We start from the raw sequence: 72,089 nt of genomic DNA on the forward strand, positions 1-72,089 counted from the left end.
AAATTATGAATAATACATGAACGACCTTAGTACAATAAAACACACTGACTTTGGTTGTCCGGTATGTGACTTGCTTTTCATCTGGTCGACCCTGGTTCGATTTCCCAGCTTGGGTGCATGACTGCATCATGCAAGTGCATCAGTGTGAGATTGATAAGTAGATACCAAGTTAGACAATTGTATTATCCAGGTACTCCTGACTCCCAAACAACATAAGACCACACTCTCTCATAAAATCCTGCCAGCGGGAATGAATAATATAATGCTTATTAATTAGTTTTACAATCATTGTAAAATGAATAAGTTTAAACTATAACAAACTCATCACAACTTCCTTCCATGGGTATATATAGTTAATAGTTAACAAGTTATTTACTTACACCAATTCCGGGGATAGAACATTTACAATATCATATCATTCTCATTTACTTTCATCTTGAGCAATGTGTTCCAATACAATTAGAAAAGAATAGCATCTAAATGCTAGAAACACGATTGGTTTGTCAGAATAATTGAAATCAAATTGAATAAAAAATCAAATAAAATGTTTTGCAATCATCACTGGCTAAGTTCTTTAGATGTATACACTACACACGATATTTTGTGTTTTACAGTTAGCTAAATCGATTAATAAATGATGGAAAAATACTTCCTTAGGTATGAAATGTTAAAAATCGTTCGACAATGTTTGACAGCTGCTTCACTTCCGCCACTTCCGGTCCGGTGGTTTTAGGAACTACCGAATTTTATATTCACAGGAAGGAAATACATCGATTATGTTATTATATATAAATGCGTGTATGTTCTTACCCGCAAGTGCATAAAATTTCGCCTTGCACACACCGACATCTCTCCGAAATGACACGACCCTCTTGGCAAGCCTAGCCATAATTATAATAACCCTACGCACTGCGCGACACACAGATGAAGTCGAAAGGCCATGAACATCACCAATTACGGTGTAATGGGAAGTACTGGCCACAAAGTGGAGTGTTACTAATACACTCAGAAAAGGGGGTAGGGGACAAGAACGCTGAGTTGCCCTCTCCAACAAAGGAAACATCAGTGTCACCAGCGTAATAATACTCTCCGGCCTAAATCGGTAGCGCCGAAACACCTCCTCTGGCGATAGCACCTCCAACGGGTTTAATCTGTCCCTAAACAGGCGCGGAATAGTAATTCCGGCCGCTCTCTCACGCAGACGCTGCAATCTTCTGTGAAAATCGGCCATTTTTAAATCGCTTATCCGAGATTTAATCCTATTAATTATAAGGATTAAAATAATGGGATTAAGCTCACCAGATAATGTTTCGTGAAACCCAAAAATTAACAAGATCATCTTAATCCCGTTTTTGATCGCGATCAGCCGCTAATCCCGGGATAATCTTTTTCGAAAAATCGGCCCCAGATCTCAATTGTTTGGAAAACCGCCGAAATTTTCATTTTTCTCAAATCGTTAGATACGCTTTTAGTAATAGAATATCAATTTTCTAACGTAAAAATGAAAAATTGCTATCTGATCTTTTGTAAGCAGTCTTGTCTTGTTTCCAGACATTTTTTATTAAAGATTGGCTCATTCTAAGTCAAACAATAAAAAAGTAGTCAAAACGGCCAATCTGTAAGAGTGCAGCTTGAGGAGAAAGTAAGAGATTGAAACGGAGAAAGAAGTATATCGAAACAGAAAAGCAAAGCACAACCAAATGAAGAAGAATAACATTTTCGCACAAATAAAATGAACATTGAACATAACATCTCGAACAAATTGATTGTAATATTCCGCTTTGTGTGCTTCGGGTTAATCTATAAAAAGATGATCATACGTAACATTCAAACATTCAAAATTCACTGGATTTGTTAGGAACATAATTGGTTGAGCTGGAGCCATACTATGGCCGTTGCTGTATTATGCCGGTCCTAGAAAATGTGGATACCGTGCTGTGCCATACCGGTAAACAAAAAATTAGTGTAAACATACCAAAATCAAACCACTTCCTATGTCAGCTAGAAGAATCAACTGTCAAATATCTCCGTACTTGCCATTAGCAGACTTTGGCGATCGCGTTAATGTGGTGGCGGCGAGTTCGTGCAACTGTCTACAAATGCATCGAGGCATGACTTTATGATTGTATGTATAAATAAGCAATTACCAGGGAAAATGTAATCATAGGTAAAAAGTTTCATTTTTTCAGTTTTATATAAAATCAACGTTATAAGTAGACCATTGTTGTTGTTTGGTTTTGCAAATAATTCGTTTTTGTTGTTCCCATTGTCATGTTAAATTAATTTAATGAACTCATTGTTCAATGTAAACCCCTATGTAATCATAAAGTCAAATGAGATATTAATCAGTTGTATCTAGCTGTACAAGCCTTTAAGTTTAATTGCAAACTTAAATACACAAACGACATGATGACTCTATGATACACCGACGACCTGAATATCGAATGCATAACGATTCCGAAGGTCCTCAGGACGAGAACTACCGACTCTGTAACTGGTTTTTATCAGGCCGACCTCTGCTGTATATATAACAATGTTACTAGCTTATATTAATATAAACCATACAATATCACAACAATGCGAGGGAAAGACATATACTGTTGGTTAATACTTTGCATGACAGTTAAACATATTAGCTGTTCGGAAATACTTGGCATTGCTAGTTACACATATGAATTGTTGGTCAATACTTGGCATGGTCAGTTACATATATGAATTGGTGGTTAATACTTTGCATAACAGTTAAACATATGAACTGTTCGGAAATACTTGGCATGGTCAGTTACACATATGAATTGTTGGTTAATGCTTTGCATGACAGTTAAACATATGAACTGTTGGTTAATACTTGGCATGATCAGTAAAACATATGAATTGTTGGTCAATACTTCGCATGACATTTAAACATATGAACTGTTGGTTAATACATGGCGTGATCAGTAAAACATATAAATTGTTGGTCAATACTTCGCATGACATTTAAACATATGAATTGTTGGTCAATACTTGGCATGATCAGTTAAACATATGAATTGGTGGTTAATACTTGGCATGACAGTTAAACATATGAACTGTTGGTTAATACTTGGCATGATCAGTAAAACATATGAACTGTTGGTCAATACTTGGCATGATCAGTTAAACATAAGAACTGTTGGTGAATACTTGGCATGATCATTCAAACATATGAACTGTTGGTTAACTGATACTGATACTGTGTATGATCAGTAAAGCTCTTAACTGTTGGTTAATACTTGGCATGATCAGTTAAACATATTAACTGTTGGTTAATACTTGGCATGATCAGTTAAACATATTAACTGTTGGTTAATTCGTGGCATGATCAGTCAAACATATGAACTGTTGGTTAATTCGTGGCATGATCAGTCAAACATATGAACTGTTGGTTAATTCGTGGCATGATCAGTCAAACATATGAACTGTTGGTCAATACTTTGCATGATCAGTCAAACATATGAAGTGTTGGTTAATTCGTGGCATGATCAGTCAAACATAAAAACTGATGTATCTTTAACAGTTCAATAAATTCGCGTGAAGGACCGTACAGCTATCAAGTGTGTTGGTTGATGTAGTTGTAAAATGTTACCGAGCCTGTCGTGGGTTTGATGCTTACTAGAGAAAGTGATTAATTTCAGCTCAGTTCGCTTAAATTATAATAAAACTTCAAAAATGATCAAGCTTATCAATACACATTACAAGTGACGTTCACCAAGTTATCTATCTTTAACAAGGGCTCGGGGCTTTCAACAAATACATGTGTAGTTTAACAAGCACTATCTGAATTGAAAGAACTCATTTTTGTGTTGGAAAACAAGTCAGACGACTTATTACTTTGATTCATCTTTCCGGGACCTTCTCTTTAAAATATGAACTAGACAAAAAGATCAGTAAGTGGCAGAAATCATCACTGAAGAACGTGGGGCCTACATTTAGTGACAAGACGCTTCTCTTCAGTCAGACAAGCCGGTTACCTTATAGAACCAACTTCCAAATAAGTGGTTTGTGTAAATAAATATTTGCAGCACCTTATTTAAGTACATTATGTAAAAAGTATTAAATACATTCCTTATTGGATATTCGTGAGCGTTTAGTTATAACGATAATTTATGTAATTTACCTGTACATTACCCCAGGCTAAAATATATTTAAATAAAGTCATGCAGTAGTTCAAATCTGTGTCAATGTATGAAATATGGACAGACATCATCAAGTATTGGAAAATGTGCGAAAACTCGTGACATCTAAGTCAAAAGAAGTTTGTTGGGTACAGCATTAAAAAGTACTTGAGTATAGATATATAAATACTTTCTACCATGCTTGTACACATGCTATTTCTCCGTAGCCCAAGTTGTTTCGCAGAAAAAGAGAGCAAATACTTAAGAGCGTAAAATGTGTGCGTAAACATACACAGTGCACAATCACAAGTTACTGGGGCTGTTTTTAATTCTTAAGTATAAAGAGCGGTAACATTTCACAATTGATTTCAATCCCGACTATTTATCCTAGCGTTTAATGGTTTTTCTTTGAATTTTAAAGTAGGGCCTTTGAATCTTTGACAGATAATTACAGTGTTGTCTATGATGTGTCTTGCCTGAAGGTAGGTCTAGCCGATAAACAGTTATGAGCAAAGTGGTTGGCTGTTGACCTCAGACTATGAATTGTTATTATTATTCCCAGAAACATTATTAAACGCACGTTTTCAGACTTTGGAAAATATGTTGATTTCGGTTGAAATGAAAAAAGAAAAGTACGAACTGGAACAACTTTATTCATGCCCCCTTGACCCCCCTCCCCCTCGATCTCCACAAAAATAGGATAGGCGAGCAATGTTTTTATCTTTTTACAAGTTTACATAATAATAATGATATAATAATAAGAGTTGTTTTACAATAATAATATTATTGATTCAAGGGCGATCTATACTACCTGATTCTTCATTCTTTCATTAACTTGACTTTAGGCGCATCGCGATTTGATTTCGCGCCAAGTTTGACCATGCTTTATGAATGTATGTCATTTATTTTAAATTTAAGTAATAAGCAAACGAATGCTAGCAAAATAATATGGGGTGACCGGACACCAATACTTTGTTGCCATTGCCTTGATACGTGACAAGGTGACTTAGTACATGTACAGTATATTCTTTAAGCTGCTTGCATCTGAACTTATGATACTTTAAAGAGTCTTTCTCAACACAGTAAGTTTTTCACATAAACTTTAAAATACAAAAGCTTTCTTCTAAGTTATTTCATCGAGAAATTGAAGCGCTTTACGTCTGTTTTTGTTTCAGAGCTATTTGAATAGCGATCAAATTAAGTAATTAAACACCATCTTTATTATAAACGAGATCAGATAAAATAATACATTTTTTCCAGCCTTAGGTCATGTTAAGTATGGCATAGGAATAAAGATACAATACAGACCATTGATGCAAAGCATCAAGGGGCGCCATGAATAAGTTTGTTAAGTTAACAAATTAGTTGAATGACAAACTAATTATACATATATTGTTTTTTATTTAAATATTTTGTATCGGTGGCAATTAAACACCACGTGACGGCTCTCGTGCAGTCAATGTGTACAATTAGGGTTGAAACGATAGCGGACACGACCCCCCCCACAAAAAAACAACAGGTGACTTCGCTCGTCCAATCAATGTCTGCATTGCGATACATAAATATTAGTATCTTTTTACAGTTGCAAGTTTGTTTTAACAGAATTAGTATTCATTTTTTTTTTTGCAAACGGTAAAACAAAGACTAAATTATTCAAGTTAACATGCTGTTTAAAATATTGTTAAACAGGACCGTACTTTTAAAAGGAATGATGCACTTTAAAAATACATAAACTTCTGCTTATGATAGAATCCAGTCTTAGTTTTAATTATAATTAAGGTGTTATTTACATTATGTCAGTGTGCATTACTGTCGTTAGGAAAACTATCAAGTATGTTCAAAGGGGAGTAACTGCCGTGTATTCAACAATATCAGTAACACCAGAACGCCGAACATGTTGTCTGCTACGATTCTCTTTTGAATAAATTCATTCGGAGCTCCACGGGCATTTTTTATCGAAAACAAAATCGGATGTATATGTATATGGACGGTGTACAATGTCAGAAATCGGTACACTTTAAGTCCGCTGCAAGTAGATCGCGTAGTAATTTACTTTAGCAGTTAAACTTAATGATTTAACTCTTGGGAATCTTAATTATGTTTGCAATAATACCATTCACTGGCAATCAATTTAAACTTAGATCAACAAATACAAGCTAAAGCAATATTTTAAATTAATAATATAATTCAAAATTTAACGAACTGCTTCTACGGATGTACCGGTATACATCCTGGGTTGTTTTCGATAAAAATGACCAAGGAGCTCCGAATGAAAATAAATTATCATGTCGTCATGTTTTATAGCTAAAGTCACAAAAACGGGACAAGTTGTTTAAATGTATTATAAACTTGTCTGTTTTTATCTACAAGCGTGCTTAGGAACGACAATTATTTATTTCCTTACTTAAAATGTTCTTGTTTTGTTTCATCAATAAACTTTAACAAAAACAAAATACGATTAATTAAATGAATTTTATACGAATTTAATCAATCACTCGGCCTCCTATGTCCAACCAGAAAAATGCGTTTGATATCAGCTCGCCACCTCCAGGGGGCGCCAATTAGTTAAATCAAGTTAAATCACAGTGACATTGCCACCGCTTGTTATTGAAATAATGGATTGGTTAAACGTTTCCGTTCATTTTTTAAGACCAAAAATAAGTTTTCCTGGTAATGCATCTGAAACACTCATTTTATCCGAGGTAACTGGAGGAAATCCACTTGTCCAGCTTGATGACCACATACCAAAATCACATGCGCCCAGGCTGGGACTCGAACCCGGGTCGCTTTGATGAGAAGCGAGTGCGCTAATCACTGCGCTGACTGGACAACAAGCTGCAATTAAGTGTTTATATAATATTGTGGAGATAGAATTGAATCAATTTGTATTAATCAGTTGACTTGTGGCGTTAAGGGAACAAACTTAAAATCAAAATATTCAATAAAGTTCCATTATCACCCAATGTTGTGGAATAGTGAAGTAATGAAGATTTAACCTCACAACAGTCTTTCTCAAATACTGTCCAGGCTTTTTTATGCCTAAGAATAACTAACCTGGCAATGTTAGAACAGAAATCGTCTCGGCATGAGATTGGATCACAAGGATCATTATGCACCAGTCAATTGAAACCAAGGCTCCCACATCCGGGGGTATACCGGGGATAGCCGTCGAAATGGGCCATGTTTTTACCTTTCAGTAGGCCCCGCAGTGCCGGGTCTTCCCGGAAAATACAGTGTGGATGGGGCTTAACCTAATGTTCCTTGGGTGCAGGTGCATTTGGTGGGGACTTAACCACCAGATTATCTCCGCAGGGCGGGGAATTTAGCTGGGGTTGGCTGGACCGAAAATAAAAGTCCCCGCTATTCCGGGGCCGAGGGGGGGGGGGGGGCATGGTTACAATTGACTAATGCATTAGCTTGTGTATTCAGATTCAGGGTTTTGGTGCGCAGTTAAAAAATTGACTAATTGTCTAATTATATATTAAAAGTTAAGAATATATATTTATTTATATAAGTTATACTTTACAATCCAAATCAAAGATACATTGTACTATCCAACGCAAGAAATGTTTGTTTATTCAAGTAAATAAAGCAATCCCCATACCAAGGAACTGCAGTATTGCTTAACCAGCTTAATTGACATTATGAGTTGGAGTTCAAATTGCTGCAATTAAATGCACATCTAGTTTTCAGAATTATTCAAACTCTGATTAAGCAACCTTATTATAGTTATATGAACTACTTTTGCAAAATGAAAGCTTTTTTAGATTTACAAGGACGGGTGAAAAGTATTTGCCAAATGTACTGCAACACCTGATACATGTTGCCTACGAATACAACAAATTCTAGGCACTCCAAATGTTACAGTACTATTCAATTCGAATTGCCTGAAAGGAAAGCTTCTTGATTCTACATTCAACATCTTCTTTCTGTATGACATATTGGACCAGGGAATCATGAACCTGCAACCTTTTGCAACTATTGAGATAGGGAGCTATCAGGACAGTGACAGAGAACAATACAAGAATGCTCAACTGCTGCATTTATTGAGTCATCTAATGCATACAAATTAAGACGGAGAAAATAATTCTCATTTTTCCAAACTACTTTCTTAGCATCTTGTATGTAGTCTGACATGTAGTTGTCTTTTACAATGATTGTTCAAAGTTACAATGGCCCTGTGGGTTAAAGATGCTATGTCCATGGGGTAACAGGTTTTGTACATAATATGGTTATAAGTACTGCATACAATGATTGTTCAAAGTTACAATGGCCCTGTGGGTTAAAGAAGCTCTGTCCATGGGGTAACAGGTTTTGTACATAATAGGGTTATAAGTACTGCGTTTTGATCCAGGAGGTTGTAGTCGACTCAAGTAGATTTTTGCAGATTCGGTTTTCACAAGGCAAAAGCCGAGTAAAATCAAAATCTACAAAAAACTACCAGAATCGAATATGACACTCCGCCATATCCGGATCAAAACGCAGTACTAATAATCCTTTTATTATATACATTACTGATAAGATCACTTAGAAGCCACATCTTTGCATAATAAATTGTATTTTAAGGATGCACTCATTGGTTTAATGACATCAATTGAATATTGCGCAACATACTTGTTATGACGTGACGTCACAAGAGTGGTATATGGCCGTATTGCACTGGAGCGGAATATGGGTTAAAGTATCTTGTGATATGTATTGCATGTGGATTGATGATCGGTATATAATAAAGAATATGATTATGTTTGGTATTTCATTCTCACAAGCAGTGTGATGAACTGCTGACACCATGTTAAGAAATTTGATGGTCAATGTATTTAAAAGACATTTCAATATTTCATACTTGATAAACGATATTCATCTCATCTTAGTCTACTCAACTTGCTTTGTACAAAAGTCTGCAGCAGTAATAAGAATAGCATGAGACAGAAGCCAGTGCCTAATATTTATCAACAGCACTAAGTTATCATGGTAACATTTTATATTAATTGAATACCAAGCACTAATTAAGAGGGAGAAAATAATTCTTCGCTTTTCAAATAAAAACTACTTCCTAATAGCATTGTGCATGCAGTCTGACATACGTGTACAATGCAGATGTATTTTACAAAGATTGTTCAAAGTATGGCCCTGTGGTTTAAAGCTCCCCTGAAAAAGAGGTGACATATTTTCTATATAGTATATATTGACATCATTGAAAATCTTCTCTGAAACTGCAAATAACAGACCATTGATATAAAAGATTTGATCAAATTAAAGAAGTATGTGTACTTTGGTTAACATACGCCAAACACGTAAATCAATTTGAACAAGTCTGATTAAACGACATTGAGAAATTCAAAAGAACTATGACTTTATCTGATTTAACGCTTTAGCCCCACACCCCGCCATCCCCCCCCCCTCACTCTACACACACTTAACGAGATTTTTCAAATTTCCTTTGCAGCTTGCAAGCATTTTAAGTCAAAAGTTTAAGCTAGCCCATTAAACAGTGACCCCTTGTGATGTGAGCCGATTTTTTCAATGCTTAGAACTTGGTTGTCAACATTCCCCTAAATTAAGCCCTAGTCCATCAGTGCTTTCAGCACTTTGATTCTTAAAGCCGCGAAGTCTATGGACAGACATTAGGTTGAGTCCCGAGATGTGTCTGTTTTGTATAGCTGGCCCACAGTGTTCATATCCTTTTATAACATTTTTTTCTGCCAGGCGCGTTGCGGCCTAAACGCGAGTACGCGGCTAAATTCACATGATTCTAACAAAAAACAGCCAAAAGTGCAGTATGCGTATTTGACTACATGATCCTAAAACTGTCCATTTTCCAGTACTAAGTAATGCACCTCAGAACGCCCAGAATGCACCAGATTGCACCATGGTTTTCTTTCTTTTTTGAGGGAGTATGCACCCGTAACCCCCTAGCACAATTATGAATCCACATTAATAGAGGGCTAGCTACGCCCACGCCGGCTCATATCGAACATCACAGAGCTACCAATTGCTTCCTATGTACATGTAGTTGCAGTTCTTCGTTTTCCTGTCGTCCGTGATGATGAACGGCTCACGGGCTCATGTGTTTCCGGTGGATCTATTGGTCGCTGCACGCCCTGTACATGGGCATGCGGGCACCTTTTAGAGTTCAGTTTGTTCCACTGAGTCTGTTGGTAATGTGTCCCTATCATTAATCAACGTTTCACGAAATGTTTTCATTTTCACAACAGTCAACAAATTTGTGATATTTTCTTGTTTAATTTTGATTCCGTCTGCATTGTGGGGCTTATAACAGTTTACTGTGTTCCCCTACCTCTGAACTTATCGTATTGATTCTTTTTCAGGTATATTTCTACAAAATTACTCAAACACGGGTATAATATTGTTTCAAATTTTACACAGTGTCTAGAAACAACACAAACAGCTAGAACTGTCAAAACTATTACCAAACCAGTGTTTGTATACGACATTCTGCTCATATTGATGACATTTGCATAACCCATTGGTAAACAGCAAATGTTCACACAATAACTTTATTAACTATATCACAATTGATTTAATTATACTAACGCGATGCGTCTTCTGTTACGTCCAAAACGTAACGTCTGGACAATGAACGAATATTGAGTGAGTAACCTGAATGTCAAGTCAAACCAAGACGGTAGGTCAAAGGCAAATCTATGACAAGTCATGTGTTGTCATATTTACGCTTCGCTGGACAGCTAATTAATGTAACGGCCCATGAACTGTCTTCACTCATTGTTTAAGCGAAACTTTGATTGGTTCTTACACAATACGTCATAACGTTAACTTTGAGACAATGGAGGATCGCATAGAAACAAAATGGCTGAATACTAAACGTGTGTTTTAGCTACGGGACAGACATTTTCTTGGATTTATTTTCTGTCATTGTACATGCGTGTCAAAATAAAGTGTTATTTCACTATTTCTATGTTGGATTACGTTTTACTTGTGGTTATGTTTTGCATAACGTGTTTTTTTCGTTCCAATATTTGTAGACGACGTTGGTGAATACTTGAGTTTGTTCATGATTACGATATTTCACAGCATTTGCATAGAGAAATTAAGTGCTGCTGTTTTGGGGTGTAAATAAACAGCAATGGGTGTTTTCATACTTTTTGGAATAATATTTTCTTATTTTCTTCAATGTGGAACGGTGGATCCAAATTTAGTTACCGAAAGTGAAATACCGAAGAAAATAGAAGTGATTCCTAAGCCAAAAGGGGATTGCAGACGATATAAAAAGGACCCGGATGACCAAGAGTTCCGAATTGCTTGGTTGGCACCTGAAAAGGAGTACCACAATTTTAGCGCTCGTACAAGTGTTGGAGCTATGAAGCTGGCGTTGGCGTATATACGTCAGCACCATCATCTGGGGAATGTTAGGTGAGACTTTGTGAAACGCAACGACAAGAATAAAGGGTTTCATGGCCCATTTTTGAATTGTCAGTTTTAGTAGCCATACCAAAAACCTATCATACAAATCGAAATGAAAATTACATTAAAGCACCTTCGACCTTTAATACACATAACACAATGAAATTCGCATTCACGGAACTATGACGTCATAGTCTGCATGTCGTGGTTCATATCATAACATTGACAAACCTACAAGAAAATAATACTTCAACCTCATAGTGTTTAATAACATTTAAATTTAGCACTTCAATTTACTCAGATTATATATGCAAATATAAGTAAGTAAGTAAAAAAAAGTCTTCTAAATTCATAAAATATGTTGTTTAATTTTTGCTTTTCTGAGCTACGACATAAGAAACCTCGTCAAAATTGGCAGATCTTAAAATTATTTTTGATTTTTCATGATGTCAGTATTTAACTGAACACAATCAATCAGCAGGGCAGAACTGCTTATATCTAACTTTGTTTTACATGTGTACATACAGCACCTATGTCTATCACACTGATTTAAAGTAAAAAAAATGCTTTCGGCCTATCGACCTGGTGAGCGTCAGAAATGTTGCTTTAATGTAAGTTAGTTGCTTGTATCATTGTACGTGAAAGACACGTGCTTGGAAAATGCTTTCTGACACGGACATATGGTTCATTAAATTGTCATAACACTCCGGCGCTTTTTATGCAAATAAAACATCACGATATGACAATAAACCATTTTACATTTGATAAATCGGCGTTGTGAGAAGTTTGTTTCGTACCACATTTCAATATGTCATAACTCGTAAAGCAGTCGTATTAAAATTACAACAACTATTTTGCAAAAACAACAATCACTCAACAATCATACAAGTATATCGCAGAGGAGATGGCAAATGTTTATCCTGCATTAAATGCATCTAGACAAAATCATACAGTAAACAAAATCATTGTTTTCCCTGCGTTTTCCCTTTGGACTTTTTTGCAGCATTTAACACACAATCGGAACAGCTTAGCTATTTCTCATCGAAAACAACCTCGTATGTATATGGACGGTTTTGCGATGTCAGAATTATTTTTATTTAACTACGCTGCAAGTAGATCGCGAAGTGCTTTCAAAATATTAAGCATTTAAGCCTAAGGACTTAACTATAAGGAATCTTAACTATTTATGCAATAAAACACTCTATTGGAAATCAGTTTGAATTAAAAATAACACGTTTAAACGCTATTCATGGTAGATATTATTATCAAATTTACGAATAACTTGTACTTATGCATCAGCAAACATTCGAAGATGTGTACGATTTTAAATGGCAGAGGTGCTACGATTGTGTTGTTCCTGTGTTTTGCCCTGAGGCATCTTTTCGCAGCATATAACAGTATGCACAACACATATAAAATTACCATAACAGATAAAGCCAGATGTAGAGCAGTCAGGGAGTAAACGTTTGACAAGGAACAATTGTTAAATACATATAACATGTGAGAAATGGTTATTGCTTTGACAAGTTAACGTCATATAGGTATTTGTGGCCAAAATCTGTCGAGAACAAAAACAATATAAATCATATATTAACAGGTGACCGAACGTAATTGAATAAACAATTTCTTTCATATGTATTTATATCATACAATAAATTATATATCACGATATTGATTCACTAGTATTGGTATACCTGACATACTGTCATTGCTAGAAGACGCTTATTACAAATATTGACAAATTTGCAATTAAAATATATTTTTATGAGGAATTAAACAAAGAGTTTAAAGTCTTTTAAGGCCAAGATATCTGAGTTTAGGGTAACGGTCTCAAAACTGTTAGGTAAGGCAGTCACTTTTTTTTGTATTTTCATGTCCATTTTGTGTAGTTTTCAATGGCAATGCCATTAAAATTATTAACAATATTTTTTAATGTTATTGTTCTTTTTTATTTTCTGTTTTTATTTCGTCTTAATAAATGTACACATTATATTCGTTATATCACGACAAGTAAAGTGTATCTGAAATGTTGCCATTTTTAACCCACGCATTTATAGTGTTGAATAGCTTAGAACTATAATAGCTTCATTATACTTTTTTGATACGACTTTCATTACGTCAACATATCTTTTTACTTTACACAAAACTCCATCTTAACGTGACTTTATACTCCTTATTTGAACAAAGCTATTTATGCCCACTTGAGTTTTTATAGGATATACTTATTTGTCTTTGTTTTGTTTTCCGAGTTCCCTTCAAAAACAATGCAGTGAGCGTTTAATAGACTTTTCTGATGTTTACGATTTTTCATTAACATTGTAAACAGGATGACATTTAAACATTCACTCAAAGTATTCATGAGCTTTGTTTTAAGTAACTTGTCAAACACAGGTTTTGACAATGAAAATGACAGTTTAGGAAAATTAATTTAATAAAATGTCATTACTATATTGTCCATGACATACTTACAATGCCTGCTTGTCAATTAAAGAAAGACATTATTAATTGCAATAAAATGTTTAGTTGTAACAAGACCTAAGACTTCAGACACAACATCTACTCTAATCATCTCTCAGAAGTGACATGCACTATTTAAATTATTGCGTTGCATTCGGAACGCCTCGGTAATTTTTCATCGAAAACAGCCTCGGATGTATATGGGCGGTTTACAATGTCAGAGATCTTAACATTTAACTACGCTGCAACTATATCGCGTAGTTATTTCAATTCAGCAGTTTAACTTAATGACTTCACTGTTTGGAATCTTAATTATTGATGCAATTATACACTTCACTGGCAATCAATTGAAACTTTATTATACAAAATACACATTAAAACAATAACCTTAATTAATCCCAGTATCTAGAGTTTTACGATTGGCCTCTACTGATGTACCGGCATACATCTGAGGTTGTTTTCGACGGAAAATGACAGAAAAGTTCCGAGTGTATTGCCTTGCTTAATTACTGAACGAACGTAAGGCAAGTTTCCTTAAGACATTACAAAGAGCTTCCCTGAAATAACTTTTCTTTTTACATATCTTGAAAATGATTCAAAACATTTTAAAATAAAATTTAGTTCATCTTGCCCCCGATTTCACCTATATACACAAACTATTTGTGACCCCTGGACTTGTAGCCCCCATTGATGTTTTATGAATGCACTTCTAGCCATTCTTTATAAGACATATGTGTTTGGATATTTTACAGAGCGAAGTGGTATGATTCCAACTGCGACTCCAAGCAAGCAATGGAATCATTTGTCAATGCTGTGGAAGAATACGACCCCGATGTCGTAATAGGACCACCTTGCTCCGCAGGTAAAGCGTCATATGCACAATTTAAGCAAAGCTAAAGATACAACATAATTTCTTATACTTAATTTCTACCAGGTTAACATAAAAGCAATTAATGTATACAAAACATACAATTTTAATGAAAGGAACATCGTTTTAACCAAAATATAATGCGAAATTTGCAACACAAACTTTTACATAATACATGTATACACAGGACCTTTTACATACTGTATGAACTCACACTTTTACATAATGTATACACACAAAATTTTACATAATGTATACACACACACAAATCTTTACAAAACGTATACACACAAACCTTTACATAATGTTTTTACACAAACTTTTACATAATATATACGCACAACATTTTACATACTGTATACACACAAATCTTTACATAATGTATACACACAAACCTTAACATAATGTATAAACACTCAAATCTTTACATAATGTATACACACAAACCTTTACATAATGTATAAACACACAATTCTTTACATAATGTATACACACAAACCTTTACATAATGTATAAACACACAAATCTTTACATAATGTATATACACAAACCTTTACAAAATGTATAAACACACAAATCTTCACATACTGTATACACACAAACTTTTACGTAATGCATTTACATAAACTTTACATATTGTATACACAGGAACGTTAATATAATAAGATATACACACAAACTCTTAAATAATGCATACGAACAAACTTTTACATAATTCACTCAGACAAACTTTTACATAATGTATACACACAAATTATTATATTAATGTATGCACACAATCAGTTTCATAATGTATACACAGAATCTCAGCTAGTTTCATAATGTATATTCACACAAGCCTTTTCATCACGCGTGCATATCTATATATACTCTTCAGAAAGATAAAGCTAAATGTCACTTACAGGTGCAGTATTTAACGCGAAAATGCATACATGTCCTATATTAGCATGCTAGAGATGAACTTATAAGGAGATATTTACTTGCTCCATACATACAACTTAATATGCGGAATAAATGAACATAATGACAAATAGATCTAAAAATAGTATATAAGTAACTTTAAAAATGAATGCCACATATACACTTGTGCCGAAAAGAGTTTTGCTACATACACAGATTAAAACAAAACATTAACACTATATTATAGGACCATTTAAATACATAACATTTAAGTGTATTTTGTGGACGCCTCAGCCCTTATTCGCACTATAATGCTTTTTATATTCTTTGAAATTTAAAAGAAAGAATTTTGAATGATTTTATAAAACAATACATCTTCTTCAAAATAAGTTAAAAATAAGGAAATAATACAAGGCGTGTTTAGCGCGGTAACACGCAATGTTTATTTTTTTACTGAGGACACAAATTTGAATGATGAAGAAAGAACACAATAACTGTTTTAAAGTTTTAATTAAGTTGTGAAGAAGTTAGGGTTGGTTTACCCACAAATGGTGATTGATATTTTAATCAATGATAACACAAAACGAAAAGAGATTATTTTAGCTTATCGTTATATATGCATGTATATAATGGCTAATTTCTTGAGTGTGCAAATGCCTGCAATATCCCGATATAGACCAACATGAGTTTGCAATTGTCTCTAATACCTCAATAATGACCCTTATGAGTTTGAAAATGTCTATATTATCTCAATATTAACCCACATGAGTTTGCAAATGTCACCATTATCTCAATATAGACCCACATGTGTTTGCAAGAGTATCCAATATCTCAATATAGACCCACATGTGTTTGCAAGAGTATCCAATATCTCAATATAGACCCACATGTGTTTGCAAGAGTATCCAATATCTCAATATAGACCCACATGTGTTTGCAAGAGTATCCAATATCTCAATATAGACCCACATGTGTTTGCAATTATCTCCAGTATCTCACTATAGACCCACATGAGTTTGCAAATGTCACCATTATCTCAATATAGACCCACATGTGTTTGCAAGAGTATCCAATATCTCAATATAGACCCACATGTGTTTGCAAGAGTATCCAATATCTCAATATAGACCCACATGTGTTTGCAACGTTACACATCAATAACGAAAGAATACACAAAATGTATGGGTAACCGACTTCGAACTTCGATCAAAACAGGAGATCACTGTGGCCTAAACGAGTTGTTCAAGTTCTCAACAAACTTGGCCAAACGTATTACAAAACAAGTGGTTACTTACAATAAAGCGTAAGGCCTCACATAATGACATCACAAACAACAACCTTGCAAGATAAAACAAAAACTGCAATGAGTTTGTTGTTGACATCATCTTATCAACATAGGCGTTTCCGCTATACCGATATCTGAATAACTCTTAAAGGGGCTGTCTCACGTATGATAAAATAGCGACAAAAAAGAAAATTGTCGAAAACTGATATAAACTTGGCATCGATGTGTACAATGCATTGAAACTTACTAACTGAAGTACCACACAGTTTACAATTTATTTAAGTTTAGCAGTTATTTCGTATTTTTCCATTAAAAAAAGATTACTGGGTAAGTCTACAAGGTAGAATTCATTCCTTATGCGTGACTGGCTAGTCGGTGTTATCACGTGATATTACCGAGGTAGGTGTATAGCTTAATTATGTCACCCGATTAGAATAAACCTTTGGACATCAATTTTGGCGACGCGGGTTCGAACCCGGTCTCCGACACAATTTGATTTTTACATTTTGGTACTTTTTTACAATTATGCAATCAAAGCGTTACACATTCTATTACAGAAAAAACTTTTTTTGATTCCAATCTGTGACACAGTCCCTTTAAGCGAACAATCAAATTTGACCAGGTAAAGCCACATGCCAGGTCTATGATGAGTAGTTTCGATGACATTATAGTACATATTATATGAGTACAAACAAGAATGCTATGTTTTCTCATGCCAATTGCCGATCAGTATGAACCCATTGACCTCTTAGATATATTTAAATTGATAAATACATACCACCTATGGTCCGTTCAAAGCTGGCGATCTGGCATACAAGGCGTGTCACATAAAGATTAATTATCAACAATGATTCATTAAACACATGGACTAATTTATATCGTCGAAATGCTTAAGTTGCGTGCAGGTATGTTGGTCGTGGCTTTAGCTTAGGTATATCTGAAACATCAGCCCCACCCCCACACACACATCAAGACACGATACTGTGAATTAACAGAATTAGTATAATTATATACTTATCTGTAATTTCTTCATTTTATATACTATTCCTGCAGGACTATTGGGCGTGGCTCAACTAGGATCCATCTGGAACCTGCCTGTATTCAGTTGGGTGCCCGACCTCCTAGACTTCAAGGACAGGGACAAATACACGACCCTTGTGCGCCTCTCGGGACCGCTACATTACTTCTGTAAGTAGTCAGTAATATTGTGGGATCTGGAAAGAACAGAACAAGACCATAGTGGGTTTTCGATACATGATAGTGTCCCAGTATATCAGGTGCACTCTTTCAATGTCGTTGATGTTGTAATAGCTATACAGTACAGGGACCAAGCAACTAACTACAAAGACCAGCCCATCAGCCGAATCGTTAAAGGCACACTGTCCAATGCCAGACAAATACCTAACAAGAAAGACAATCTTTAAACATGTTAACTCAGCTTAGACAGCAACAACATATTTTTTACCTATGTAAAATGCTGTTATATCGGCATCATATTAGCTCATATTGACAAGTCTTGGTTTGTTTTGTGGAAATACTGTATTACCGATTAGATACCGATTTTGGGACCATTTGGTGGCTAGCCCCTTAACATGTACGTACATTGTCATCGATGATAATAACTCATTATGTACTATGAACAGCAGAGTAAACTAAATGACATGTGTCACTGAAGAAACTTAACATTGCAGCTTATTATGCACAATAAAGTTTTATCTTCATATAACGAACATTTTAATTCAATGCGATAAAATCGTATTATGCATGTATAAATCGTTCGAAAATAAAAATAATAATTATTCCAATAACTGCTTGGATTTGCGTCAACACTAGCCCATATTTCCATGTTTTACAATAAATAAAGCAATTTGAAAACATAAACATTTGTGTTTTGCACATAAACGTAAGTTATGGACAATTAGTTCACGGGGGATTAAACCACATTTAACGATGTTTATCTACTTTACATTTTCCATAATTCCCTTTGAATAAATTAAACTGTGTAGCCAGATTGCATTATTTAGATCAATTGTACAAGTATAATAATGCGTACAAGGTATGCATATATATCTTTAAATAGAGTAAATCAGAGGTGCCTTTGACTTGTCAAAATCTAAAAGCATGGCATGCTCGGGATTATATTCAAAGCGTATTTAATTATTGTTTTTCTCGTATATTGAATAAAAGTAAACTTCGTCGGGGTTTTTTTGTGGCACCGGTAGCGCCCATCCCTAGATCCGCTAGTGACAAAGATGTGTTAGTTTAATTACACCATTCACTCGTATTTATTTATATTTAATCACATATACCGCTAATTTAGTCATATAATGAATCGCGTGTTTGATGAATCATCTGTCATTTTTAAAACTATAAGTCTTAAACAACCAAGCGTAGTACTTGAAGGCTGATTGGCGATTTCTCTGGCTAGAAATTTAGTTTATAATAGGTTAAATAATAACGTATGAATGTTAGTTTGGCCTTTGTTCATTGTATTTTTTGAATGTTCATAAAACCACCGTTCTATGTTATGGCTACTGGTTACTGGTAACTGGGCTTTCCCCTATATTTTCGTTATTTGTTTATGTTAGTGAATGCATTTTTATGATGCGTATTAAACTATTTGAATTGATATAATTTTGAATAATGTATAAAACCAAATTTAGTGGACAAACAATTGCCTTATATAAAAAAAATATATGATGATAGAACGACTATTTTTTGTGGTAAGGTTTAAATTGAAAAGTGTGCATTTTATAAAAAACCCAACTCATTAGATAATTACTTAAATGATGATGTATCATTCATTAGAAGGTGTGGTGCTTAACTTTTGCAATGAAATGATCAAAGTCTCCAAACTATCAAAACAAGTTGATAATCAATTTTTCAAAATATAAAAAAGAAATAACACAGGTGTCGTACTTAAAATTGCATCTTATGACTAGCTTGTATTACAAACTTGCATTTAAATGACAGCTTCTTAATATATTGTATAGATGTGTATGATAAAAAAAAACACAACACAAATGCCAACGAAGCCCCAAGAATGTTTGTATTATAGCGAATGTAAACCCCCTGGTATTGGTTGGCGATTCATCCTGATGTTTTCGATTCTTTAAGCCCTGTTATATAAAAACAAAAAAATATTTTTCACATATTTCTGTTCAATTTAAAGATGGTTTCAATACATTTCCAACACCTATATATATATTAATACCAATATTATTAATGTTTATGCAAGGCCACCGGCTGAAAATACATTTCGATTTTTTTTCTTTCAAAATAACAATGTTAAATTGTGATATCTTATACACCGACAGATAAAAACGATGTTGTTGTTTTTTACAGTTTTTACTAATAAAATATAATAATTAATTTGAATCGTTTATAAGGATTTCCTGAACAATTCTTAATCTAAAATGCAGATTTGCACTCAAAGACGCGTTGGTATCCAGTTTATTAAGTTTAATTTCAATGTTTGTTAAGGCCGCGCATATAAGTGTTCTTGCTGTTGATTTTCAAAATAAACTAAACAACTGTTTCATAGAAGAAGAGACAAATTAGCTTTTGTACTCATTTCTTGATGCATAAAAGAAAAAAAACCAAAACAGAAACCCCCGTTTGTGCAAATTAAATTATTATTGTCTGCACCAGTTGACGTTAGAAAATTAATATCTTATCATTTGCAACACACTTTTTTGTGCTTCTCGGAAAACCGGTCTTAAATAATAACGTCTTCTACAAACAACAATTAAATGAGCGTGAGGAGTCAAAAATATACTATCTGCGATTAATTTTAAATGCAAGAAAACTGCTCCAAGCTAAGGAATCATAGTTGAAACCCATCTTGAATTATGATATCTGTCTTAATTTTATTTACATAAAGGCTTGTTAATTGTGGTTTGTAAAAGCATTATAAAAGAAAAGTTTTCTTCCCAAACTTCCCAAAATGCTGTTATTAAAAATGAGAATCGAATATATATATTAAGACTAAACAGGTGCGTCTTGACGAAACAACACAAACCGAAATAAGCACGAAATGATTCAGACATTACGGTAACCCATTCATCATTTGAACAACAATGTCTTACTGGTGAAGTTTCATTTTAAAGTTACAACATTTTAAGTTTGAATAAATTTTAAAGTTTTTAGCAAGAGTTTTTTATATAAACATTATGTAATTTGGGAAACAAATTAATACAATTGTTATACAATCATAATAAAATATTGTTTTATAACCCCCATTTGATGTATCATATCATAATAGTAGTTTTGTTTTGGTGTTATTAAAATATATGGTCCATGTAAAAGAATATAATGGTGAACCAATATTATTTAAATATCAAAATAATATCGGTGTTGATATTTTAATAAAACATATTACCATGCTTATCTTAAAAAGTAATGAAAATATATTAACTTAATAGTTGAACATACTGGTTCAAACTAGAAGGCTTGATATATTGATCGATTCAATTAAGAATTGTCTGAACGTTTATTACACTGACTAAACTTTGAATGACTAATGCGATACTAGTAGGCCAAGTTGTTCTACGTAGATGGTGTACTGTATCAGTGTGCCTAAAAGTTACAGCCTTGTGGCTTTTGCTCCAATACTAAGTGGCCGTTTGTAAATTTATTTAATATTAATTTTCAGCTGAAATCGTTCGCCAGACTAGTATCTTCTTCAACTGGACCGACTTTGCCTTGATCAACGACAAGCAGGCACCATACGAAGCGGTCGCCGTCGCGCTTAGAGACTTCTCAAGAGGACAGTCCTACAATATCAAAAGCACAAAATATGTCACTGAAGGGACAACTGATAGCGAGATACAGTCGATGTTGTTGCAGATAAAGAAGTTTGCACGTGGTACTATATATATGTTTGTATTTATTGCAACTTATTGGTCAAATGTAGCGTATCATTTTTATGCATTTGATATATGTGTATATATTTCCCGATAAATACGATCTAACTGATGAAAAAGCAAAAAGAGAAATACAAATAGCATTGCTATTGGATATAATCTTGGACAATCAGCTAAACATAAACTCTTAATGGTTTGAATCTTATAATAACTGTATTTTTGAATAATTCTGATCAATCTTGACAGTTATACAGTGGGCAATATAGACCATGATCTTACGGACAATGTTGACCATTATCTAACAGGCTTTGTTGGGCATAACACAACAGGAAATGATGGGCCATGTTGACCATTATCTAATGGGCAAGGTTGACCAAGTTTCGAAACATCTAAGTTAAATATATTTAGTAAACACATTGGTTTTGTGACTAGATGGAAAAGTTAATGAAATAGTATATTTTGATTAGAGAATTCAGTATTTCAGTGTTATTTATTAGCACGACAGCAATTCTACACATGCTTTACCAAATGTAATTATTTGTATTTCAGTGATAATATTTGTGGTCCCTTGGCACATGTTGCGACACTACCTGCTGATAGCACACAAACTAGGGATGGCCAACGGTGAATGGGCCTTCCTTTGTGTTCATGGCGATGTAAGTGTCAAATGTTTAATGTCAAAACTGTCTTCAAATTCATTATTTACTATGTATAGTGTAGACATTTAAAAACAAGAAGAATATATGTTACTCCTACCAATACTATTAATGTGTTTAATAAGCGATGTGGGTCTAGACATGGAATGTTCTCTATACATGAATGAAATTATTGACACCATCCTGTTGAATACACATGGACATGAATGGAATCATTGACACCATCCTGTTGAATACACATGGACATGAATGGTTTCATTGACATCATCCTGTTGAATACACATGAACATGAATGGTTCATAATGTTGTTAAATACACATGGACATGAATGGTTCATAATGTTGTTGAATACACATGGACATGAATGGTTCATAACGCTGTTGAAAATACACGGGCTGTGTTTTGCAAACTAACTAAATTAGTTCAGTTGTATATATTGCGTGTAACAACAATTATAGTTCGATTACAATAATCATGCTGATTTTGCTTATATTTTAGCTATTTACACTGAAAGTCATTGACGAGAAAATAGTTTCTGACTGGGGCTGGCGTAGAAACGATACTCAAGATGAAATTGCAAGGACAATATTTGAATCTGTTATTCACGTATGTAACCAATTTCAAATTTTTCGATAAATTTATCCATAACTACTTATTCAGTAGTATGACTCATTATTCACTTTCAGAATGCGTTTGAACTAGTAACCACTTGAGGTATTTTAGCCTCATTTTGAGCCTTGATTAATTAAAGGTGAATAAATTAAAACAAATAAATAAGCATAACATTCCCCAATACCGTGAGCTCATTTTGTGTGAAGACAGATAGCTGATGGTTGTTTGAAAGTGTGTAAATTGGTGGTTTTATCTGCTCAGTAGTTTAAATTACTGTCAGCTTAGTACACACCTTCTGTTTGACCAGTGAACGTATTCTTCCTCAATTTTATATTGTTGATAGGACAGTAAAATACTCATCTCAACTAGAACAATAATGGATATAAAAATAAACTGTTAATCATCATCTTATTGTATGCTGGTTGCTGTTATAAGGTCAAGGCCTTGGGTAAGGATACTGAGGTTGTCTCTCCTAAAAACCTAACCACGAGCTAATTAAAATACGAGATGCAATGTTAGTGATCCCTTCAATAACTCGTGCATGCATATTGCTACGGCGTGAAAACAAACCGTCAATTATTGTAATAACATTTTGCAATCGAATATAAGGAATCAATCAAATTTTAAATAAACAAGTACTTAACCGGAATTTGCCTCTAGATTGACAATATTTTGTTGACATCAGCAACGTGTTTACATAGAAATATCAATTAGCTACCCTACTTCTATAGTTTACGACCAATCACTCTGTAAAAGTGAAAGCTTAAATTGCGTTATTGAGTAATAAAGTCATTAATTACAATTTTTGTCCTAACTAAAAAATGAACCCGCTTTGAAAAGGCTTTAATACGATGATGTATCAAAATGATTTTCCAATGTTTCGTGGTTTGCTAAATAAGTTTTTTAAAATGCATAATAATTATTGTATCCCTGTTTAAGCATGATTAATTCCTCAGTTTTATACAGAAACAATGAAATGTCTCATATAGGCAGAAAAAGCTCGTGTTCAATAAGTAATAAGTATGGGACTTTCTATTACCATAGTAAGTACGCCTGCATCAGTAAACAAATCTAAAATCATAAACATAAGAGTAGTATAGATTTATCTACTTAGCTCGAATTATAGTCTTCTTTTTGTTCTCTAGTCACTAACTAAGATGACCCGTACATGCCATTCATTTCAATGTTCAAACGAAAATATTTAATATGCTCTTAAAATGAAAATAAATCAAACTCATACATTTTATGAATGTGCACTGCTCTGTATGAGTGCAATAAAAATACAGGGTTATTGCAGCTGCAAATTAGCTTTTAGTGAACCTTGGCATGGATTTAATATCAAGGCTTCTCGGTATACCACACGATCTAGTTTGTCTGGACGGAGAGCAAGACATTCGTTTTGAAACTTTTAACTTTCAAAATGTTAAATATAAACCCCTTTAATTTAGCATTAAAATTCATGGAATATATATACTACTGGACTAGCCAAATAGCAAAACATTAAACACTTAGGGTTGTTTAGTGCACAGGGTTCAGGCCTTAGAGACACTAAATGAGAAACAAGGACGTCCACAGTACAACTATATAGCAAATTGTCAAGGTTTCTTCTTTTGCCCTTTGTGCAGGTTTTTTTTGTGGCTACCATATAGTATTTTCGTTCAGCAAAACATGAACTGACTTATATCAGTATACATTTTGACAGGTCGTAAAATAATTGTCTTGTAAAACCTTCTTGCCGGCTACGTTCAACTAGTCTTCAGTGGGCCTTATGATAGCGACCGGACAAAAGTATAGTGTTTACCCCTGCCATTTTTATAAGTGAAGAAGGAACATAAGTAGTATATGAAAATGTATATTATGTATTTTTGTTATTAAATGTGTGGGTTGCCGACTTGAAAACGTCAGTGGAACTGAACTCGCGGGGTGTGTGTGGTACGAAGCTAATATAAGTGACCTCAATTACACACTTGTCCCAGCACAATTAACATCATGCTATTAAAAAGCATGTCTTGCAAGATAAAAGCCACGACTGAAATTAAAACAGCTGAAATAAGTTATAGAAGCAATTATTCATAACATGTTAACATGTGCATAACTAAAGAATGTCTGTACACAGGACAGTTAAAATTAATTAGTTTTTAATTAGCAGCTTCTAACAGTGTTAAAGGTTTGACTTAAATATATATGTTTTCACTGACCTACATTATAGCTTCTTCAAATTTAGAATAGGGAAACACGTTGCGGCATGATGACGAACAAACCGAGTTTTTGATATGAAATACCTTGATATTAGGCTGATTGTTCGGAACTTTGTTTAAGTAAAGTTAATTATGTATTTTTTAAGTTATATTTACCTTAAATTACAAATAGAAGAAAACCGTTGTAAAATACAGTCACGTACCGGGATTTGTGGGGCAACGATATTTTATTATTGAAATACAACTACATGTAATAAAAGATAGTTCACATGTTTTGAAGCAAAAACAACAACATTAATTTCTATTTAAAAAAAGGTATTTAACGAATAACGTTTCTTACCGGAGTGTTTACCTCCCTGGCTATTCGTGCTAATGATTCAACACCCACAATATGCCTCTACTCTTTGCACAGATTATTATGGAGCCAGTGTTAAGGGAAGACCACTACGAGAATTTCATAGAGTTTGCCAAGCAGGTTGCTGTTGTTAATGTATCACTTTGGGACATTCCTTTCAATCACACAGAGGTACAATTTACTATTTGATGGGATGAACGATTCTTTGTCGGATATTGCATGCTTTGGTTTTAATTCCAATTTATAGTATGCGTGTGCGGCTACTTGTAATATGCATTGGAAACTACATGGGTTCGATATTTTTTAAATATATAGAACAATCCAAAGTTTGCTCATGTATTCGGCGTAAATAAAAGGTTCCTTTTTAAATAAATGTTTGAATTGAGATGTTTCATGATGTGTTTATGTAGTTAGATGCCTATGCCCCCTACCTTTATGATGCAATGCTGACGTGGGCCGACTGTGTAAACTACACCATGCAGCGAGGGGGTAACCCGAGGGACGGTAAACACATCTACAACATCGTTCCGAAGGCCGTGACATCGCGTGGTAAGACTCATTTCTATTATTTATATTGAGCAATCTGATTATAAACTACACCGTTCTTATATCCAATAACCAGTATTAAATATCACCCCTGAGCATCTGGCCATAAGGAGCGTCATAGCACAATAAGAAACGGTATTTGTATTCTTAGCTTAAGAATAAAATAAACCAGGGCCGGGATTTATTAAACATCTTAAGTCATTTCCTAACTTAAGTTATCTATTCGATTCATGGCCTTCCGATATTTTTTTTATTAAAAACGCAGTTTAAGCCCAAAACGGATTTACGCCCGCACCGTAACGACCATAAACCTTGAGATCTTTATTGGAACGGGGCACTGGGTCATATTGAACGGGTTTCAAGAAAAAAGTACATGATAATATATAACCAGGCAGAGCTTTCGTCTGCCCGTGTACTAGTAAATGATATTATAAAACGAAAACGGTTCAGCTGATCTTTGATGGAGCCGTAATCACGATTTACACACGTGCTGCATTTGGATGTCATACATGGACTGTATATACAAAACATATGTTAATAATAATAATAGTAATAATAATATCTTTAGTGAAACAACATGCATTGTTCTGTGCATTGCATGGTGGTGTTATAACACACTTTGATATGTGATACTTGTCGCTATACGTGGTAATATCTCAACATACATGACAGAAAATGCATGCAGATAGCAAAAAGGTGCAATATTTAGTTAAAGCCTGGTTTTTATGAACTAATACTCCTGTAAGCTATATTTGAGTAAGTCATGTTTGACGACGTGTGAACAATCCGATGACACATTATAAAGAGACATCTTTCATTTAATATGGTTGAAATTTGTTTTCATATTTCTTGCTTTGACCCATAGAGAAAATCAGTGTCTGCAACTGTACACATAACTTTTGTTGAACAGGTATCGTCATTACCAAGAAGTCAACTTAAATCATATTCAATCAATTGACACTTCTAACAAATAATTCAAATCCGTTGTATCATGTTTTTTGGTTAGATTTTATGCAATCCTGGGTCTGTATTATTGAAGCAACAACAGTTAATTTTACTAGAAAAATGTGTTTTCACAAAGTTGAATTTTCTGCTAAGCTGAAATATGTGAACACGGCCCCTTGGAAACTACCAAGGAATATAAACGTAACATGTCTCTGAATACGCCGCTGGTAAACTACACAGCGATATGAACGTAAGGCGTCTGTGAATACGGCCCTAGGAAACTGCCCAGCTATATGTTCGCAATTACGTCTGTGAATATCATTGCGTAACACATTTCAAAGCATTTCATTTAAGCTATATACTTGTTTAAACTTCAATAATTAAAACATAATTCATCTTGATGACCTTGTAATTAATATAATTTCTGAAGACTCTTTTGAGTCCTAGTCTTAGGAGTGTCTGATATGTTAATCCCCTGTTGATTGCCCGAGTGTCACAGCAAACGGTGCCAATTTTCTTGTCAACTGTTTATTGGCTAATTTTCCAGGGCTGTGTTCAAAGAAAAAGTAGCTGCATCGATATTTCTTTTGACAGCTCATTGAACAGAAACCAGATGGCAAAAACATAAGGAACAATCAAACTCCTTGTGCAATACCCTCGAAATATATTTTTTTATTTCTTTTCATATTTTTTTAGTTGATTATATGTTGTTATTATTAAAGTTATTGTCGTATTTCATTTTTTATTTATTAATATATATATATATATATATATATATATATATATATATATATATATATATATATATATATATATATATATATATATATATATATATATATATATATATATATATATATTAGACAATTTATACCTAAACTGAGCTTGGTCCTACTTCATGAGACTTTGTTAGCATTATTGTGTCCAGCACAGGGAGTCTGACTTAACAAATCCTTAATGTGATTCGCATGACTAGCAATTAACTTTTATACATATTTAAATCAACCTATACATCACTTTTTTTACCAAACTTAATTTTCACAATGAATTTGCCTAAAAACAGCGTCATCTTTGCATGAAAAAGAACGTTCTTAACCAGTGTACCTATGCAACACTGTGTCCTGACCTAAATGTGAAATTTTTGTACTTGTATTTTTCGTTTGATACGTTTAAAGCACACTTTGAACTTAATATTTGCAAATTAGTTCAGTATGGCTGAACATATGAATATTTAAATAACAAAAACAAATGGAAATAACCTTACTAAATTACGCTTATCAACGCACACCATTAACCTTTAGCGTTTCAATTATTATTATGTTATAATGTATTATGCAGCCTTTTGTTTGATCTTTTTACTTCAATTAATCACACAATTGCCATGGATGCGCCTTCTCCGTATTTTATATTTCGATATGAGACCTTTCGTCTGTATCGATGCTAATGCATTTGTGGCGAAGACCAAATGCCAATGAGTAAATTTTCTATATATAATATAGTTAATTGACCAATTTGCACGCTTAATAACAATCATCAGTGATTCACGACCACCAACACCATTTATGAAAAGACTTGTGTACTAAACATTAATTAGCATTAGAATAAAGTCACGTTTATTATATTTTTTAAAAAGGTTGAACGTTATCACAATGCATTCAATACAGGGACCCTGTTGGATGCGGTGTAAAAGTAAACAAAAGGTAGATCAAGTAGATCCTGTATGTTCAACACGTGCCTATTTTTATACGTCATGTACAATCAGGTGTGACCGGGGCAATTGTCTTTGACGAGCCAGAACGGAATCGAATGCTAAACTACCGTATTCTGGACATGCGAGACGATGGAACATTCTACACTCTCTTAAAGTTCATCTTTAAAGATGACAGGAATATGGACTTTGACTACGTAAGTTTCAATAAGCTATTATAGACACTAACACTCGCAGCACCAAACTTTCCATAGGCGGACAAAATCGTCATCAATCCCGATTCGATGCCTTTGTTCCCCCAAAAAATGGATCAAACTAATATTTAGAGTTCTTTTTCAGGATGATAAAGAAAAGCTTGAGCAAAAAGGACGCTGGCCTACAAAGGACGGTGTTCCACCAGCAAACATTCCTGTCTGTGGTTATGAGGGAGAGATGTGTGTTGTTGAAGACTACCAAAGTATGTGTTTTGACTTAGGCTATAAAGAAGGGGGCTCAGAAATATGTACTATTTTAAATAGTTATAGTACAAGTAATGATCCAAAAAGAATTGCAATTCAGTTATATATCGGAAATGATGGTGAGGATGATAATGTAATTTATGGCATACTCATCAATACAAACATTGGTAAACAAACATTACAAACATATATCGCCTCATCTTTCTAGTAATGTCCGTGCTTTTAATTTTCATATTTCAAAGCATCAGTGGTCTGCCTAAACTTCGTTTTGTACAATTCAATGAAGTGTTTGAACATGTGATTCGAACGCCTTAATAACCCGATTTGTTTCTTAATTTTAGACAACTATAATGGAACAATTATCGGTGCGTCTGTGTCTGCTTCTGTGGTGTTGATGCTGGCCATAGTGGTCCATATGATGCTCAGGTAAGCTGTAGTTAATGTGTGGTGTTGATGCTAGCCATAGTGGTCCGCATGATGCTCAGGTAAGCTGTAGTTAATGTGTGGTGTTGATGCTGGCCATAGTGGTCCATATGATGCTCAGGTAAGCTGTAGTTGACGTGTGGTGTTGATGCTGGCCATAGTGGTCCATATGATGCTCAGGTAAGCTGTGGTTGATGTGTGGTATTGATGCTGGCCATAGTGGTCCATATGATGCTCAGGTAAGCTGTAGTTAATGAGTGGTGTTGATGCTAGCCGTAGTGGTCCGCATGATGCTCAGGTGAGCTGTAGTCGATGTGTGGTGTTGATGCTGGCCATAGTGGTCCATATGATGCTCAGGTAAGCTGTAGTTAATGTGTGGTGTTGATGCTGGCCATAGTGGTCCATATGATGCTCAGGTAAGCTGTAGTTAATGTGTGGTGTTGATGCTGGCCATAGTGGTCCATATGATGCTCAGGTAAGCTGTAGTTGATGTGTGGTGTTGATGCTGGCCATAGTGGTCCATATGATGCTCAGGTAAGCTGTGGTTGATGTGTGGTGTTGATGCTAGCCATAGTGGTCCATATGATGCTCAGGTAAGCTGTAGTTAATGTATGGTGTTGATGCTGGCCATAGTGGTCCACATGATGCTCAGGTAAGCTGTTGTTAATGTGTGGTGTAGATGTTGGCCATAGTGGTCCATATGATGCTCTGGTAAGCTGTGGTTAATGTGTGGTGTTGATGCTGGCCATAGTGGTCCATATGATGCTCAGGTAAGCTGTGGTTGATGTTTGGTGTTGATGCTAGCCATAGTGGTCCATATGATGCTCTGGTAAGCTGTGGTTGATGTGTGGTGTTGATGCTGGCCACAATGGTACACATGATGTTATGGTAAGCTGTGGTTTATGTGTGGTGTTGATGCTGGCCATAGTGGTCCATATGATGCTCTGGTAAGCTGTGTTTAATGTGTGGTGTTGATGCTAGCCATAGTGGTCCATATGATGTTCAGGTAAGCTGTGGTTAATGTGTGGTGTTGATGCTAGCCATAGTGGTCCATATGATTCTCAGGTAAGCTGTAGTTAATGTGTGGTATTAATGCTGGCCACAATGGTACACATGATGCTCTGGTAAGCTGTAGTTAATGTGTGGTATTGATGCTGGCCACAATGGTACACATGATGTTTATGTAAGCTGTTGTTAATGTGTGGTGTTGATGCTGGCCATAGTGGTCCATATGATGTTACGGTAAGCTGTGGTTAATGTGTGGTGTTGATGTTAGCCATAGTGGTCCATATGATGCTCAGGTAAGCTGTGGTTGATGTGTGGTGTTGATGCTGGCCACAATGGTACACATGATGCTCTGGTAAGCTGTAGTTAATGTGTGTTTTTAATGCTAGCCATAGTGGTCCACATGATGCTAAGGTAAGCTGTAGTTAATGTGTGTTTTTGATGCTAGCCATAGTGGTCCACATGATGCTCTGGTAAGCTGTAGTTTGTGTGTGGTGTTGATGTTAGCCATAGTGGTCCATATGATACTCAGGCAAGCTGTAGTTAACGTGTGGTGTTGATGCTAGCCATAGTGGTCCATATGATGCTCAGGTAAGCTGTAGTTAATGTGTGGTGTTGATGCTGGCCATAGTGGTCCATATGATGTTATGGTAAGCTGTAGTTAATGTGTGGTGTTGATCCTAGCCATAGTGGTCCATATGATGCTCTGGTAAGCTGTAGTTTGTGTGTGGTGTTGATGTTAGCCATAGTGGTCCATATGATACTCAGGTAAGCTGTAGTTAACGTGTGGTGTTGATGCTAGCCATAGTGGTCCATATGATGCTCAGGTAAGCTGTAGTTAATGTGTGGTGTTGATGCTGGCCATATTGGTCCATGTGATGTTATGGTAAGCTGTAGTTAATGTGTGGTGTTGATGCTGGCCATAGTGGTCCATGTGATGCTCAGGTAAGCTGTGGTTGATGTGTGGTGTTGATGCTAGCCATAGTGGTCCATATAATGCTCAGGTAAGCTGTAGTTAATGTGTGGTGTTGATGCTAGCCATAGTGGTCCATATGATGCTCAGGTAAGCTGTAGTTAATGTGTGGTATTGATGCTCGCCACAATGGTACACATGATACTCTGGTAAGCTGTAATTGAAGTGTGTTTTGATGCTAGCGATAGTGGTCCACATGATGCTCTGTTAAGCTGTAGTTTGTGTGTGGTGTTGATGTTGGCCATAGTGGTCCATATGATGCTCTGGTAAGCTGTGGTTAATGTGTGGTGTTGATGCTGGCCAAAGTGGTCCATATGATGCCAAGGTAAGCTGTGGTTGATTTTTGATGTTGATGCTAGCCATAGTGGTCCATATGATGCTCTGGAAAGCTGTGGTGTATGTGTGGTGTTGATGCTGGCCACAATGGTACACATGATGTTATGGTAAGCTGTGGTTTATGTGTGGTGTTGATGCTAGCCATAGTGGTCCATATGATGCTCAGGTAAGCTGTAGTTAATGTGTGGTGTTGATGCTAGCCATAGTGGTCCATATGATGTTCAGGTAAGCTGTGGTTAATGTGTGGTGTTGATGCTAGCCATAGTGGTCCATATGATTCTCAGGTAAGCTGTAGTTAATGTGTGGTATTAATGCTGGCCACAATGGTACACATGATGCTCTGGTAAGATGTAGTTAATGAGTGGTATTGATGCTGGCCACAATGGTACACATGATGTTCATGTAAGCTGTTGTTAATGTGTGGTGTTGATGCTGGCCATAGTGGTTCATATGATGTTACGGTAAGCTGTGGTTAATGTGTGGTGTTGATGCTAGCCATAGTGGTCCATATGATGCTCAGGTAAGCTGTGGTTGATGTGTGGTATTGATGCTGGCCACAATGGTACACATGATACTCTGGTAAGCTGTAGTTAATGTGTGTTTTTAATGCTAGCCATAGTGGTCCACATGATGCTCTGGTAAGCTGTAGTTAATGTGTGTTTTTGATGCTAGCCATAGTGGTCCACATGATTCTCTGGTAAGCTGTAGTTTGTGTGTGGTGTTGATGTTAGCCATAGTGGTCCATATGATTCTCAGGTAAGCTGTAGTTAACGTGTGGTATTAATGCTAGCCATAGTGGTCCATATGATGCTCAGGTAAGCTGTAGTTAATGTGTGGTGTTGATGCTGGCCATAGTGGTCCATATGATGTTATGGTAAGCTGTAGTTAATGTGTGGTGTTGATCCTAGCCATAGTGGTCCATATGATGCTCTGGTAAGCTGTAGTTTGTGTGTGGTGTTGATGTTAGCCATAGTGGTCCATATGATACTCAGGTAAGCTGTAGTTAACGTGTGGTGTTGATGCTGGCCATAGTGGTCCATATGATGCTCAGGTAAGCTGTAGTTAACGTGTGGTGTTGATGCTGGCCATATTGGTCCATGTGATGTTATGGTAAGCTGTAGTTAATGTGTGGTGTTGATGCTGGCCATAGTGGTCCATGTGATGCTCAGGTAAGCTGTGGTTGATGTGTGGTGTTGATGCTAGCCATAGTGGTCCATATAATGCTCAGGTAAGCTGTAGTTAATGTGTGGTGTTGATGCTAGCCATAGTGGTCCATATGATGCTCAGGTAAGCTGTAGTGAATGTGTGGTATTGATGCTCGCCACAATGGTACACATGATACTCTGGTAAGCTGTAACTGATGTGTGTTTTGATGCTAGCCATAGTGGTCCACATGATGCTCTGTTAAGCTGTAGTTTGTGTGTGGTGTCGATGTTGGCCAAAGTGGTCCACATGATGCTCAGGTAAGCTGTAGTTTGTGTGTGGTGTCGATGTTGGCCAAAGTGGTCCACATGATGCTCAGGTAAGCTGTAGTTGATGTGTGGTGTTGATGTTGGCCATAGTGGTCCACATGATGCCCAGATAAGCTGTAGTTGATATGTGGTTGATGCAAGATTTAGATGGTGAGCGGTTTATAATTACGTAAGGAAATTCAACATTTAACAATTTGAGTTGACGAAACTCAAACAAAGACCCGAACCAAGTTTAAATAATTTGATTTTATTTGGTTTCAGCATACGTTATTGGACTGTTAAAACAGTTTCAAATGTAAATTGGTATGATCAGTATCATTTTTCCTATGAGGATATACTTATTGATTAGTAATGACACATAATTTTAGATTCGAAAAAGTCAAGAAAGCATGATCATTTTTGCCAAATATTATTTTCTTCTTGCAATATTTGGTCTTCTGTTATTAACGACATTTAATTTTGCTTTACATGAATAATATTAGAGATATTTTGGACCTTAATTGACTAACGTAGCTTTTAATTAAAAAAGAGCTAAAATTATATTATATTTACACAAATCATGTTTTGTTTTTGTTTCGATCATTTAAGTCAACTATAACAATGCATCAAATGATATTATCTTTCCATGATCAACCAATAGTATGCCTCTTTAGTATTTATTAAGAATGTTGTGGTTGCAGGCGTTACCGTCGACAGATGACGTTGCAAAGTATGCTGTGGCAGGTGCGCTTTGACGAGATAGACTTTGTGACCGCCCTTATGACCGGAAGTATAAGAGTAAGCCAGATTCTGCATCATCATTATGTGATGATACTCTCATTCACAACGATGTGATATTGTTAAAAAGGGACTCGCTCATGTTTTCACTTTTTTCACGGTTATGCATCCGAGAAACATGTAATTTTATGATTATTTTACTCTTTGATACTGCAATTGCAGAAAAAAATACAATTGATGTATTGGTTGTGTTAAAAGCGAATCCACGGCGGACTAATAAACATAGAAATATTGCACCAAAACCACTCGCCCATAAGGACTCATATAAAAGCTAAACTTTAAGAGTTTTATTGAATCGTGTTACTAAGGCTATTTAAAACCCTTGGCTTCAAAGACAATATCTGAGTATATATCAACATTTGTTGAAGGGTTCCAGCCGTCAGTGTCTTAGTTTTAACACTCAAAATGATTTGCCTCACTTTGTTTCGTCATAGAAGAACGTGCATTTTACAAAACATGAGCGAGCCCCTTTAAGTTTTAAAACATTTTCGAATACATGTTTATTTGATTTATTTTAAATAATAAATTGAAACCTATTATAAACTTTGAATTGTCCGAGTAATAGATTTATAAAAACAACGTTCATATAAATGCAAAGTTTGCCTTATTTGAAACTCATATATTCAAAATATAAAAAAACTGTTCTCCTGTTCTCGTGCAATGATTATGTAAGCTCGTACGGAAGTTATTCTCTATCAATCGCTTTTACAGAACAGTTTCAAAAACTTGTCAAAAAGAAAACCATCTTCAAAGATGTTAAAGCGGCGTCGAATTAACGTAACTGGTCTACCAAACATGAAGTCGATTACCGAGAACGGAAAGAAGGGTTCGCCGGAAATCACCATGAAGGCACTTGATTCTGCCTCAATGTTTGGATCTGTTGCATTTGTTAGAGGTAAATCAATGGCAGACAAACGTAAATATACAATGTATATAAGATATGACGTGAGTGGAAATAATGACGTTTCCTGTGACTTAACTTAGAAAAGTGTTTTAAGGTCCATATCCTTGTGACTAAATTAAGAATCGAAGAAACAAATAGTTTATAAGCACAAAGCTAAGGCATTACAAGTGACACACAATATACACATAGCGCAGACAGATCACTCATGCATCATATCCATATCTGTTAAATAATTGCGGTTCTATGTTTTATTAGGCAATGGCAAAAATAATATGTACATGGTATTCGGAAGACTTTTTGTCCAATGGGACGGCAGTGTTTTTTTCAAATATTCCGTTCGTTTATTTTGTTCAATCAGCAGTCAGTAGACGAGAATTTTTGAAGTACATGTATGAAAGCATCGAACGAAATGTACCGCGCCTGACCACGTTCAATTTGATCACAATAACATGGCTTAGCAGCCAAATACTATACTATACGTTAATGTTCTTTAATGACACATGCAAATTAATAGCTGTTTTCACTTATATTGTATAAAGGTACCTTGATGATTTTTTTATACAAGTTACTATTAATTATTAATAACAGTTACTATTGATTGTTCATAACAGGTACTTTTGATTGTTCATAACATACTAATTGTTCAGTCTTTTGTCGTTTTAACAAGATTTTGAGAACAATCAATGTTGCTTTATGATAGCATTTTTTTAATTCTTGACGTTCAAACTCTCTGTTTCTTGTCATTTCAGGAAATCTGACTTCGGTGAAACGGATGCAGATCCCTACCTTGAATCTTACAAATTGCGTATTACAACAATTGAATCAGGTATTTTTAACTAGATATGATATAAATAATTGTATTATCTTTTAAGTTTAAAAAAGTGCATGCATGTGTGTATAGTTGTTAACCTGAAATTTCTATAAATCTGCCAATATGTGTAAGTATATTCATGGTATGTTTTTTCCAGTGACAGATTGTATGATTTCAAAGGTTTATCAAAACACAAATAAAATGAAAAGTATAAATTAGATCAACGGCTCGCAAGAAATAGTAACAACCCCGAAGAACGGGATCAAATACTGCATATTTGTGTCGTTTCTTCCGACTTTTTCTCCTTCAGCTTACGGAAATAGAGCCTTCTTTCGAACTTTTCTCCTTCAGATAATGTAAATAGAGTATTCTTTCGAACTTTTCTCCTTCAGATAATGTAAATAGAGCCTTTTTTCAAACTTTTCTCCATCAGAAAATGAAAATACAGCCGTATTTTGATCTTTTCTCCTTCAGTTTATAGAAATAGAGTCTTCTTTAGACCTTTTTTTGCCTACGATAACGGAAATAAACCCTTTTGTCGATATTTTCTCCACCAGATAATGGAAATGAAGTCTTATTTTGATAGTTTCTCCTTAAGATAAAGGAAATAAAACCGTCTTTCGATCTTTTCTCCTTCAGATAACGGAAATAAAGCATCAGAACTTATGTGCATTTGTTGGAGCATGTCTCGAGCCGAACCGTTTCCTGTTGCTATGGGAATACTGTGCGAAGGGCAGTCTTCAAGACGTCATTTGGAACCAGAACATCAAACTCGACCAGATGTTCATGTTTGCCCTCAGCCACGATGTTGCAAAGGTCTGTGCACAAAATAAACAATGGAAAGTGCTGAGACAAGCCCAGTATCCTAAATTTAACCAGTAACATATTTAAAGGCACACTGACCAATGTCCAATAAACACTTAACGAAAGACATACAGCATCACGTGAAAACAAACATTACAAAAGTCACCAAATATTGTCCACAGTCGCTTAACGGTAATGAACTCGTGCTTTGGTGTCATATGACCTGTACAGGTTTTAGTGACATGAAAGTATTTATTTTTTCTTCAGATTTCCAATGGAGTCACTCCTACCAACAATCTACAATAAAACTAACAATGAGTGACTGCAGTTTAACAATGGCTGGTAGGAGTGACCCCCTTTCATAGATCTAAAGAAAACATAAATGCTTTTAGGTTAAACGTCACAGGTCATAGGAAACAAAGCCATAAGCTGATTTCCTTCAAGGGACTGTGGGGGTTACCTCCAACAGTGACAACAAAGGACTGGTTGATTTAACCGGTTCATTACTTAAAAATCAAAGTTATGTGTTAAACGCCATACTTACTAAACACATTTCGGAATTGAGGTCATTTAAAAGCACACAATATGTCCGAAGTATGAAAACAGCATTTTAGGGTAAATTGAAAATGTTCGTTTGCAGTAATGTTCTTTGGCAGAGAATTGCAATGAGAGTCGATTGTTTTCTTCAAATGTTTTTGTCACAGAACGTTTCAGGACAAGTTACGTCAGAAACTGCCCAAGATCTGTTAACATGCATTTGTTTGGTACGCACCGGACTAATTATCACAAGGGACATTTCTTCGTAGGGTCGACGCTCACCAAAACCAAAACAAAATCATTGTTTACAATTGAATTGAGTAATACTTAAAAATATCCGAAAATCGAGAACTTTGTCAGTCAATTCATTCTACAAAGTCTAGTCAATGAATAGGGGTTCTATTGTTCTTAAACTGATAGTAATTAGAATAATGCTAATTTCTCTTTGGTAAACAACACATATTTCTTTCCAATTCGTCATTTTGAAAGCATTTGATAATTGTCAAATACTTGGCGTTTAGTCTCTCACAGCACTTAATAACTGGATATCGTCCATGAATGATTACATTAAAAACTTGATGATAAATCAAAGCTAAATGTCAACCTTACTCCTATCCTCACGTTTTCATTGAATTCATCAAATCTATTACTTTGGTAGTATTTTAAGTACCTGTTCAAACTGGGAACATAAAATTTGTAGATTCATTTTTATGTCCTATGAGATGATAAGCAAAACATGTAAAAGGAAATAATTGGATAATTTTCGTGTCTCAACTCTTAATTAATCAAACAAACAACCTCGGCCCAATAAAGCGTTAAAACCACTTTATGTCACTATTATATGAACATATTTTGCAATGGGAGTTGTCAAACTTAAGATGTAGCATTCCAAGCGAATATTCCCTGCCTGTAGATTCAAAGAATAAACATACAAGTATATTTAGGACAGTTATTTATGAATCCCATTAAGAAAACTGTACTGATATTAAGATACATTTGAATCGCACAAATTTAATGTATATATAACTCTCTATACAGGGCCTTGAACTATTGCACAAGAGCGCCATACATTTCCACGGGAACCTGCGCAGCACCAACTGTGTGGTGGACAGCCGATGGACGTGCAAACTGACTGACTTCGGTGTCCCGACAATTCGAGAGATGGAGAAAGTTGCAGCTCAACAGGCTACTAAGGATCCACCCTGGGAAAGTAGGTCATTTTCGTCATTTCCCTGGTACAAAAGGTCACTTTCGTAATTATCCATAGATAGTAGGTCACTTTCGTAACTTCCTCATAGCTTACAATTTCCTATTTAAGTTTCCAATGGAAACTTCAGGGACAAGCCGAGAGAGTGACAAAGACTTTACTTGTAACCCATATCAGATATATCCAAAAAAAACAGCCTAACAAACGACTACGCCGTATCATTTGGGCCAACATCGCTTTGTACTAGTTGGCATGCATATTTAATAGATGTGCAACTCTATATATGGAGGCGTACCTACATATAATTCAGAGAAGCACCGATTAGTTTGGAATTTCTTAATATAGATGTGTACCTTTAAACTTGAATGAGGTTCACCTCTACAATTAGATGTGCACATATATGCTTTTGAATAAATGCTACATCACAAACGACAGCATATGTCGATTTAGAAGACAGCTAATGAGTGAAATCAATCACTCTTGAGTCTGTGTCCAAAGTCTGTATCCAAAGGTTCTGAGAGTGAAAATGCACGTGCCACCGCTTCATCCCATTTTTCGTTATCGCCGGTATTTACGATGTGGTTTTGGAGAAACATTAAAATTTGTTTGCATTATCACAAATATGCAGTGCACATTTGTTCGATTTATGAATTTATGTTTTATTTTTACTACTTAAAAACAGGATCATAAGTGATTAATGCCTTATTTCGGTGAAATATATGATTGTTTGTCAAGGATATATCAAATTTGAAAAAAAAACGTATCTTAGGGGCACAACCTTTTAACATTCTCCCTTCTTTCAGAACTCTTTATAGTTTGAGATGTTGGCAGGGGGATTTTTTAACAATGTATGGTCCGAAATGTTGATTTTGAGCGTATTGTATTGCTTTTTCTCTGCGAAACTGACATAAAAGGGAAACTATTAATAAATGATATAGCATTAAATTATTTAAAACCTGTATATGGGTTCTATTTTGCGTACTTTTGAGGTATTTGAATTTAAAATGCATTTGAGTCGTTCATAGTTTTACGTTAACGTCTCGGTGTGGTCAGTATGACCACTTGGGATCTAAACTGGATGATCACGTAACTAGACTCATATACATTCTATGACAGTCTTTTATGATTTAAACATTAAACATTGAAACCCCCAAAAGACAAACGGACAAGACATAAAAAGACGCCCTATTCAGTTCGAGACTTTTTTGTAAAACAACGGGGACATGCCAAGTAGGCTATACTTAACCCAATCGGAACTCCTCGGCCACCTCCGCCGTACGAAGAACCTCGGATATAAAAGTAGTTCGTCATAATATTAATAATAATAATAATAATAATAATAATAATAATAATAATAATAATAATAATAATAATAAAAATAATAATAATCAATTGCAGTATTCTAACGTGTATTGTATTACTTAGTTCAAAATCATTCCTAGTGAAGTGTTTTATTGCATAAATCAGATTCCTAAGACTACAGTCCTTAGGCTTAACTTCTTAATCAAAATTACTACGGGACCTACTTGCAGTGTAGTTGAATGTAAACAAATCTGACATTGTAAACCTTGTAAACAATCAGTATACATCTGAGGTTGTTTCGAAGGCAAATGGCCGAGATGCTCCGATTGAATTTAATTAAGAAACCGTTTATAGGCACAAGGATCAACGGAAAGCAGAAATTAGTCTAAACAGTTTACAACGATTGTGAAGACAGTAAAGAAAAATATACTAAGCCACTGTCGTTTGCATGATGTTGCACGAGTGTGTGATCATGTATTTATTGGGGAAACCGAAGTACCCTACTTATCCGGCTTGGTGACCTGTAACACTCACATGGGCCTAAGCCGAGATTCCAGGTCGCTTTGGTGAGAAGCGATTGCGCTAACCACTGTGCTAACAGGACAAGATGTAAATGATAGACATACACCGCCACAACACAACATACATATAAAACACAAGTACTAAAGATCGTTATTAGTACATGTTGATTTCATCTGATTTCTTTCAGAGTTGCAATGGATGGCACCAGAGTGTTTACGAGAGGAGAGGAAGGAAAAATGTGTTGACCGTCAGAAGGTCGACATCTACGCCCTAGGAATAATCCTGAAGGAGGTGTTTACACGGTCCGGGCCTTACAGCGAGTACCCATTCCTTGAATCAAACGGTATGTTCTCATCGGAACACCTCTGCCATTATTCAAAAGATCTGACCTATTTAAGAACGGTGATTTAAAACTGGTTGATTGAAAACGTGTTGAATGTGTTTTCAACCGTCAGGGGACACATTTAATGTTTTAGAGAAGTAGAGGAATTATACCCGGCGTCCTGAAAGTTAATTTCTTTATATCTAGTTTCAAGTTACTCGAAAGCGTAAATAAGTCACGAATCAAAATCAACCAGTTGAGTATATTGTTGGTGTGTTCCCACTTTCCCAACCGCTAATTTTCCTATAGAAATTGAGGTTGGGGTTGGGGTTTGGGAGATGTGTTGTGTGTTGTTGCCGGAGATTGCCGAGTTATTACGATTGGGTATGTTCGTGTACTACGTGGTATGGTTTTCTTTATGTTAGGGTTGTGACATTAGTTGATATTAAAACATGCAAAAGCAGATACTTTAATAATCCTTACTTCATCTTATTCGTTTTAACTATCGCGGGAAAGTTGTTCTCTGATTTATTCTGTCTAGAACTAAACAAATAACATTACATTTGTTATCGTTATCCACTCGTCAATTGAAACCACGCCCCCCCCCCCCCCGCGGGTATACCGGCGGGGATAGCGGGAGAAATGGACTGTGTTTTTACTTTCCAGAGGGGGGAGGGGGCTGCAATGCCAAGTGAATGCGGTGGTTTTATGTTCACGCCGAAATTTACGGGAAATGGGCCGTGACTTTGTGCCTGGAAATACCCCTTCTTTTAACAGGATTTGTCCGCGAACGGGATTTGTCCGCGTTTTAGCCAAGCTTGTTCCGGAGGTAAACTAAATCTTGCGATAGTTTTTAAAAAAGATGGTGTTTCATCCTGATCATCTCTGAATTAACCTAAGATGTCCCCGGGGCGCGGAGGCATTTAACGGGGATTTTATCAGCAGTTTGTCCTCGCTATTCCCCAGACCTGGGGAGGGGGGAGGGCTTGGTTACAATGGTAAAAATGGACTGCATTATTCGTAGACATGGTTACCATTATCTTAATTTCGATTTTCAGAAATTGTGGAGAAAATTAAATGCCATGTGAAGGGAGAGCGACCATTTCGTCCGATGCTGTCGTTACAATTGCGGCAGCATACGGAACTCACGTCGTTGATCGAGGACTGTTGGAGCGAGGACCCATCAAGTCGCCCGAATGCCAATAGGGTCCTCAAACAACTCAACAAAATTAACCCACAGTAAGACTTGCTTTATTGGCCTGATAAATATATTGTACAAAATTTGATAGCATCCATTTAGCTTAAATATTAATGTTAGTAATATGTGTATGTTTTTTTTTGTTTTTAAAACTAATTCAATACTGACATGGTAGCCGAATTTGAATGTATTTGAAGTATATAAAAGTGTTATTTTAATTCTAACACAAATGGTAAGCATTCAAATATGGAAAACGTTGGTACTTGTGTGGTTAAGATGGTCAGTTAAAGAAGTTTAATCGCAAATTGTGATATCCTGTCTTTCATTTCAGGAATCTGAATATGATAGACAACATGATTGTGATGCTGGAGAAGTACGCAAACCACCTGGAGGACCTTGTAGCGGAGAGGACGAGCGAGTTGGATGCTGAGAAGGCCAAAACAGAAAACCTCCTGTATCGCATGCTACCACAGTGAGTCTATATGCATATACTGGTCTCTTTAAAATGCGGTTACAGAAAATGACACCAATGGGTCTTATTCATTTTAATGACCCCCCCCCCCCCCGCCCCTCGTTGTGGAAATGGTTGAACATTGAATAACGGTGTGAATAATCTAATCTAGAGCTAATTATTTTAGGAAAATAATAATATTATTGATATATTTAAAATGATGATAAAACACTATGACAATGTTATTATTGTATACATACCTTATCGAAACGTTTTAAAAGGTATATATCTCTTCATATTATAAATATACCAGAGCTGAAAAATAATTGTATTAAGCTGTAAGCTATATATAAATACAGATTCAGCCTGTCAATGTTTTACTTCTCTTCGATTGTTAATCTAATGGATGCATCCGCCATGTACTAGTATCAAGAATTTTAATAAGATTTCAAAATGTTAACATATATATATTTACTATAGCTATCATCTAAACTAGGTCATTTACATACTATTACTGTTGAAAATTCTGTGCATCAAGTAAATGATTTTGTACTTCAGAACTGTCGCGGAAGAATTGAAATTGGGTCGACCAATCAAAGCTGAACATTTCGACGAATCAACACTATATTTCTCAGATATTGTCGGCTTTACTTCAATATGTTCAAACAGCACACCTATCGAGGTGAGTCTATCTATTCCAACAGCAGGCATTTCGAGGTAAAATATAGGTACATACAACACGTTTTCATTTATTACAACAGCACATCAATCGAGGAAGGGTCATCTTTTCCTACAGCACGCGTATCGAGGTAGGTTAAACTATCCCCCCCCCACAGCACACCTATCGAGGATGTCCATCTTTTATAACAGCAAGCCTGTATGTTCCAACAGAACACTTAGTTTCATCTTCAATATGTTCCAACAGCACATCTATCTATGAAGGTTCATCTGAGCTATGTTCCAACAGCACACCTATCGAGGTAGGTTCATCTGAGCTATGTTCCAACAGCACACCTATCGAGGTAGGTTCATCTGAGCTATGTTCCAACAGCACACCTATCGAGGTAGGTTTATCTGCGCTATGTTTCAACAGCACACCTATCGAGGTAGGTTCATCTGCGCTATGTTTCAACAGCACACCTATCAAGGTATGTCAGTCTGCGCTATGTTCCAACAGCACACTTATCGAGGTAGGTTCATCTGAGCTATGTTCCAACAGCACACCTATCGAGGTAGGTTCATCTGAGCTATGTTCCAACAGCACACCTATCGAGTTAGGTTCATCTGCGCTATGTTTCAACAGCACACCTATCGAGATAGGTTCATCTGAGCTATGTTTCAACAGAACACCTATCGAGGTAGGTTCATCTGCGCTATGTTTCAACAGCACACCTATCGAGGTAGGTTCATCTGCGCTATGTTTCAACAGCACACTTATCGAGGTAGGTTCATCTGCGCTTTGTTCCATCAGCACACCTATCGAGGTAGGTTCATCTGCGCTATGTTTCAACAGCACACGTATCGAGGTAGGTTCAACTGCGCTATTTTTCAACAGCACACCTATCGAGGTAGGTTCATCTGCGCTATTTTTCAACAGCACACCTATCGAGGTAGGTTCATCTGCGCTATTTTTCAACAGCACACCTATCGAGGTAGGTTCATCTGCGCTATTTTTCAACAGCACACCTATCGAGGTAGGTTCATCTGCGCTATGTTTCAACAGCACACCTATCGAGGTAGGTTCATCTGCGCTATGTTTCAACAGCACACCTATCGTTCATATATCATAAATCATTTGAGTTTCATTATTTAATGCTCATTCAAGAGTTTATTAATTTGATGCTTAAAACAATAATTTACAGAGCAGTATATGGTTATGAGAAGATTTTGATTCAAAGTATTTAACATTAGTCATAAATATAAGCAAATCACCCGTCTGATTGCAATAAGGAACTTCCGACATCTATAAAAAATTATATCTTTTTTGCATATTTTGTTTTCAAAACATATTTTACATGAAGCTGTTGAATTTAAATATAATTCTCGACTTTTTCAGGTGGTTAATTTATTAAACAGTCTCTACACTCTCTTTGACGATATAATCACCAGATATGACGTGTATAAGGTAAGTTTTTCTCAAGCAATTGAGGCGAATAAGAATAGACATATTCATGCTTGTGGACCTTTTAACTACACATTCTGGTTACGTTGCTGGTGACAAAACAGATCAATCAATTGTTTTATGTGATAGCAGTTTTACAGGAGTTTTCTTAATACACCTTATTGAATAATTAAACATCACATTTTAAGGTCTATGTATAGGTAAGTGTTTGTTAATATGCATGAATCAAATAAATCGTTGTCAGGCCTGGAGCAGTTTAATATATGTATATTAACAAAAAAATGTGTTCAACTTTATATTTTGTCCAATGAGAAGGCGGTTTTTTTTAAGTTTTCCAATACATTTATTTCAGTAAATCAGCAATCAGCCGTAATTGATTTTAATCAGGTAAGGCGGTAGAAATAAAAATTATCGTCCCGTCCAACCTATATTGTGCGCCTTTAAAGCAGATATTAGATAAACCTTATTAAAATCATTAATGGAAGAATGCTGATTTACCAAACATAAACCTATGAAGAATTTGAAAAATACTGCCATTCTGTTTGATAAGTTTTATACATGTACATCAAATACTGCAATAACCACTATAGGTAGAAACCATTGGCGATGCGTACATGATCGCCAGCGGTTTACCGAAGCGGAACGGAAAGAAACACATACAGGAAGTAGCCGACTGCGCCCTAGACATCCTCGCGTCCATATCCACATTCTGCATCCCTCACCAGCCCGACCAGAGGGTCAGGATTAGAGTAGGTATGTGTGAAAATGAAGTCGATGTATCGAATTCTAAAGATACACAATATATTTGATGCATTTCTTATTTTTAATGCATTTATAATCATGTTTAACTCATTTGACCTTTATGATAAAAACAAAAACAAACATATGATTTGGTTACAGATAATACAATATTAGTCCTATTAATGTTTTTTAATTAATAGCGTGACCACAAATTCCCAATTTAAAAAGCGCTAGTATTTTATGCACACATAAAATTCTTTATGTCATTGTGCAACGAATATTTCATTAGCAGTGCCTTTATCAGTCAGCTGACCGCGATCAGCCAATCAGGAGATTTGTTAAGGCACGCGGGCCTATCAGGTCACTTGACCTCTCATGTGATCTCTGTTAACCAATCTTTAGCCATCTCCTTCGTTTACTTCGGCATAATAGAAGCGTTCGACAATTTGGTTTAATGTTTTCAACTAACCACCAGCTCCATCTCCTCCACCTCTTTTTCTCTTGAAAAAAAGGAATTTGGTTGTCTAGGGTGCCGCACATTTTACTTTGTATCATTTGATTCATTATGACTTGTGTTTCATTAAAATGTATTATTTCCTTGTTTATACATGTACTGCCATAATATAACGTTATTTACAACTTTGTATTTCTCTGTCTATCATTATGGGGGCGGTTTACCCACCCAGATATTGTATCACGGGAAACATAGCGTAACACTAAATGTCAACCTATTCTTATTGACTTTGATTTTATTTTATGGCATTTTGAATAAATGCCCATTATCAATTAACGCAGTGTTTCTTGTTTCTTTTCCTACATACATTACTAGTTCAACGGGCTTGCGGTCGCTTTTACTACCTAATTAGTGTACAATATATATGAAAAGCGCTAGAGCATTTTATTGCTTGTACTTTTATCTGTCTTCTGAATCATATGCATTTTGTATCATTAAAGTCAAACAAGTTAAACACGATAATGCATTAAAATATTAGTTTTTGTGCATAATTAAACCTATAATGTGCGTCTTTAAAATGAATTCGATATTCTTAAGTTTTACCATATGTTTTTTCTTCAAAATATATATATCAAACATTGCAACAGTGTATGTCATACTAGTAAATACATGGTAATATTTCCAAAGGGGTTACATAAATATGTTTTTAAAGACAGGATATTTGAGATGTGTAATGCTATTTGTCTGTCCATTTGAATTTAAGAGTTTGAGCTGTTTACCATGTAACAATTCCATATTAAGAGTGTTGTTATTGTTTTTTTCCTGTAATTCTTATACAGTTTTTAATTTATAGTTAGATACATCGGTGCAATGTTTAATGGACAGCTGGTTCTTATGCAAGGAAGCATCTCAGTTTTATTTTGTTTTAATCGGACGCTTAACTAAATGACAAAAGCCATGTTGTTCAAATTGCAGGTATTCACTCTGGCCCGGTTGTTGCTGGCGTTGTTGGTTTAGCGATGCCGAGGTACTGTTTGTTTGGAGACACGGTCAACACGGCGTCCAGAATGGAGTCAACTGGACTGCGTAAGTATTAGACATGGTCCTTATGGTAGAACATAAGTTAAACTTAAATTTAATCAGGTTTTATTGCGATGGATAGCTCCTTGAGACTCAGCCATGATATTTTGAACCTATTTTGTCGTTTTTTGTTCTATATCTCCAGCAACTTGCGGGCAATAGGTTAAATTATTGGAAACAATACATTATTGATAGCAATGTTGTTAATTTATACCGTAAAATAAACCGAAACGCCTCACTATCTCATGCATGTAGCAAAAAATATAGAAATAAGAAATGCATTGTGTTTATCATAATTTATGATTTTATTTTTACCTTGTTCTATTTTAGTGCACGATTTTTTTTCTGAAACATCTAAATAATAAAAAAGAAACAGAATTAAATTCGATATTCTTTATTATTGTCTGTATGTCAACATTTTTATTGCTGTGTATAAAGTAGTGTTTCTTATTTATTTTGTTGTGACTGTCATAACAGTTTACAGCAGCAAAGTCTTAATATAAAACATAACGCATTAACGACATTATTGTTTTAATCATTGACACGTTCCCACTCATAAACGTTAATTAGCGTATTCATTTTCGGCGTATCTGTATAAGACGGAGTTTGACTTAGATTTTAGATCAGTCAAGTATTATAATTATATAGAGCCCGGTGTGCAATTACACATCAAATAAAACGTTTTGATTGGTTTATATATCAAGCTTGAATGCACGAAATGGGTGTGTCTTGAATATATAAATCACTCTTTTTAAAGAAGACTTTAAGATTTTATTGTATTTCATAATATTCACTATGTTATTGACAAAAAAATATTGGTCAACCCAGAATTTACGTCTCTCGAAACCTTTCGGCCTGTTTTTCAAAGATTCTCGGAGACCGCCGAGCACTAAGTATTGTTCGACACTCATACCATACATTGTAGCGCAATATGTTGTCGATCAATAATATAACAACATTGTTGTTTTAAATAAACTATAGTACATATATACAAGAAGAATCTTCACCATACCACCATATATACACATTTATTTCTGTCAATCAACTGCTGTGCTATTTTGAGTTTATTTTTATTTCAACATACCTCAAACATCATTACAAACCTTATTATGTTATGGACTTTCCTTACTGAATATGTACACAAAAATGCACGAGGCATTGAACTAAAACGTTAATTGTTTTTTACATTTCCATTTTACAGCATTGCGGATCCATTTGAGCTCACACTCAAAAGAGGCATTGGATGCATACCCCGGGTACCATCTGATCTGTCGGGGTGAGGTTGCAGTAAAGGGAAAAGGGAAAATGAGGACATACTTACTTTGTGGTCGAGACGGATTTAAAAAAGAATTGCCATACTCAGAGCAGTATGACAATTGTGAAAACTTGAATTTTCGTGCCTCTGTGACGTCATTGAATTCTATGGCGTCATTGATTTCCGGGGCGTCATCAAGTTTCACAACATGTTCGTCCTTGGAGTTCGCACATAAAGTATCTCAAGTGTCTACATTCTCCGAAGACTTGGACGAAAAGTACAAATCAAAACAAACCAGTATTTTGGAGGTGACGTGTTTGTGACCTACAAAATAACGCAATAACAACGTCATTTCATATACATCAAAAGACGAGAATTATTTTGCAAATCCATTTTCAATTGATATGAGATACATTTGCTCTGAAACATGAGAGACCGACACAGTTCAATACGCCAACGGATATATTATGTAGAAAGCTTATTTATAATAAAAGGGCGTTTTGACTCTCTCCTTTGGAAAATGAAAGACAGCAAGGGAACTATTACACGAGTGTTTGCTGAACAGTTTACAAATGCGGGTGAAAGTTATTGACATGTGATGTATTATGCAATGCAATGTAATCAGTAGAGCTTTGGTGTGTATTTCTTAAGTAGAAATGATTGATAGTTGCATTTGCGATATATTTAAGCTATTAGTGTACATGGTGAGATGCAATATATTTAAAAGCCCTACAATAGACTGTGTTACAGTCTTAATCAAATTAATGTAAAATATTTCGCTCATGTACAAAACATGTATTTATGATGCATTATTATGTATATTATGTTCTTTTCACAATCCTTATTCACGTAATGTGCTATATGACTTTATTTATATTGTGATATTCACTGTACGCTTCCACGCTGATTTGTTTTCACGGACTACTTTTTGAGCGTATTTGTGAATACATCTATAAATTCTAGATAAACTACAAGAGCAAGTGGCTAACTGGTAATGTTTGGATAGACTAATTAAAGTCGTATTTGGCTTACTTAACCCATTAAGCCAAACCTAATAAAATTGTCCTTAACGTGTATGTAGGAACTACCTTTCTCGATGAAATAAACTTAAATTGATTATTACTATATGCATTTCAAGTCCAGACAATTGAAATATTTCAATGATATCTGACGGTCATTAAAACAACTTATAATTTATTTGTCATATTTCATTATGGCATAAATAATAATGTAACACGTGTTATAGTTTTACCAATGCTGCAATGCATGGTTGTTTTCCTAGTAACTGTTATGTTGTACATTCGTTTTTGATGTTGTTTATGACCATGTCCTACTTGCAATGCATTCTTTGATAATAAACCTTGAAAATTCACCTATGTCTAGTCGTTCATTTTACGTTACATAATAACAACGATTGTTTGAGTCATAAGTTTCTGAAATCACTGTTGTTGAATGGTGTGTACCTAGATATTGCAATAAACAAATGGCAGCCTGGTTTCTCCGTTAACTGATGGGAAATATTCTTTAGCTGTCATTATCCTCGAAAATGTTGTCAGCCAAATTTAATAAAAGGTTCGGGAAAATGTTACATTACTTATTCAAACCATGTTGATTTCGACTGTTCACGGTCACTGCATAACAGTCTTGTTCCAAATAGGAATACAGATCATTCATTTATTCCTCCATTTCAGTCGAGAATTATGACTGACAAATAAAAGTACAGTAGACACATTGAACCAAAGAGTTACATTTACAATAAACAAACAAACAAAATAAGTAAGCAGAAAGTCAATGGGTGTATTTTAGAGATACCGCTTATTTCATCTTTGAATGTCTTTCTTATATGCTTCGCTGCAATAATGTTAAGCAATTTCGTACTTGTTCTTCGCTGGCATATTTTATGCAAGAATGTAGAATAGTTCAATTAATAATTAAATGTTTTAGAATTGCGGGTCATTAACTTAGTACAAACTCTGCCGTTTTGACAGCGGCCACTTGATTGACGTCACTTGTTTCATCGACGTCAACGTCAACGCTGAATAAAAAAACGCCGCCCCAATAGTCTTCACTTGTTACCGAACACTAGCATATTTTCCTAAACTGCGTTCGCGTTTGCCTTCGTTAACGATTTTCATAATTAAACTATTCAAGCAGATCAATAAGTTGTTGTAATTATTTAGTTAAGACATTACTTAACAGTCGCCAAATTTATATTTTAGACGAAAATTGATTTCACGTGCGAACGTTCTACGGGCCGCAAAACGATAAACGATAATCGGGCCCCGGGCCGGAAAACTGATAATCGCCATTTCATCCAAATAATCACGAAAACCGGCACAAATATGTTACATGTACTATATTTTGTAATGAATACTCGGTTTTAGAAGATCCTACTAATTTGTAAACGTAATGGATAATTATTTGAAAACTTAATATATGGATTGATTGCAATACTTCGTGTGATTATACTGTATGAAGGCAGACACGCACGCTTGCAACTTCACAGCACGAACACACGATATGTAATGCGATCAATCATTAAATTAACATTTTTTAAGAGTTCAACATCATCCATTGCTTGATTTGACAGCTACAGGTAAGATTGGAATGTTGACAATATCAAGACGACAGCACAAATAACATCTACATTATAAACGGCATGGTATAAAAAGAGCAAAATTTAATGTATGAGACTATAGTAATTAATCAGACATTATGTAATACCAATTGCGAACATTCAGTGGATGAATGGTAACTGCAATGGTTTAAAACGAAATACATTTATAGACTTTATAAATTTATATTACAGTCATCCAAATAGCAAACATAAGATTTAGGCCAATTTAAAATATAGATCATACACGAAGTCATGTTTTGGAAGGAATGAGTCTACAGTTTACGCACTGGATAGTTTCTTAGGCATATTTATATAAAAAAATCTTACGATTGCAGGACTTTTATTTTTGCAGGCTCAAAGTCATAAAATATGAAATGGGCATATGGTTACAATTTGTTACGAAGAACTTCCGTCAACATTTGTTAAAATTGTTTCTCGGTCCTATGCTTAATTGCAAACAGATAACGATTAAAACGAGGCCCACCACAGAAGTTGAATGATGATGTGAATACAAAAGTAAGACTGTTATATTTGTGCATAGCTATGCTATTTTAAAGGATTCTTAGATTTCGTATATTCGTTATTTAATAGCTTTTAGTTTTTTAATATTGTTGAATGGTGTGTACCTAGACACTATTTTAAACGAATGACAGCCTGGTTCCTCCGTTATCTGACGGGAAATATTCTTTAGCTGTCATTTCTCTCAAAAAAGTTGTCAGCCAAATTGAATAAAAGGTTCGGGAAATATGTTATATTACTTATTCAAACCATGTTGATTTCGACTGTTCACGGTCACTGCATAACAGTCTTGTTCCAAATATATATACAGATTATTCTTTAATTCCTCCATTTCAGTCGAGAATTATGACTGACAAAGAAGTGATATTTACAAGTACAGTAGACACGGCGAAACAAACAGTAACATTAACACAAAAAATGAACAAAGAAATAAGCAGAAAGTCAATGAGTGTATGTCAATTCAATTCAATACTTTATTGCCTCCAATAACGAAGATAGGAAAAACATATATGATAGACGAAACACAAACAAAGGTATTTGGTGAATATTTACACCTCAACTTCCGTTCCTTAAATAAACTGCCTTTCGGTAATTGCGTTCATCAATCGATGAACGCAACATCTTCGGATATGTTCGGATCGTAATTCATTGCATAACAATATTCATGAAAGCTATTGATCTTGTTATTGGTTGTATTGTGTCTGCAGGTGCCGTAAAATATAGATCAACATTTTTAAAAGTGTAAGTTTATTATAGTTTTAATATATTGGTACCAGAAGTGTTTTAATTTTACGTTTTAAAGTGATTTCAAGTGGTTGATCTTTTCCCGCGTTATTGTGACGTCATTTGAAAAAAATGTTTCCGGTTATAGTCGGGTCGTTCTATTTACAGAATGGGTAAGAACGGATTAATGAAAGGTTTTCTTAAATGAAATGAAGTATTTTTTTAACAATTCTTGAATGAAATAATGAACTATTGGTGTAAATATAAGGAAAATAAACATACATTTATATATAGATAGGATGAATATAAACTATTGTTAAATGGTTATATATGAACGAAATTAATAAATATAAGCAAATGTACAAGGTGATGAATATGTTAAATACATTAACGAAACGAAACAGAAGGAATTTGAATGAACACAGAATTTATTATGTTAACAGTAGAGAAAAACAAAACACACACTATATAACAATTGTGCAATATCCAGTCGATATACCGCTTTATCCACCTTTGAGAGTCGTTCTAACAGGTTTCGCTGCAAAAATGTTTAGCAATTTCGTAATTGTTCCTCGCTAGCATATTGGATGCAAGTATGTAGAAGAGTTCAATAAATGATTGAATGTTTTAGAATTGCGGGTCATAAGTGTATGAAACCATCTGGCCAGATAACAATTAGTGAAGGACTTCACAATTATTCGTGTACTGACCAAATGTGTTTAGATACAAATGAACCGCAATTATAAAATGTTTTATAATTATATTTACACTCATTACTCTTCGGGTCAATCTGCTAAAAATAAAGCTTCTAAGATGATTGAACTTAATTCAAATTCTGCTGTTTGGATAGCCCCTTGATTGACGTCACTTGTTTCATCGTCGTCACATACAGTTTCCCGCCAGGAAACATCATTTGTCTAATCACAAACGTCGTTTTATTATGGTCAGACGTATTCCGATAATATTGCGTTCATGAGAATATATTTACACTCTTTAAGGCTTTAATTCAGACAATGTGACGTTCATAGGACCTATCACGCAAAGGGTAATCGTTTCATTGTTAATTTTACTCATTCGCGAGCGCAACGTCATTTCATCAATGCTTTCCTACGTTACACTTATCGGCTGTTTATTTATACGAATGTCCTTTTGCCGGAAACCTTTATTTTCGGATTTATCGAGGTTTATTCCTGCGTTTATGCTGTATGAACGCAGAATGGCACGCGAACACATTCCATGTAGCGCGCCAGCGCTTCTTTGTCATTGGCTCGATTACCCTGCTGCGTTCATACAGCATTAACGCAAGAAAATATGCGATCAGTACAAATATTTACATTTAAGATAATTACTCATTAAGATTAAAAATAAGCAATTTCTTCAGCAATTGAGTGTTCGTTCTTAAAGAAATGTAACCGACAACATACGCTTGTATAGTAAGAGTGGCTGGTTTTAATAACACCGAATATCATTGGTTAAATGACGGCACGCTAACCCAATCGGAGCGCTCTATTAAAATAAACAATGACGTCATAACTACGTGCGTGTTATACAATATGCACGTCAAGTTTTATCTATTCAGAAGACTAGGCGAATGTGAATATAATAGATAAATACTCAATTGCAGAAAATTCTACTTATTTATAATCGTCATTAATAATTATTAAAAATGTAAATGTAAGGATTGATTGCAATTTTCATGTGATTATATTGTATGAACGCAGACGCCCATGTTTGCAGCACAAACACACGATACAATGAGATCAATCCTTAAATAAACTATTATTTTAGGTTTCAACATCAGGTGCTTGAATTGACAGCTACATGTAAGGTTGGAATGTTTAATATTTCAAGAAGGCAGCACAAATAACATTTACATAATGAACGGCAAGGTAATAAGAACAAATACAATTGACTACAATAACGAATGAGACATTTATATTCCCAGAAGCGAATTAGGAACTGCAAAATTCAGTTGATGCATGGTTACAGTATAACATATTATATACAGAGATACGTTTATTTTCTTTAGTTTGTAAGTTTAGTCTGACTTCAGAATAGATAGAATAATAAAATCAAGACATACGTGTATTCCCGTTAAGGTTGCATATATAAATATTTATTAAAACAGTAACAAGAGGGTCAACTGTTTGCTTTAGATCGCTCGCCAGTTCTTCAATTCGACCGGACATAAGTCATTGGTGCCATTTATCACCTTCTTAGGTCTTACATAAATATCTAACCTATTTTATACGCTGTGTGTAATCGGTTTCAAACAAATATGCTGTTTTTATTTAAGACATGCTTTTTGGTGAAATAATACGTTGTTTTCACTGCAATGCTTGTAGTAGGAATATCAACTTCTTTGATCTTGGTTGCTAAATTGTTTATAGAAGTATCGGAGCTCTCACCATGCCGTTCTTGTCTTTTGTTTTTAATGTAAACACTTGGCATCTTGACCTTATGTTTCTCACGCGATTTTCCAGTAAATGTCAATAAAGAATTATAGGCGTTGAAGAAATAGAAAACGTGTTAAATAATCGGTGTAAGATAATCACAGAATCGTTGCTGCGCCAATTAGTAAGATAAAGCTTTATGTGATCACTCGATTAATTAACTTTTGATCTTAGACTGAAGATCAACAAATATCTTCGATTTGTCAATTTCAGCCATCATTGGCACCGTAATCCAGGAGAGGAGGCCTGACACTGAGAATATAGTCTACAACATTTGGGTACAGCGTAATATGAAGCCAGTGAGGGTACGGCTGTTACGGAAAATGCGACAGAAGTACAGACATGTGTTTATGTTGTCAAATGCTAGTAGCATGAAATATTTCAAATCCAGATAGTTATATAAACACGTCATTTGCGAGCTATATTAATGCATTTTAGTCACTCAATGGAGGCCTAAAATCTACGTACACTCGCTGCTCACGAAGGCGACCCGGGTTCGATTCCCGGCCTGGGCGCATGTGAGTTTGGTTTGTGGTCACCAAGCCGGATAAGTGGGTTTCCTCCGGGTACTCCGGTTTCCCCCACAACACAAGACCACACTCTCGTGTAACACCGTGCCAACGAGAGTGATTACTATAATGTTGTAATAACTTGTTTCATAATCGTTGTAAAATAAATAAGTTTAAACTTATCTAACATCTACGTGAACTGTCAATGTATTCATAACGCGGGTCAGAAGTTAAGGCTAGCAATGTTTTCTCTTATTTCTTTAGTAGTATAACTGGTGTTAGACAAGGTGAAAACTTGTTTCCTTTTTTCTATATTTCAATCGGTGTATCCCAATATATCTCATCACGCTTTGAAGGGTTCGACACACTTGCTAAGTTATAATTAGAATATTAAAAGTAAGATCTTATTGATTTAGAAGGTGCAGATCGAGAGCAATAAAACAATTTTAATGCACACTGACCTAGAATGTAATCTACATTTTGATTGACTACCGTATTCGGGGCACAACACTGAGCATGCTGCATACATGCATCATCCAGCGTGTGATGTTTGAAAAAAAATGCGTCTGTTTAATTATGTTGCTTTCGCTTAAAAATAATTTTTGGAAAGGACGGCTTAAGAGATGGGGTTTTTTAACAAAAGTTCAGACTTTGAAGCATTGTTTCCTTCCATTTACTTCCATTTCGTTCCATAATAATAATAATAATAATAATAATAATAATAATAATAATAATAATAATAATAATAATAATAATAATAATAATAATAATATCTTTATTTAGAGAAGGTATAAACACATTATGACATAATTACAGGTTCAACCATAACAACATCATATTTACAATGTGGCATTCTATGAAGAAAAACAAACAAACAAAAACAAAATGCATTTGGTAAATCATAAAACATTTGCATCGCACTTATACATTCCTATACAAAAAACTTTTGATGTTTTGAATATAATTATTCTATACAGATCATGTTTAATTAACATAACAATCATTTCAATATACATCAAGTACACGCCGACAGACACTCAATAAAACACAACAATTTATAAAACAACAGTTATTTCAATCTTTAAGATAATGAAAAGATGATATACCTTTTTGAAACTAATGATATGCACATTTCAAGAGGTGCACTTTATAATTATGCTTAAATGTGTTTAACTTTTTTGCATTTCGTATTTCATCCGGAATAGTATTCCAAACCTTCATACTGTAGTACGAAAAGGAATCCATGAAATAGTTAGTTCGCGGTGTTTGTATCAAAACTAAATCTTGTTTTGAAGTTGATCTTAGAGAATAGTGTTCATTATTTGCAAATTTAAGCAATTCAGACATATACCTCGGAGCCTTTCTATTAAGGGTATTATAGACAAGGGTTGCACAGTGTTATTTACACCTGTCTGTAAACGTTAGCGACTGAAGTTCTTGTAACAATCCGTTTGAAGATGATCGTTTAGGAATTTTAAGAATGATTTTTGCAGCCCTATTTTGCAAGGATTTAACTTAATGTAAGTAACTTGAGTTTCCTTTGCCCCAAATATGACAACACTAATCTAAAATTGGAAAACAAAACGTTTCATCTCATCATTGAGGTAGAACAATAGACGTTTCAAAAGTGAGATTTTACAGTTGATTTTTTTGGAAACAATTTCTTTTTGCGGACGCCATATTAGGTTATTATCAATATAGATTCCAAGTAGTTTTTGCACAGTCACATTTTCTAATGCTATTCCATCGATTGTAAGATTTAATTTACTAACTTGTTTTGTTTTATATATAGTTCCGATAACCATACACTTGGATTTAGTTGGATGCAATGACAAGTTATTTATTTGGCACCAATCGACAACGAGATTAAGATGTCGTTGTAGTTCACTTTCAATGATGTTTACATTACTACCGGTTTCATGCAATGTTGAGTCATCTGCATTATAAATCGATGTTCATATTTGTTTTACAAAGCGCAATGTCATTGATATATATAAAAAAACGGCAGTGGACCAAGAATGGATCCCTGAGGTACTCCTGATGATATTGGAAGCAAGCCAGACTGTATGTTTCCGACTTTAACTAATTGTTTTCTATTAGATAAGTAGGATTTAAAAAACTTTATCGAATTTTCAGGAAAATGATACAAGTTTAATTTATGTAGTAGAATTTCATGATCCACTAAATCAAATGCCTTTCGTAGGTCTAGAAAGTCACTGTCAATATCTTTTACCCATGCATCTATTAAACTTGTTAACGCTGTACAACAGGAATGTTTTTTCCTAAATCCAGACTGTTTAGTGTGTATAATGTTTGTAGAATGGAAGTAATCTTGAACTTGGTTTGTAATGTGCCTTTCAAATATTTTTGATATTGTTGGCAATATCGAAATTGGACGATAATTACTTGGATCATCTTTACATCCTAATTTAAACAATGGTAATACACGAGCAGTTTTCAAGAAATCTGGAAATATTCCGTTCATGATACTGTTATTTATAATAGACGCAATGCATGGTGTGATGAAGTCACCACAATGTTTAATTACTCTTGGGCCAATCTCATCTATCCCACTTGATTTACTTATATCAAGTCTATCAATGATCTGTTTTACCTCAAGCGGTGATATATAATTTAATTCGAACGTTTTGTGCCCTAATTTAACGTTTGGGTCATATTTCAGTTTACTAAAACGTTCGGGTTTAAAGGGCGTTTTTCTATTTCATTTGATATATTGGTAAAGTGAATGTTAAGTTCATTAACAATATTGAGTCCTCCAGAAACTTCTCTATCACCAATTTGTAGTTGCTCCGGTAAAATTATCTTGCTATTTTATCAAATGAGAAATATCCTTTAAATTCTTCCAGATAAAGCTTGGATCCGCTTGATTAAAAAATGCCTTCTTACTTTTTTTATTAAGGCTGTAATTTTATTTCTTAATATCTTATATTTGTCGTGTTTATTAGTGGATCTCTTTGGTTTAAAGTAATTTTGTTTAAGAAATTGAAAACTTGACTGCAGTATGAAATGTTTGATTATTGCCTTTTGGTGATTTAAACGTTTGTCAATTGAGTATCGTGTAGAATGTACATAAATCTACCATTGATTTGAAGAATATCAAGATAAATACCTATACACATACTCTACCCTTAGTGTCTTATAAATATAGAACATATATTACTTATTGAAAAAGGTCGCTTTTATAATATTGAAATATATCAACCAAACAACCTGCCATCTCTGTAATACTATTGGTGATAAATTTCACTATTGCTTTGAATGCCACTTTTAAGATAGATAACTAGCAGATTATTTCACTACTTTGTTAATTACACAAGCTCTGACAGTTGTAACACCAATAAGGCATAACACGTATCATGCTCTGATAGAGACTTGATATTGGATCTTAAATCAAAAGTAAAACACCAATCTTAAAACAGTGTTCACTGTAATGATATATAAAAAATAAAAAATGATTCAAGAAAAAACAAATGTTTTCTATTTTTTATATTTCAGATACATTCAGTGATACCGATTGAAGTTCATACTTCGTCAGTTTCATCTATGTGTGATGCACAGCTGGAAGTGGGCAAACCTTCTAGCAGGTAACCAAAACTTACTGACCAGTTGAAATGTATCTTTGTTGTTCCTACTGTATTTTCCATCAAAGTGGCTTTATTGCTGTAAATAAACAGTCTCAATTAAACAAACCGAGACTTTGGCGACGTTTTGTGCTGTCGATCTCTCATTCTATTCAAAAATCAGACTAGTATGATAGCTTATGTTTCCTTGCATATAAGACTTTACCTGTAAAGTGATGGAGACATCGAACTCAAGTTTTTAAAAAAAGTTTCTTTGATATCTGCAGGTGGATTGCATGAAGGTGTCCATTCCCTTAGCGTCTGTCACATAAGCCGCGAGATGTCTCTTCTTGAAGCCTGGAATTACGTGGCCCCTACCTGTTCAATTAAAAAAATGATTAGAGAATCTGTCGTATAGTGCAGATGAAGACTTAAATTATTGAAAAGTAATACATTGTTGTCTTTTGTGTAACATGTATTTGCGTGAAACTATTAAAAGCATTAAACGAGCTGATCTATATTTTATTTCATTAAAACATATACAAAAATACCCTGTTAAAAAATATTGCCCTATTGAAAGCCAATACTTAAGATATTAAGTAATCTTTTCAAAATGGTTATATATCGCTAAATTTTTAATGTAACATAACGATAAACCATTGTCATTGGGCAAAGCACGGATTTTGAAACAACTAAGTGTACTAATTTATTGTCTACATGACACAAGATTCAAACATATTCATTTAACACATACCAAATGCATCAAGTTAAGACTCACAAAGACAAGATGAGGTTGACCTGGTATATAGTGCCTCCCACAAAAATATTTCATATTGATTGATAATTACAGTATATTGTTAACGATAATAGAATGCAAAAGCTCCATGAATATTTTTACAGTACAAGGCTACTTATATTCATTGCTTGATAGATTTTGCAAAACTTCACCTTACATGAAAAGTTTTTATCAATTTTTTTGAACAGTTTCATAAGTTTTACAGATTCATAAAAAATGGTACTCAACTTCTAAATCACCAGATCTGCATATGAGACAATATCTTTTGTTATGCACTATTTTATCATTACAGTTTCAACGCATAACGGGTTTAAAGATAGCCTTAAATTTGTAAAGGTAATGCAATATGATTTCGGAAATTGTCCAAACGCAATGACACTTCATCTTTTTTTTTAAACTGTCTGAGACAGGGGACATATAAACAGAATTAAACAATACTTGCTTGAACTGGTCTATCCATCTTTGTCTGTATATTTGATGAAAATGTTTCAAATTTACGCTGTTTTGGGTTGTTCAAAATATCTGTAAATCCTGCATTGTCTAATAATTAGGTTATATTAAATGCCCTTTTACGTTTTCCTCTGGCAACACTCGTTTTACTTAAATGTTTTTACGTTGTTATTGTATATACCGAAATGCTAACATATCTATACAAGTATACAAAGCATATTCCTAGCTCACCATACACAGCTGTGATTTGAAATGTAACAATGATTTACAGAATTACAAAGGTACACGTTCTATTTCTTCATTCTTACTCAAACGTACGTGAAAAACTACAGAAAAAAGCTCAGTAGCCAAAAGTTTAAACATAAAGCCCGTTTAATGCTACAGGCTAAACGCCAAAGACATAGAACACAAAAACAAAAAATCACAAACAAGAAACATGGAACAACAACACAACACTCAACAAACAGCATAGTGCATATAAACTACATGTATATGTAAAAATATTTATGTTTATCAAGGATTGTTAGGTACCGCCTTGGAATACAATTCAGAGTACTAATGCAAAAACTTTTCAAAGATACGATGCAGTCATTGTTTGAAACTATGACCATCACACACAGGCTGCCTTGGAAAAATTTAAACGTTTCGTAGGTTGAAAACTATGTGATCATAGAGTTTCATAATAAAAAAACATCATTGTACTAAAACTGGGAACAAATAAAGAAAACATTATTAAAATAATAGCACGACATGTATTTGCTAAACTTTTCTTTTTGCCAAGTCTTCTTCTGCATTAACACTGGCTTGTTCGGTCGGGTAATTATCGCTGAGTTACGACCGTATTATGATTTTTTATATAGTGCATATAATTATTATTCCGCGTAAAACCTCCATACCCGATGGAGGGATTTTGATTTAACGTAACATAAATGACAAGTATCAAACCTAGTTGTGCATCAACACTGGTATATTCCGCACAGGGTATTTTCAAGAGATATATGGCCCTTTGATGATTTACATGAAATGCACATAGAGATTAGTTTGTCCGCTCGAAATCTCCAAAATCTGCTCGATTTAATGAAACTTCACAGAAACAATAACTACCAAACCTACTTAAAAATCAATATCTTCATTTTCTGTGTGCGATTACACAAACCGCAATATTTTTAGATGCAGCTTAAATTAATAAAAAAAAATGCGGTAAGCTTTACACTCAATTTTGTCTGAAATATTCACATATCATTATGCATTTTCAGTATTTGTTTATATAGTTTTTTCATTGCGTTTTCTTAATCATGCCTACTGTTTGGTTATACTCACGTGTACCATTTCGTTCAATAAATACTGTTTAAAGCACACAGTCACTATTAGCAATCCCGTTTATGAATACAAATCAATGTGATTTAAACAAACAAGCACTTGGTGGAAAGTATAATTGCAAGTAATTACCTAATATTCCTGCATGGGTCATTTAACGTGGATGATGTTGTCGTTAGCAGTGATAACGTCCGCCCTAAGACATCAACAGGTTCGAATACGAGTACAACGTAATGCAGCAGCTCATAAACCTGGAAAATGAGAAGCTCCGTTTTGTTTCGGAGATTAGCTGACTTACAGAGCAATACCAAGGTAATTTATTTTGTCGTTGTCTGTTTGTTTGTTTTCCATTTCAAAACTGACTACAAGGTACACGGCTTCATTATTTTTCTCACACATTGAACATTTTGGAATATATGTGAAGGGTTACATTAAAAGAAATGACACACCCACCAGAGCAAATTACCAAATTAATTCAAATTAATTCTTAATCAAGAAAAAATATCGTAATTCTATGTTTATTCTGCCCGAACCATTTGTGGGTAAAAATATTCCAAGTGTTGGTGTACTAAGCACTTTCAAATTGAGCAATTAATAACAATAGAAATGCACAGTGTGTTCAGAAAACAATTCAATAAATATGGTCGAAGTTATCCTTACCTTAAACCTTGATATTGCCTGTTAAAATACTAAACAATGTTGATACGTTAATTCCTTGTTTATTTACAATATTAATATACTTTGCCCCCAGGAGACAGAGCTGTCATTAAGCAACTTGTTACTACTGGTTACCATTTAAAGAGAACAAGAGAACCCGGTGGAAACACCTACATCCGCTGGGGTGGACGTCGTGCCCGGAAGGCATGGAACTTGTTTACAAGCGATTTACTGGTGGTGGTCCACGGGATCAGTATGGCATCGGTGCCAACTATCTCTGTCTACCTACCGATCCACAGTGGGGTCCTGATACGTCGCCAACATACAAGAGTTACGTGTATGGCGCTGAATATCAGGTCCAAGGAAGGTTTTGGGATGACAAGAAAAATCACGAGTATGTAGGACGCCAAAAACCAATATTCTTCTGATCCCCACCAGACAAGAATGCTACGAAGGGTGAAAAAGGTAGAACTATGGTAACATAGTGGCTGAGCGAAAAATCCACCACTCCAACAAAGTGTATATTTGTATGGATGGAGATCCAGAAGTCATCGCAGGGACATAAGAGAATGAAAACGGAGCTCTGGTACATTTCCAAGAAGCTGTGTGTGGCTCCCTACCGTGCCAGCCATACATTGGAGACAGGGAACTTACCTGTATAGTATGCACATATAATTCAAAAAATTCATTTTGCACTAATACATCGGAAACTGGCCAATCCGGCTAGGTACTATTTCTACCTGGACCATATCGGCCAGGTCCTGTTTGACCCACTTTTGTTTTTGACTTACAAACAGTAACTTACATTCATAGTTATTTTTAAAGTAAACGTTTTTATATTTGTTTTGGTCAATGCCATACGTATGTTAATACAGTATAAATAGAGTTCATCTCTCAGTTACTTTCAGATTCCGAAATCATTCAATTAAGGCCCCACTTGCAATGTATGTACGTTCGTCTGAGTGTATGAGTGTATGGTTACAGACTATCAAAGCGCTTACACAAGATGTTTGTCCTGAATATTGCAACCACAGAAATATTTTTTTACTATCAATATTTATAACTATTGTTCATAACACAAAAGTGGGAAGAATGGGGCAGTCCCAATGGAAATGGTGATTGGTTCGAAATAGAAACTGGGCCAAAATGATCCGGAAACTATACATCGAACTCATTACGCATTAGAGTGTTACATAATGAACTCAGAAAATCCTAATTTGTAATTATAACATTTATACACTTCTGTCCATGCAAGATTTAATTTGGCTTTCAATCGTAATATGATAGCTAATACATTTACAGTATTTAATACTGAAAAACACCGTATTGACAAAGCAAGGAAAATGCAATATTGATATAAGTTCAAAACTGCGATGTTTAACAGAAGATCAAAAAAGTAAAAGTACATATTCTATCAAACATGCATATCGACAAAAGTTTATTAATCATAATATCATTTACGAAGAAATTGAACATCAAGAGTAATTTGAAACTTTGAAGTTCAGCAGGTACTCGAGGAGAACGAAACACGAGAGGATGACGTTATAGATCAGAGGAAGTAACGTAAACGAAAAAGAGAAGAGCAGATGGTACAATAAACGAACAGTTGAAGAAAAAGTCCGAGATTGAAAAGAGGAAAGAAGTAAGAGAGAAACAAAAAACGAAAATGAGAGAGGCAAACCACAATCAAATGAAGAAAAAAATGAATTGAACCTTTAAAATAACACATCTCTGACGAATTATTGATGTATTGATACTATTCCGCCCTCTTGTATTCCGGTAAACCATGCGTGGATGGTCATACGTAGCATTCAAACCATCAAGTTCGAACAAAATATAACATGCTATGCAAGGATTTTACTCTGCTTTCAATTGTAATATGAAAGCTAAAACATTTACACAGTATTATACTCACAAAACACAGGAAATATATCTAAAAATGTAGCTGTTTAACAGAACATCAATGGTGTTACAAAAGCGCATATTCAAGCAAACATGCATCTTGACAAAATTTAAAGTGACACCCTAATTCAAAATCATTTCATACACCTGAATAACAAACATAATTTTTGAGTAATAAACCTTTAACAACTTACTAAATAGTGCGTTTGTGCAAAATATTAATTACTGATAACATGCTTGTAACCGTGTATTTTATCGCTGAAAACGCAAAAAATATTAAGTGATTGGTGAATGCTTAAAGAATTACTGCGGTCTACTATCGTCTCATAAGGTAGAAATACCGTGTTTTCTGCTCATTTCTTTTAAATTAAACTCGGTTTCTTCATAAGAACCATTGTTTTCGATATTTATTCATCATTTTTGGTATATTAAAACAACTTTATTTAATGTGTTAAATCTTTTTTGTGAGTAATAGTGCATCTTTAAGAAATCGTTATATGCAGCTTAAGCAAAATAAAGAGTTCTTACCAGCGTTGAATTACAACAGGTACTCGGATATAGCGAAACCCAAAAGCATGATGTTATAAAACAGAAGCGTAAACGAAAAAGAAACAGAAAAAAATGTACAAAAGGAAAACAAACAGTTTAGAGCTGCAATCACACATGACTGTTTTGTTTTTGTTTCAGTATCTGCTGATTTTGGTATCAATGACTTCAATTCAGGCATATACGATAAATAAGCTAACTTACAATAGAGCAGATCTCAATTGTTTGGAAAACTGCCGAAATTTTCATTTTTCTAAAATCGTTAGATACGCTTTTAGTAATAGAATATCAATTTTCTAACGTAAAAATGAAAAACTGCTATCTGATCTTTTGTAAGCAGTCTTGTACCGCTAGTTTCCAGACATTGTTTTATTAAAGATTGGCTCATTCCAAGTCAAACAATAAAAAAGTTGTCAAAACGGCCAATCTGTTAAAGTGCAGCTTGAGGAGAAAGTCCGAGATTGAAACGGAGAAAGAAGTATATCGAAACAGATAAGCAAAGCACAACCATATGAAGAAGAATAACATTTTCGCACAAATAAAATGAACATTGAACATAACATCTCGAACAAATTAATTGTAATATTCCGCTTTGTGTGCTTCGGGTTAATCTATAAAAAGATGATCATACGTAACATTCAAACATTCAAAAATCATTTGACTTGTTAGGAACATAATTGGTTGGAACATAAAGCTGGAGCCATACTATGGCCGTTGCTGTTTTATGCCGGTCCTAGAAAATGTGGATACCGTGCTGTGCCATAACGGTACACAAAAAATTAGTGTAAACATACCAAAATCAAAACCACTTCCTATGTCAGCTAGAAGAATCAACTGTCAAATATATCCGTACTTGCCATTAGCAGACTTTGGCGATCGCGTTAATGTGGTGGCGGCGAGTTAGGGCAACTGTCTACAAATGCATCGAGGCATGACTTTATGATTGTATGCATAAATAAGCAATTACCAGAGAAATTGTAATCATAGGTAAAAAGTTTCATTTTTTTCAGTTTTATATAAAATCAACGTTATAAGTAGACCATTGTTGTTTTGTTTTTGCAAATAATTCGTTTTTGTTGTTCCCATTGTAATGTTAAATTAATTTAATGAACTCATTGTTCAATGTAATCCCCTATGTAATCATAAAGTCAAATGAGATATTAATCAGTTGTATCTAGCTGTACAAGCCTTTAAGTTTAATTGCAAACTTAAAAACACACACGACATGATGACTCTATGATACACCGACGACCTGAATATCGAATGCATAACGATTCCGAAGGTCGTCAGGACGAGAACTACCGACACTGTAACTGGTTTTTATCAGGCCAACCTCTGCTGTATATATAACAATGTTACTAGCTTATATTAATATAAACCATACAATATCACAACGATGCGCGGGAAAGACATATACTGTTGGTTAATACTTGGCATGATCATTTAAACATATTAACTGTTGGTTAACACTTTGCATGACAGTTAAACATATTGGCTGTTCGGAAATACTTGGCATTGTCAGTTACACATATGAATTGTTGGTCAATACTTGGCATGGTCAGTTACATATATGAATTGGTGGTTAATACTTTGCATAACAGTTAAACATATGAACTGTTCGGAAATACTTGGCATGGTCAGTTACACATATGAATTGTTGGTTAATGCTTTGCATGACAGTTAAACATATGAACTGTTGGTTAATACTTGGCATTGTCAGTAAAACATATGAATTGTTGGTCAATACTTCGTATGACATTTAAACATATGAACTGTTGGTTAATACATGGCGTGATCAGTAAAACATATGAATTGTTGGTTAATACTTCGCATGACTTTTAAACATATGAATTGTGGGTCAATACTTTGCATGATCAGTTAAACATATGAATTGGTGGTTAATACTTGGCATGACAGTTAAACATATGAACTGTTGGTGAATACTTGGCATGATCATTCAAACATATGAACTGTTGGTTAACTGATACTGATACTGTGTTTGATCAGTAAACCTCTTAACTGTTGGATAATACTTGGCATGATCAGTTAAACATATTAACTGTTGGTTAATACTTGGCATGATCAGTTAAACATATGAACTGTTGGTTAATACTTGGCATGATCAGTTAAACATATGAACTGTTGGTTAATTCTTGGCATGATCAGTCAAACATATGAACTGTTGGTTAATACTTGGCATGATCAGTAAAACATATGAATTGTTGGTCAATACTACGCATGATCAGTTAAACATATGAATTGTTGGTTAATAATTGGCATGATCAGTAAAACATATGAACTTTTGGTTAATACTTGGCATGATCAGTCAAACATATGAATTGTTGGTTAATACTTGGCATGATCAGTTAAACATATGAAATGTTGGTTAATACTTGGCATGATCAGTCAAACATATAAACTGTTGGTTAATTCTTGGCATGATCAGTCAAACATATGAATTGTTGGTTAATACTTGGCATGATCAGTCAAACATATGAATTGTTGGTTAATACTTGGCATGATCAGTCAAACATATGAACTGTTGGTTAATACTTGGCATGATCAGTTAAACATATGAATTGTTGGTTAATACTTGGCATGATCAGTTAAACATATGAACTGTTAGTTTATACTTGGCATGATCAGTTAAACATATGAACTGTTGGTTAATTCGTGGCATGACATTTAAACATATGAATTGTTGGTTAATTCGTGGCATGATCAGTCAAACATATGAAATGTTGGTTAATTCGTGGAATGAACAGTCAAACAAATGAACTGTTGGTTAATTCGTGGCATGATCAGTCAAACATATGAACTGTTGGTCAATACTTGGCATGATCAGTCAAACATATGAACTGTTGGTTAATTCGTGGCATGATCAGTCAAACATATGAATTGATGTATCTTTAACAGTTCAATGAATTTGCGTGAAGGACCGTACAGCTATCAAGTGTGTGGATTGATGTAGTTGTAAAATGTTACCGAGCCGGTCGTGGGTTTGATGGTCACTAGAGAAAGTGATTAATTTCAGCTCAGTTTGCTTAAATTATAATAAAACTTCAAAAATGATCAAGCTTATCAATAAACATTACAAGTGACGTTCACCAAGTTATCTATCTTGTTATCTATCTTTAACAAGGGCTCGGGACCTTCAACAAATACATGTGTAGTTTAACAAGCACTATCTGAATTGAAAGAACTCATTTTTGTGTTGGAAAACAAGGCAGACGACTTATTACTTTGATTCATCTTTCCGGGACCTTCTCTTTTAAATATGAACTAGACAAAAAGATCAGTAAGTGGCAGAAATCATCACTGAAGAACGTGGGGCCTACATTTAGTGACAAGACGCTTCTCTTCAGTCAGACAAGCCGGTTACCTTATAGAACCAACTTCCAAATAAATATTTGCAGCCCCTTATTTAAGTACATTATGTAAAAAGTATTTAATGCATTCCTTATTGGATATTCGTGAGCGTTTAGTTATAACGATAATTTATGTAATTTACCTGTACATTACCCCAGGCTAAAATATATTTAAATAAAGTCATGCAGTAGTTCAAATCTGTGTCAATGTATGAAATATGGACAGACATCATCAAGTATTGGAAAATGTGCGAAACTCGTGACATCTAAGTCAAAAGAAGTTTGTTGGGTACAGCATTAAAAAGTATTAAACTTGAGTATAGATATATAAATACTTTCTACCATGCTTGTACACATGCTATTTCTCCGTAGCCCAAGTTGTTTCGCAGAAAAAGAGAGCAAATACTTAAGAGCGCAAAATGTGTGCGTAAACATACACAGTGCACAATCATAAGTTACTGGGGCTGTTTTTAATTCTTAAGTATTAAGAGCGGTAACATTTCACAATTGATTTCAATCCCGACTATTTATCCTAGCGTTTAATGTTTTTTCTTTGAATTTTAAAGTAGGGCCTTTGAATCTTTGACAGATTATTACAGTGTAGTCTATGATGTGTCTTGCCTGAAGGTAGATCTAGCCGATAAACATGAGCAAAGTGGTTGGCTGTTGACCTCAGACTATGAGTTGTTATTATTATTCACAGAAACATTATTAAACGCACGTTTTCAGACTTTGAAAATATGTTGATTTCGGTTGAAATGAAAAAAGAAAAGTACGAACTGGAACAACTTTATTCATGCCCCCTTGACCCCCCTCCCCCTCGATCTCCACAAAAATAGGATAGGCGAGCAATATTTTTTATCTTTTTACCAGTTTACATAATAATTATGATATAATAATAAGAATTATTATAAAATTATAATAATAATAATAATAATAATAATAATAATAATAATAATAATAATAATAATAATAATAATAAATAATAATAATCATAAAAAAATAATAATAAAAAAAAATAATTAGTTATAGCATAAACAACAACAACAACAACAACTAAAATAATAACAACATCAGCAGCAGCAACAACAACAGCAGCAGCAACAACAACAACCACTAATATAACAACAGCATGAGCAGTAGCAACAACAACAGCAGCAGCAACAACAACAACAGCAGCAACAATAAAAACAACAACAATAACAACAACAACAACATCAACAACAACATTATTGATTCAAGGGCGAACTATACTACCTGATTCGTCATTCCTTCATTAACTTGACTTTAGGCGCATCGCAATTTGATTTCGCGCCAAGTTTGACCATGCTTTATTAATGTTTGTCATTTATTTTAAATTTAAGTTATAAGCAAATGAATGCTAGCAAAATAATATGGGGTGACCGAACACCAATACTTTGTTGCCATTGCCTTGATACGTGACAAGGTGACTTAGTACATGTAAGTATATTCTTTAAGCTGCTTGCATCTGAACTTACGATACTTTAAAGAGTCTTTTTCAACACAGTGAGTTTTTCACATAAACTTTAAAATACAAAAGCTTTCTTCTAAGTTATTTCATCGAGAAATTGAAGCGCTTTACCTTTGTTTTTGTTTCAGCGCTATTTGAATAAAGCGATCAAATAAAGTAATTAAACACCATCTTTATTATAAACGAGATCAGATAAAATAATTCATTTTTTCCAGCCTTAAGTCATGTAAAGTATGGCATAGGAATAAAGATACAAGACAGACCATTGATACAAAGCATCAAGGGGCGCCATAAATAAGTTTGTTTAGTTAACAAATTAGTTGAATGACAAACTAATTATAAATATATTGGTTTTTATTTAAATATTTTGTATCGGTTGCAATTAAACACCACGTGACGGCTCTCGTGCAGTCAATGTGTACAATTAGGGTTGAAACGATAGCGGACACGCCCACCCCAAAAACCACCAGGTGACTTCGCTCGTCCAATCAAGTCTGCATTGCGATACGTAAATATTATTATCTTTTAATTACAGTTAAAAGTTTGTTTTAACAAAATTAGTATTCATTTTCTTTTGCAAACGGTAAAACAAAGACTAAATTATTCAAGTTAACATGCTCTTTAAAATACTGTTAAACAGGACCGTACTTTTAAAAGGAATGATGCACTTTAAAAATACATAAACTTCTGCTTATGATAGAATCCAGTCTTAGTTTTAATTATAATTAAGGTGTTATTTGCATTATGTCAGTGACCGCCTGTTGTTAGGAAAACTATTAAGTATGTTCAAAGGGGAGTAACTGCCGTGTAGTCAACAATATCAGTAACACCAGAACGCCGAACATGTTGTCTGCTACGATTCTCTTTTGAATAAATTCATTCGGAACTCCACGGGCATTTTTATCGGAAACAAAATCGGATGTATATGTATATGGTCGGTTTACAATGTCAGAAATCGGTACACTTTAAGTCCGCTGCAAGTAGATCGCGTAGTAATTTACTTTAGCAGTTAAACTTAATGATTTAACTCTTGGGAATCTTAATTATGTTTGCAATAATACCATTCACTGGCAATCAATTTAAACTTAGATCAACAAATACAAGCTAAAGCAATATTTTGAATTAATAATATAATTCAAAATTTAACGAACTGCTTCTACGGATGTACCGGCATACATCCTGGGTTGTTTTCGATAAAAATGACCGAGGAGCTCCGAATGTAAATAAATTATCATGTCGTCATGTTTTATAGCTAAAGTCACAAAAACGGGACAAGTTGTTTAAATGTATTATAAACTTTACAATGTTCTTGTCGTGTTTCATCAATAAACTTTAACAAAAACAAACTGCGATTAATTAAATGAATTTTATACGAATTTTATCAATCACTCGGCCTCCTATGTCCAACCCGAAAAATGCGTTTGATATGAGGTAGCCACCTCCAGGGGGCGCCAATTAGTTAAATCAAGTTAAATCACAGTGACATTGCCACTGCTTGTTATTGAAATAATGGATTGGTTAAACGTTTCCGTTCATTTTTTAAGACCAAAAATAAGTTTTCCTGGTAATGCATCTGAAACACTCATTTTATCCGAGGTAACTGGAGGAAACCCGCTTGTCCGGCTTGATGACCACATACCAAACTCACATGCGCCCAGGCTGGGACTCGAACCCGGGTCGCTTTGATGAGAAGCGAGTGCGCTAATCACTGCACTGACCGGACAACAAGCTGCAATTAAGTGTTTATATAATATTGTGGAGATAGAATTGAACTAATTTGTATTAATCAGTTGACTTGTGGCGTTAAGGGAACAAAATTAAAATCAAAATATTCAATAAAGTTCCATTATCACCCAATGTTGTGGAATAGTGAAGTAATGAAGATTTAACCTCACAACAGTCTTTCTCAAATACTGTCCAGGCTTTTTATGCCTAAGAATAACTAACCTGGCAATGTTAGAACAGAAATCGTCTTGGCATGAGATTGGATCACAAGGATCATTATGCACCAGTCAATTGAAACCAAGGCTCCCATATCCGGGGGTATACCGGGGATAGCCGTCGAAATGGGCCATGTTTTTACCTTTCAGTAGGCCCCGCAGTGCCGGGTCTTCCTGGAAAATACGGTGTGGATGGGGCTTAACCTAATGTCCCTTGGGTGCGAGTTCATTTGGTGGGGACTTAACCACCAGATTATCTCCGCAGGGCGGGAAATTTAGCTGGGGTTGGCTGGACCGAAAATAAAAGTCCCCGCTATTCCGGGGTCGCAGGGGGGGGGGGGCATGGTTACAATTGACTTATGCATTAGCTTGTGTATTCAGATTCAGGGTTTTGGTGCGCAGTTAAAAAATTAACTAATTGTCTAATTATATCTTAAAAGTTAAGAATATATATTTATTTATATAAGTTATACTTTACAATCCAAATCAAAGATACATTGTACTATCCAACGCAAGAAATGTTTGTTTATTCAAGTAAATAAAGCAATCCCCATACCAAGGAACTGCAGTATTGCCTAACCAGCTTAATTGACATTATGAGTTGGAGTTCAAATTGCTGCAATTAAAGGAACATCTTGTTTTCAGAATTATTCAAACTCTGATTAAGCAACCTTATTATAAGTTATATGAACTACTTTTGCAAAATGAAAGCTTTATTAGATTTACAAGGACGGGTGAAAAGTATTTGCCAAATGTACTGCATCACCTGATACATGTTGCCTACGAATACAACAAATTCTAGGCACTCCAAATGTTACAGTACTATTCAATTCGAATTGCCTGAAAAGAAAGCATCTTGATTCTACATTCAACATCTTCTTTCTGTATGACATATTGCACCAGGGAATCATGAACCTACAACCTTTTGCAACTATTGAGATAGGGAGCTATCAGGACAGTGACAGAGAACAATACAAGAATGGTCAACTGCTGCATTTATTGAGTTATCTAATGCATACAAATTAAAACGGAGAAAATAATTCTCATTTTTCCAAACTACTTCCTTAGCATCTTGTATGTAGTCTGACATGTAGTTGTCTTTTACAATGATTGTTCAAAGTTACAATGGCCCTGTGGGTTAAAGATGCTCT

General features: G+C 34.7%; 1 protein-coding gene across 2 annotated transcripts; it reads left to right on the forward strand.

The window, feature by feature from the left end:
* The first annotated feature begins 10,912 nt into the window (after positions 1–10,912).
* On the forward strand, positions 10,913–49,440 carry LOC128229630 (atrial natriuretic peptide receptor 1-like). 2 transcript variants are annotated; one of them, XM_052941394.1, is made up of 24 exons: positions 10,913–11,528; positions 14,729–14,838; positions 18,083–18,217; positions 21,684–21,896; positions 22,444–22,550; positions 23,049–23,156; positions 25,773–25,886; positions 26,126–26,264; positions 28,969–29,111; positions 29,254–29,371; positions 29,714–29,798; positions 34,262–34,358; positions 35,070–35,253; positions 36,012–36,088; positions 36,713–36,889; positions 38,453–38,624; positions 40,633–40,788; positions 41,826–42,006; positions 42,297–42,437; positions 42,975–43,098; positions 44,473–44,541; positions 45,129–45,291; positions 46,709–46,819; positions 48,015–49,440. In XM_052941394.1, the coding sequence occupies exons 1-24, from the start codon at positions 11,242–11,244 to the stop codon at positions 48,389–48,391; spliced, it is 3,588 nt and encodes a 1,195-aa protein (XP_052797354.1). In that variant the 5' UTR covers positions 10,913–11,241; the 3' UTR covers positions 48,392–49,440. The 2 variants fall into 2 exon arrangements, with proteins under 2 accessions (XP_052797354.1, XP_052797355.1); XM_052941395.1 differs by lacking the exon at positions 14,729–14,838.
* The last annotated feature ends 22,649 nt before the right edge of the window (positions 49,441–72,089 follow it).

This window comes from Mya arenaria, chromosome 4, assembly GCF_026914265.1.
Source record: "Mya arenaria isolate MELC-2E11 chromosome 4, ASM2691426v1".
NCBI classification, from domain to species: domain Eukaryota; kingdom Metazoa; phylum Mollusca; class Bivalvia; order Myida; family Myidae; genus Mya; species Mya arenaria.

What these genes read in the sequence shown, in the direction of transcription:
- LOC128229630 (XM_052941394.1), top strand. Translation starts at nt 11,242, where the DNA reads ATGGGTGTTTTCATACTTTTTGGAATAATATTTTCTTATTTTCTTCAA. An exon ending in CATCATCTGGGGAATGTTAG is followed by an intron (nt 11,529 to 14,728) that starts GTGAGACTTTGT and finishes GATATTTTACAG; the next exon opens with AGCGAAGTGGTATGATTCCA. An exon ending in CAAACAGCACACCTATCGAG is followed by an intron (nt 43,099 to 44,472) that starts GTGAGTCTATCT and finishes CGACTTTTTCAG; the next exon opens with GTGGTTAATTTATTAAACAG.